This window comes from Acinonyx jubatus, chromosome B3, assembly GCF_027475565.1.
Source record: "Acinonyx jubatus isolate Ajub_Pintada_27869175 chromosome B3, VMU_Ajub_asm_v1.0, whole genome shotgun sequence".
NCBI classification, from domain to species: Eukaryota; Metazoa; Chordata; class Mammalia; order Carnivora; family Felidae; genus Acinonyx; species Acinonyx jubatus.
In genome coordinates, this window is record NC_069386.1 from 71,077,696 (window position 1) to 71,129,981 (window position 52,286).

The following is a 52,286-nucleotide window of genomic DNA, read 5'->3' on the forward strand; positions in this document are numbered from 1 at the left end:
ATGCCACCGGGAGAGGCTGGGGGGGCGGGGGGGGGGGGTGGCGCGGCAAGCGCAAGCCCTCAGAGGACCAGTCAGGACCCATCTGCTGAGGACTGGTGCTCATGACTCATTCTGGTTTCAGGAAATTCTACTATGGTTTGACCCTCAGGTACCCTGGCAGGTGTGAAGATCACCCAGATTGACTTCAAGAACACAGCAGAAAAATAGCAACTGACCAGGTCCTGAACTTAACACCCCCTTGCAGAAATGAGAAACAGGGTCTGACATCTTTCATCAAGGATCAGTGGTGGACAGAGTTAGAGTATCATGCTAAGCGAAATAAGTCAGTTAGAGAAAGACAAATACGATATGATTTCACTCAGATGTGGAATTTAAGGAACAAAACAGATGAACATGGGGGGAAAAAAGAGGCAAACCAGGAGACAGACTCTTAATGATAAAGAACAAACAGGGTTGCTGGAGGGGAGGTGGGTGGGGATGGGCTAGATGGGTGATGGACATTAAGGATTGTATTTGTTGTGATGAGCACAGGGTGTTATAGGTATGTGATGAATCACTAAATTCTACACCTGAAACTAATATACACTATGTTAACTAACTGGAATTTTAATAAAAACTTGAAAAAGAAAAAAAAAATCAATGACATGATCTCTGTCTCCTCCTTCCAGACAAAGTCCAACCCTGTGACTTTGGTCAAGGGTATCCCCCCAATTAGAGATGTATATGATTTTCTCTTTAGAGACACAGCGTGAGATAGATGGGGTTGCATCTGCATAACGTCCTCCTGACACAGAGAGGGTGATTTCCTAGGGAACAGAGGAAAATACCAAATACCAAAGCAACTGGCTCTTACAGAAAGAATGAAAGGGAGGAGGGAGAAACAGTTCCCACATGTACAAGAAGAATGGAAGGAAAATTATATTTATCATAGTTTCTTTTGGTGCAAACAAAATAGCAGTCATGGACTGCTGCTCTCCAAAGAAGTGGACACAAGCACATACTGGAAGAAATGGCTCATGTCCAAATCCTGTGCACACTCCCTGCCCTCTTTTTCTCCTCCCTACTATATCTTGATTAGCCAGCTTCTTAAAGCAACCCGAGACAGAGGGAGCAGTGTCTGTATCATCTGAAGAGAAAAAACGGTCAGGTTTACATTCTTCATCAGATCACAGTTCAGGAATGGTGGTTGGGGGAAATCACGTAGCTCCCTCGACTCTTTTCCTTATCCAGAAGAGGTTAACTCTTTTTGTTATCCTCAAGGAGACTAATGAAGAAGTGAAAGGTAACAGGGTGGGTAGAGGAAAAGAGTGGAGAAGAAAGAAAAGGGAACTTTGGATTGTATTGCATCTAGTCCTGGGGGCTCCTCACATATGGGGGTCGCTTCCCTCGTATATTGCAGTCACTGGGTGAATAGTTACTTATTCATTATCTTATTTTGATCCATAAAAATAATTTGATTTTCAGGGAGAAGGGGCCTTGTTAGAGAGAAGACTGACAGAGGCATTCAGTGTGTCTCAGTAACTCAGGAAGTGCAGTGGAAGGCAGCTGTGAAAGATACTGAAAATGTCAATTGCAGTGAAGGGTCCTTTCCCCTTTCACTTTCTCTTTTCCTCCATTCCCTTCCAGGAGTCTTTTCTAATGTTTCCTTTTCTCACTGGCCCTCTCTGTCAGTGTTATGAATGAGCTGAAGCAATAACCCTTCTCTCATTTCAATTCTAAAATTATTAGTTCTTCCTTCTTGGTTTACAAGTTTAAAATTCCTTTTTATAGAAAAAACAATCTATGTGCCTGGTAAACAAAAAACCTGAAAGACAGCAAGAAGATATACAATAAAAAAATAAGTAAGTTTCAGAGTTTTGGTTGAACACAGTTGATTGAATATTCACGTTTCTCTCTGCAGCCTCCTGAAAGTCTACTAAAATGTTAATAAAGAATTTCAAGGGGCGCCTGGGTGGCTCAGTTGGTTGAGTGCCCGACTCTTGATTTTGGTTCAGGTTATGATCCCAGAGTCGTGGGACTGAGCTCTGTGATGGTCTCATGATGGGCTCTGTGCTGAGCATGGAGCCTGATTAAGATTCTGTCTCTCTTCCCCGCTCTGCCCTTTTCCCCTGTTTGCATACTCTCTCTTTCTCTCTAAAATAAACAAATAAATAAAAAATAATAAAAAAAAGAATTTCACAAAATATATAAGCACACAAGCACAAAGCAACCAGGAAAGATGGTGACAGCACAGGAGACATCAAGATGATGTTTCAAGGATGGAAAGCAAGTGGAGAAGAGATAAGGGGTTTGGCAGAGAGAAAATATGTGGCTGCAGTAGGAAAGCCAACAGGAGGCAGTTCTATTTATGCTGCAGCATTCTGGGAATGCCCAACAAATTGAAGCACCAGTTACACTCTGGGAAAATGGTACCAGGTGTAGAGGGCAGGTGGAAAAGAAACAGAAGGATTGGAAAGACTAGACTACAAGCTACCCTCAAACATAGAAAACAATTGAAGATAGTCTCTCTGGTTGCTTTGAACCAGATAGCTTTTGGGTTAGGGAATTTCAGAGACATCTGAAGGTGGAGTGGGGTGACAAAGAGAAGGCAGGGGGGTTTTGGTGCAATTCTGTATTTCTTTTCTTTTTTTTTTTTAAGCTTATTTATTTTGAGAGAGAGAGAGAGAGAGCGCGCGCGCACTCGAGTAGGGGAAGGGCAGAAAGAGAGGGAGAGAGATCCTAAGCAGACTCCTCACTATCAGTACAGAGCCCAACAGGGGGCTCGAACTCATGAATCGTGAGATCATGACCTGAGCAAAGATAAAGCGTCCAGCGCTTAACTGACTGAGCCACTCAGGCACTTCTGATTTTTAAAAAGGGGTTGGCAACAATATTTTTAGTTTCCAGGAGCTCTTCCTGATCGTTGAAACTTTGCTGTTGAATTTTTTTCAAGACAAGTTAATTTAGATATTTTTGAACAGTCTTTTTCATTCTTGGAATTTTGTTTCCTTATGTGTCAGGTTTTCTGACTTTTTGTTTGGTTTTGCTTTGATATTTATCATTTGTACTGTGAAGGAAGGAAAAATTCTTTCTCTCCCCTTGAAAGTCTTCCAGCTGGACCAAGAATTAAATTTACATGAGACAGATTAGCAGGAGAAAAACCCCAGAGTTTTATTATATGCATATGGAGGTCCAACAGTTACATTGAGACTGAAAGAAATGACCAAGGGAGGCATTTATATCCTTTTTAGACAGACAATAAATCTGTGAGGCATTGACAACAAAGGAGAAACTCCTTACCTTAGGAGCTTCAATTAGTAAGGAATTCTAAGTGGAATTTGGCCCGGGCAGTAGATTAGTAAAAAGTAACAAGCGTTGTTTATACAGCATCCTTGTCCATTAATTTCCTATCTCTGGGGATAAGATGTCTCTTTACCTCCTGGTATAGGAAGGGCGCCTTTCACATGGGAGATTTATTTCCAGCTTTCAGGGGGACAGAGGAGGGTCTGAGTGTCCTTTGTTTTTTTCTGTTTTCTTTTTTTAAAAGATATTATTTTTAAATAATCTCTATACCCAATGTGGGGCTTGCACTCAACCCCAAGATCAAGAGTAGCACGTTCCTCCAACTGAGGCAGCCAGGTACCCCAAGAGTGTCCTTCTTGCACAGGCTCTCTTCAGTAATCTTTATTTAAAATAATCAACATGCTCAAATGGTACATTTTGAGGCAGCTTACCCTTGGTGGCCCCTACATCTACTTATGGCTGATCCTCTTTGCTGTCCCTTCATACCATATGAGTGAAGGATTGTGCACCTATTAGGTACCGTTTGTGTCATTGTTTAAGTTGGTCTGTTTTTTTTTTTAAGTTTATTTTTATTTATTTTGAGAGAGAGATAGAGAGCAAGAGGGCGAGGCTCAGAGAGAGGGAGACAGAATCCCAGCAGGTTTACAGCTGTCCACGCAGAGCCTGATGCAGAGCTTGAACTCACAAACTGTGAGATCATGACCTGAGCCCAAAGCAAGAGTTGGAAGCTTAACAGACTGAGCCGCTCAGGAGCCCCTAAATTGGTCTGTTTTTTAATCAATTGCTTTGCAGAGAGGGTTCGGTTAAGGACTCTGAGATAGGAATATCACTCTGGATTATTCAGGTAGATCCAGTCTAATCACATGGGTAGTTAAAATCGGAGAAACTTCCCTGTACTGGTTAGAGGGAAATGGGACTCTGGATGAATGATCAAAGATGAAGCACTGCTGGCTTTGAAGATGGAAAAAGGGACCATGAGTGAAGGAATGTGGGCAGCCTTTAGAACCTGGGAAATGTAAAAAACCAATTTTACCCCCAGAGGTTTCAGAAAAGAAGCAGTCCTGAGGATGTCTTGATTCTAGCATCCTACTATATCAGCTTCTCAGCCTGAGGCTTACTGCCAGTAAGGCTATCCAAAGCTCAGCCTGGGGACACTAATCTGATTATCTCTGCTTACAGAATGTCTCCAGGGCGCCTGGGTGACTCAGTCAGTTACTCAGACTCAGGTCATGATCTCACAGTTGGTGAGTTCCAGCCCAGCGTCAGGCTCTGTGCTGACAGCTCCAGCTCCGAGCCTGGAGCCTGCTTTGGATTCTGTGTCTCCTTCTCTCTCTGCAGCAACCCCCCCACCCCCCCCCCAACTCATGCTCTGTCTCTCTCTCTCTCAAAAATAAATAAACATTAAAAAATTAAAAAAAAATGACTCCACAGCTACTACTGGAAGCTCTGATGCATTCTGAAGTCTGATAGTCTTACTGTATAATCAGTTTCTCTGTAAATTACTCCTCTATTTTACAGGCCCTATTATTCATAGGGACAAGGATTAATATTACCAACTACAGAAGACAATATATTATATGTTAGGGAAGAAAGAAAATCTGTTCAGTGGAAGTTTTTGATGTGTCTCTAAATAGAAGGGAAGCACAGATTAGCTTCGCAGGCTGTCTGGAGCCTCTGTCCTGTGTCTGGCCTCCAGTGGGCGATGTTGCACAAACTAGAGGTGCTGAAGCTCTCAGCACCTACCCCTCCGCTCCTCCTCCCTGGAGCTAGGGGGCTGAAGCCCGCTTTTTGAGTTCTTTGAGGTTAAGACAAGTGAGATATTCAGAGGTCAGAAAATACTCAAGATCATCTAAGAAGTTCTTGTATTTTTACCTAAACAAGGGACTTATCTAGTTCAACCTTACTCACATCTCCTATTTCCAAGAGCTGGGTTCCACGGCCGCTTTCCTGCTTGCTCAGGGGAGATCTTCCAGAAAGAAGCCTGCCGTGTCTTCACTGCTCAGCCATGCTCCTGTTGCTCATCCCAGTACTGGGGATGCTTTTTTCCCTGAGTGAGTAATATCCTATTATGGTCCTTTGTTCTACCATAAGTAACTTTTCTTACTCAAATTTTAGTAGAAATACTTTTCATAGACCGAGTCTGCACCGCTTTCACTGATACAGCATTGATTTTGCAGGAGACACCAGTGCCCAGTCAGTGACCCAGCTTGATGGCCATGTCACTGTCTCTGAAAAAGCCCATCTGGAGCTGAGGTGCAACTACTCCTATGGGGCAACTCCTAATCTCTTCTGGTACGTGCAGTACCCCAACCAAGGACTCCAGCTTCTCCTCAAGTACTTTTCAGGGCCACCAAATGTCCTGGTTCAAGGCATCAAAGGTTTTCAGGCTGAATTTAGGAAGAATGAAACCTCCTTCCACCTGAGGAAACACTCGGCCCACTGGAGCGACTCAGCCAAGTACTTTTGTGCTGCAAGTGACACAGTACCTTGGACTGCAGGGGGAGCTGAACACAAACCTCTTGAGGCACTAAGGAGGCTAAGTGCATCTGAACGGTTTTGGATTCTGACATAGTAGGACACACAGTACAGAGGCGTTCAGGGACTGGCTGAGCAAGTGTGGGGCAGATCTGCTCCAACCGGTTGGATATGGGAGTTGGGACACAGCACGGGAGCATTTTACTTTTCATTCATAATTGTATCTTTCAATAAACTGAACAAGGCGAACTCCTTTCGTAGCTTATTTCCTTCTTACAAACTTACTGCCTTCCCAACTTGGTAATTTTAAGATCATTTTGTTGGACTCTTTCTTCCTGGATCCACTCTGCGCTGGTATTTCCCCTCATTTTTAGGTGCCCATCTAGGAGGGAGGAGTTGATTGGTGTGGTGAGTAGCTCAGAATACAGTGTACTTATGGAGATTTTTAGCAACTTACCAGGAATGTTGCAGAAAGAATGGTGAATAACGCATATTTTTTAGCATTTCTTCAAGGACTGTTAAGGGTGCAGGAGACAATCTAGATGCCAGATTCTACTTATTTTAAAGTTAAGATCGTTTATTTTTACCAATTATAACGACAGGTTTCCATTGTTTTGATACCTTAAATTCTACAAATCTGTATCAGAAATCTTCAAAATTGGTGGGATAGTAACTTTGGCCAATTTTCTGACAAATGATGTCATTGTTTTCTTTTTTTTTTTTTTTTACTGTTGTTCTATTTTCAAATGAGTTTACCATTAGAATGTTAAAAATTGTTTCTTACCGTTTGGCATTTGAAGGGGAGGAAGAAATTTTCCTGGTCCAAGCTTCTTCCAGCTGGACAGATAATTAAATTTACACGAGACATTAACAGGAGAAAAAAATCCAGAATTTTATTACTTGCCCATGGAGGCCTACTAATGAAATTGAAATTTAAAGAAATGACCAAGGCAGGCAACATTTAGAGTTTTTAGCAAATAGACAATAAATCTGTGAGGAATTGACAGGACAAGAAAAACTTAACTTCAGGAGCTTCAATTAGTGAAGAATTCTAAACTCACTGTGAGGTTTTTTAAATAAAGGCTTAAGACTTTCATGTAATAATAGAAGGCAATGTATTTATCATTAACTTAACTCCTGCTTTTCATGTGTGGTGGTTCTTTTCATGTTCAGCCCCCCTATTTTGAAAAAAGTGACAAAAATTCTAAATGACAATTATGAAATGTTATAGGGGTCATACTCCACATTCAGCTGCTATCTGGTCTAATTACTGCAGAGTTCTGATTACAAAACACAGTTCAGCTAGTGCCTCTAGGTTTACATAAGGACTGAGTTAACAGAAGTACTGCTCTGTATGCTGTCCATCAGATCTTTCTCATCCCTTTATTTTTATTTTATCTTTTTAAAGTTTATTTATTTTGAGAGAGTGAAAGAGAGAGAGAGAGCATGAGCAGGGAAGGGGCAGAGACAGAGAGAGAGAGAGAGAGAGGGAGAGAGAGAGAATCCCAAGCAGGCTCTGCACTGTCAGCACGAAGTCTGACGTGGGGCTCGATCCCATGAACCATGAGATCATGACCTGAGCTGAAATCAAGAGTTGGTCACTTAACTGACCAAGCCACCCAGGTGCCCCTTCCTTATCCCTTTATAATACACTTCCCCACTTTGCTGAGGAGAAACCCAAACTACATTTCCCACAATCCCTTTCTTTTATCATCTAGTTCAAGTTCTGTAATTGAGAAGCATTTCTGCAATACTATACTTCAGAGTTTCAGGTCATCAGTCTTGCCATCTTTGCTTCATCAGATCTTCCAATGTCTATATGTCTAATTCACTGTGTTAAATTTCTTTCTACTTAAAATATTTGGATTTGTTTCTGTTTTGCTGACTGACTTTTGACTAATACATTTGGGTAAATCTAGGTTACTTAAGCAGAGCTTGTGCTCTTGAAGTCAGGACGTCTGAATAAAATCTATTATTAGCTAGTAGTTAGCTTTCAGCAATTTTCATTATGATCACACAGTTCTGACACATTCCACTCAAATCTACTGCTACAATTCCTCTATGACATTCCTCTACTTACGAACTCATGGTATGGATGATAGATTTCCTCATTTTGCGACACAACAAAAGCAACGGGCAAGGTTGACTTGCATAAGTGAAGGAAATGATGGAAGCCGAGACTGTTCGTGGGTTATTTCTACTTTGACTCCAGCTGGAGTAGGGTAGAGGCATGAGACAAAGGGCTAGGGACAAAGGAGGGAGACACTGCTTGCTCACAGAGGTGTGACATGGAGTAGATGGGAAAAGGAAGAGAGAGAAGAAATTATGAACTGAAACAATATCCAGATCTAAATTTTCTACCCGAATCTGAAGCTTGTTACTACATATAGCTTGATACAGGACCATGTAGCTGCTTTCTCTGAATTCATGGAGGGGAAGTTTTCCAGGAAGTACACTGAAATAGGCTTCCATGTTCAAAGATAAATATTAACGGGACTTGACGGATAGAAGGCATCCTTTTCTCTAAGTTTGTCCTGGGAACATCTGGAGTTTTTGTTCTAAGTTGAATGGGCAATAATAGTGAGAGTAAGCAGTAATTGTTTTTGCAGCTGCGACATCAATACTACCATGAAAAGAGAACAGTTTTAAAATTCTGTGAAGAATGGAGGCGTTTTTTCCTGCTGACCCCAGAAATGCTTCACAGAGACCTCAAATGTCCTCTTAGTTCAGGGTTCCTAAAGGTTATGTTGTCAATTTGTTTGATATTGGCTCCATCACAAACCACTTGAGATTTTTAACTTCCTCAAGTCTAACTTCTAGAGATTGTAATTTTTTTAAGTGGAGAGCTCTCCAAATTTGTACTTTTGAGTTGACGACCAACTGTTTTTTTTAATTTTAATTTAATTTTTATTTTTTAAATGTTTATTTTTGAGAGAGAGAGAGAGAGAGAGAGAGAGAGAGAGAGAGAGAGAGAGAGAATCCTGAGCAGGCTCCATGCTGTCAGCATAGAGTCCAACTTGTGGCTTAAACTCAGGAACCATGAGTATGACCTGAGCTGAAATCAAGAGTCGGCCGCTTAACTGACTGAGCCCCTCAGATGCCCCCCAACTGACTTGTATTTACAGAGAAGTCTCACCCTTGCTATAAAATGTTTCTGTATATCATCAGACACGTCCCTACCAACACTAGAAGCTGAGATTGAGCTCATCCTTTTGTTTTCTGAGGCAAATCCATATTATCTGCATATCCTATCCTGTGGTAAAAGCAATTTTGTTGAACTTATATATATTATATTGGCCAATAATGTTGGTAGATGGACATATGCAGAGAGCATGCTTGAGGCAAAATTTCCACTTAAAGTTTAGTGTCAGAGCATTTCTCCTGATGTACACAGACCAATCAGATTATCTGAGAATCCTTAAAATCCCAAGGGAGAAGAAAATAATGCCAGATAGTTTTATGGATATTCAATAACTTTAATAATCATATTTCTCCAATTCAGAGTTATATATTTTTTTACTTTTTAATGTATATAAATATAAAATTTACCTTTTCCTTTTGAAAGCTTTTATTAAATTGTGTGTCTCATAATTGATGTCTTAGATGTGAAGCAATATTGTAATTCGGGTAGCAGGAATTCCTCAACCATTCATCTATTCATTTATTTGTGCACTTAAGAAATTTGTTGGCCACCTGCTAAGTGTCCAACATTGTTTTAGGTGTGGGAATAGAGTAGTGAAAAAAAGTTTAAGTTCTTCCATCCCCAATCTATTAACGACTGAATATGTGTTATTGACATTCCTCTGACTTTAACCTAAAACTTACATAATATTTCAGTGTATCACTAAGAGGCTCAAAATGGCTAAAAGAGAAAAAGTAAAATAGAATTTTTCTTGGAAATGTCTCAGTTTGGAGCTTCCATGTTAGGCAGTGTGCTGGGAAAAAACAGATTTATGAAAAATACCAACTATTCTTTAGATTTACAAAGGACCATCTTGACAGCTAACAGGTGTCATAAAAATAGAGCCAGAGGCAAAGATATAAGACTCTTGAAAGGAGAACAAGTTCATAGGTTAACATGGCTCTGAGTTTATTACCTTTCTCAGACACACACACACACACACACACACACACACACACACATTTCCTGCTTCTATTCTGAGCTCACACTCATCCTCCTCTGTGAACTTAACTTTTTCTCCCACTAAGCAGTCAAGACGCAAGGACACCACAGATCTTAAAAATGAGCTCTTCTCCAGGACCACTGCTTGTGCTGTTATTAATGTTTGGTAGGTAAGATGGCACATAAAGCCTAAAAGCTTTTTCGTTCCATTATATTGGTGTCATCTTTAACTACAATTTTCTGTAAGAGGTAGAACCCAGATCATGCCTGAGGTGACCAGAACTACTGTTTTGTTTTTGTTTCAGGAGGAAGCAAGGGAGATTCAGTGACCCAGATGGAAGGCCAAATGACCCTCTCAGAGCGGGCTTCTCTGACTGTTAACTGCTCTTATGAAACCACACAGTACCCTGCCCTTTTCTGGTGTGTCCAGGATCCCGGAGAAGGTCCACAGCTCCTCCTGAAAGCCTTGAAAGCCAACGAGAAGGGAAGCAGCAAAGGTTTTGAAGCCACCTACCACAAAGAACCAAATTCTTTCCACTTGAAGAAATCCTCAGTGCAAGTGTCAGATTCGGCTGTGTACTACTGTGCCCTGAGGGACACAGTGACAGGGACTGCAGAGGGAGCTAAGCGTAAACTCTGAGCAAAACAGGGGCCCAGATGCTGAGCGTCTGAGCTTATCCTAAACTCTGGTTTAGGAAACAGAAGAGAGTCTACTGTGTTGTCACCCACTGTTCACCCCAGGTGCTTTTGTTGGTGTGACAGTCATCCAAATTAACTCTGAGAACACGGCGGAAAAACAAGAAGTGAACAGGCCTTCAATGGTGAGAGCCAAAACCAAGTCTGTCACCATAGTTCTTCAATCATGGCTGAAATTTGTGCTTTTGAAAGTATAAAATTAGGATCAATGTAATGGTCTATGTGTTCATCCTTGCATGAAATTCTAGCCCTTCGACCTTGTTCCAGGTCATCCAGGTAAACATTATATTTAAAGACACACCCATAACAGATGAGGTTGCAAATGCCTTAAGTCTCCCCGACAAGCTGGGGCAAGAAAGAATGATTTCTAGGGAAGCTGCAGCCCAAGAAACAATAGATTCTTTTTCCCCCCTTTTATTTATTGCTTAATTTATATCCAAGTTAGTTAGCATATGGTGCAACAATGATTTCAGAAGTAGATTCCTTAATGCCCCTTACCCATTTACACCATCCTCCCTCCCACAACCCCTCCAGCAACCCACGGTTTGTTCTCTAGATTTAAGAGTCTTTTATGAGAAACAATAGATTCTTAAAGGAAGAAAGAAAAATAAGAAATAAAGGAGGAGCAGAGAGTCCTACATATGACCCCACATGTGGAAAGAGAAGTTGTAACATTTCTTACATTATCTTTTCAGGAAATTCACATGGCAGACTTAAACTGATGTTCTCCATGCAGATTAAAGTCAAATTGTTATATTTGTTGCAATTGGAATAGTGCCTGCACCATAGTAAAATCTCTTCAAATATTTGCTAAATTAACAAATGAGTAAGAAAACCCATTACTGCTACCACAAAAAAGCTACTGATTTTTTTCATTAATCAAATCTATTCAACAAAGAATAATACATAGAACAGACAAAATTTGCTGCCCTTTGTTAGGTTATATCCTGAGGGATCACTCCTTTTACCGTTATTTTAAGCCCTTTATGTACATCATACCATGTAATTCTCTCAGAAATTGTTATAACTATGCTCCTTGTATACATAAGGATCCTGAGGCACAAAGAATTTAAGTCACTTATCCATAATCTCAAAGGTTGTTAGTAGCAAAGCCAGGACTCAAATGCAGGTTCTCCAAGCATATGTTTTAAGTTTTAATATAAAATACTTATGTACTCTATATTATATATATATATATACATATATATATTATATTATATCTAAATACACATATATATGTATATATATAGTACTCTGTATTACATACATAGTACCCTATATATTATATATATGTACTCTATATTATATATACACTATATTATATATAGTAGTACATATATATGTACTACTATGTTATATATATATATATATATATATCATAGATCACTCTATATTATATAAAGATGTACATAGATCACATTGCCAGTTGTAAGGAGAAGATTGAACAAGAAGTTAATCAGAAGTTTTGAGCAACTGTAGATCTGACTGAAGAAGGTCTTGTTGGCTTTTCTCCTCACACATGCAACCTGACTCTGAGTAGATATAATATATGCAGCAGAGCCAAGTCTGGTCTCTGATGAGCAGGGCAGTAGTAGACTGGAGTCTCCCTATCATGTGGCAGAAAAGGATGGAGGGTAGAGAAGCTAGATTTGGAGGCAGGCTTGGGCAGTATACTTGGAGGAAAGATGGAGACACATCTGAGCACCTCCTGAGTGTTTTCTGGCTTCATTTTTGTTGCAAAATAGTGGAGAGTTTTAATGAGTTTAATACAAAACGGCCCAAGACACATTTTCCTTAGGATTTGGGACACTGGAGTAGGAAGAAGGAGGAAAACAGTTTTTTTTTTCCTTTAAAAAAATGTATTTAAATTCTAGTTAGTTAACCTACAGTGTGATATTGGTTTCAGGAGTAGAACAATGATTCATCATTTACATACAACGCCCAGTGATCATTACAAGTGCCCTCCTAGAGTTAATTTTTAGTTCATCGGGATTTGTGTTGGGAATTGTAGAAGGGACACAAATCGGTAAGCGTAAAGGCTGAATGACCAATCTCTTAGGTACGGGATTTGTCTTTTGCTAATCTAGAATTGAAGTACAATAAACTGTACATATATGAAGTATACAATTAGATCAGTTTCAATTTATGTATATGCCACAATCAAGGTAATGAACCTTTCCATCATCCCCAATGGGTGTCTCTCTCCCTCTACCTGTGACCTCAGAAAATCATCTTCTCTCTGTTGCTGTGCATTACTTTCATAGATTTAGGTACTGCATGCATACTATTTTATTACTGTTTTTCTGTTTTATTATTGTTTTTCATGACCTATCTTTATTTTTTGGTTCTCTCTTCTCTTTTTTTTTCCTGACTCTTTTGGATTACTTGAATACTTTCTAATATTCCATTTTATATATTGGCTGTTGGCTATATCTCTTTGCATGTTTTGAGTGTTGGTTCTAGAGATTACAATGTATATACCTATTATTCAGAGACTACTGAGAGTTAATAATATACTGTTTCATGTAAAATGTTGAAATCTTGCACTATATAGCTCTTTATCTACCAGTCCTGAAGTTTGTTATAGTTGTTCATATTTATCACATTTATACACATTGAAAACCTTACCACTGAATGTTATAATATTTGCTTGAAATAGCTGTATGCATTTTAGAACTTAAAGAAAAATAAATCTATATTTTTTGGTTGTTCTTCAACTGAAACCATCTTTATTTCACCTTTATTTCAGAAAGGTTTTTCCACCAGATCTGTAATTTTGTGTTGATAGGTGTTGTTGTTCTGTGCCTTCAAGATGCTGTTTCACTGTCTGCGTGTTTTGTGATGAGAAATCATCCATGGTCATTAAAATAATTGCTCTCCAATATAATGTACAATGTCTTGCTTCCTTTTCTAGCTGCAATATATATATACATATATATACATAAAGACTGGATGACCAACCTTAGGTATGGCATTTGCCTTTTGCTAATCTATAATTGAAGTTCAATAAAATGCACATACTTGAAGTGTATATATATATATATATATATATAATATATATATATATATATAATATATATGTATATATATTCTCTAGCCAATGTTATATGTATGTTATTTTGCATATATTATATATATTATTATATAATTTTTGCTTGTCAATAGTTCAGTTATGATGTGTTTAGGTGCAATTTTCTTTGGTTTTATCCTGTTCAGAGTTTGCCAAGATTCTTGAATTTTTGTATTTATGTTCTTCATCAAATTTGGCAAGTTTTTGGCGATTCCCTTTTCAAGCATGTTTTCTGCTCTAATCTCTTTATCCTCTCCTTCTGGGGCTCCACTGACGTATATTTTAGACTTTTTGATATTGTTGCACAGGTCTTCAGGGTTGTGTCCATTTTTATTTCAATTTTTTTTTCTTGTTCTGAAGTTTTGATCAGGGTTTCTTGACTTTGGCACTATTAACATTTTAGGTCAAATAACTTTTTATTGTGGGAGGAGGCTGTCCTCCCTAATTGTCAGACTTCCTAGAAATATGCCTAGCTTCCACCCACTAGGTGCCACTAGTACTCTACCCCCCAAATTGTGGCAACCAAAAGTGTGCCCAGATTTAAGGAATGTCTCCTTCGGGGAGGAAGAGTCATCCTTCATTGGTAATCATTGAGTTAGATAATTTCTACTGATCTGTTTTCAAGTTCACTTACTCTTTCACTGTCCTCTTCATTTTGCTATTGAGCCCTTACTGTGGGATTTTATTTCATGTATTGTATTTTCCAGTCCTAAAATTCCCATTTGCTTCTTTTTGTCATTTCTATTTCTTTGTTGAGAATGCCCATTTTATCATTCATTTCAAATGTGCTTCCTTTTTACTTCAGGGAATACAGCTGAAAAAGTTGCTTTCACTTCTTTGTCTACTGGTTCCAGCATCTTAGTCATCTTGACATTTGCAGTTGTAGATTATCTTTCACTTAGATATTGGTCAATGTTTCTGGTTCTTTGTATGCTGAATAATTTTGGAATGCATCTTTTTTCACCCTTTTTTTAAATTTAAATTTTAGTTAGTTAACATACAGTGCAATATTGCTTTCAGGAGTAGAATTCAGTGATTCATCACTTACATACAACACCCAGTGCTCATCACAAGTGCCTTCCTTAAATACCCGTCACCCATTTAGCCTACTCCCCACCTCCCTCCCTCCATCAACCCTTTGTGCTCTAACCTTAAGAGTCTCTTGTGGTTTGTTTCCCTCTCTTCTCTTCCCCTCCTCCCATATGTTCATCTGTTTGTTTCTTAAATTCCACATATGAGTGAAATCATATGGTATTTATCTTTCTCTGATGGACTTATTTCACTTAGCATAATGCATTCTAGCTCCATCCATGTCATTGCAAATGACAAGATTTCATTCTTTTTTTTATGGCTAATATTCCATTGTATGTGTGTGTGTGTGTGTGTGTGTGTATGTATATATATATATATATATATATATATATATATATATATATATATACCACGTCTTCTTTATCCACTCCTTAGAGGATAGACATTTGGGCTGTCTCCAGAATTTGGTTATTGTTGGTAGTGCTGCTATAAATATTTGGGTGCATATGAACCCTCCCCCCAGGAAATCAACATTTTTGTATCCTTTGGATAAATTCCTAGTAGTGCAATTGCTGGGTCATAGGGTAGTTCTATTTTTAATTTTTTGAGGAACCTCCATACTGTTCTTCAGAGTTGCTATACCAGTTTGTGTTCCCACCAACAGTGCAAAAGCGTTCCTCTTTCTCCATATCCTAGCCAACATCTGCTGTTTCCTGAGCTGTTCATTTTAGCCATCTGACAGATATGAAGTGATGTCTCACGGTGGTTTTGGTTTCTATTTCTCTGATGACGAGGGATGTTGAGCATCTTTTCATGTATCTGTTAGCCAATTGGATGTCTTCTTTGGAAACGTGTCTATTCATGTCTTTGACCCATTTAACTGGGTTATTGTTTATTGGGTGTTAAGTTTCATAAATTCTTTATAGATTTTGGATACTAACCCTTTATCAGATATGTTGTTTGCAAATATCTTCTTCCATTCTGTAGGCTTTTAGTTTTGTTGATTGTTTCCTTTGCTGTGCAGAAGGTTTTTATCTTGATGAGGTCCCAATAGTTCACGTTTGTTTTTGTTTCCCTTGCCTTTGGCAATGTGTCTAGTAATAAGTTGCTATGGCTGAGGTCAGAGAGATGCTGCCTGTGTTCTCCTCTAGGATTTTGATGGTTTCCTGTCTCACATTTAGGTCTTTCACCCATTTTGAATTTATTTTTGTGTGTAGTGTAAGAAAGTGGTCTATTTCATTCCTCTGCATGTCGCCATTCAGTTTTCCCAACATCATATGTTGAAGAGACTGTCTTTTTTTCCCGTTGGATATTATTTCCTGCTTTGTTGAAGATGAGTTGACCATATAGTTGTGAGTCCATTTCTGGGTTTTCTATTGTGTTCCATTGATCTGCATGTTGGTTTTTGTACCAATACCAATACCAAGCTGTCTTGGTGACTATAGCTTTGTAACATAGCTTGAAATCCCAAATCGTGATGCCTCCAGTTTTGTTCTTCTTTTTCCAGGGTTGCTTGGGCCATTTGGGGTCTTTTGTGGTTCCATACAAATTTCAGGATTTTTTGTTCCAGCTCTGTGAAAAATGCTGGTGGTATTTTGATAAGGGTTGAATGCATCTTAAACATTTTAAATGTTGGGTTGCAACTTGAATTCCGAGTCTGATATATTTTAAAAAAAACCTGATTTTTCAGTGAAATTACTTGTTAGTCTACTTTTATATGACACCTCATTTCTAACAGACTCCAGGAAGAATACACCATCATAGGTTTGGGAAGGAAGAAATATATTGTGCAGAACTTTTCATACCTCAGAAAACAGAAGGAACACATAAACTAGTTCTTGGAGGGGCCTCCAGGGGACGATGCTGCACAAACTAGAGATCTTGTTGTCAACATCATCTGCTCACGCCCTCCCCCCTGCAGCTGGCTGAGTTCTTTGCAGACAGAGACAGGGACAAGAATCATCTGTCAGAAAGCTCCAGGTTCATCTCAGCAGCTTTTGCATTTTTATCTCAGCAAGGAACCTGTCCAAATTTACTTTCTCCACCCTTCTTATGTCCGAGGGCTTGGTTTCCTCAGCCAGTTTCCTGTCTGCTCAGGGGAGATTTTCCTGAGAAGAGCCCACTGCCTTTCTACTGCTCGGCCATGTTCCTGTTGCTCATCTTAACACTGGGGATATTTGCTCCGCGTGAGTAAAATTTCATATTAGTCTATAGTTCTACAGATTCAGCTGGATATACTGACTTTTCATTGTGAAGTGTGCACTGCTTTCACTGATACAACATTGATTTTGCAGGAGACACCGGAGCGCAGTCAGTGACGCAGCCTGATGTCCATGTCACTGTCTCTGAAGGAGCCCCTCTGGAGCTGAGGTGCAACTATTCCTCAAGTGGAATTCCTTATCTCTTCTGGTACATGCAGCACCCCAACCAAGGACTCCAGTTTCTACTGAAGTACTTCTCAGGGGACACTCTGGTTAAAGGCATCAAAGGTTTTGAGGCTGAATTTAAGAACCATGAAACCACCTTCCACCTGAGGAAATCCCGAGCCCTTGGCAGCGATGCGGCCAAGTACTTCTGTGCTGTGTGTGACACAGTGTCTGGGACTGCAGGGGGAGCTGAACACAAACCACCATGGTAGGGGAGTTTTTGGAGACTGACAGTCTCTTCCTGTGGTATTATTAGAGATCTCTTGCTGTATGATGACAAATGAGGCAAATCTTAGCTATTTCTATATAATTCTACAACTCCATGTCTGATAAACTTAATTTAGCAGGTTTTTGGTCTTTGTAGAAACTACATGATAATAAATAGTATTACAGAATGATGGAGAAGATAGTGTTCTGATCATACAATACCAAGATGCTCAAAGACTGGCCTTGAGGTTGACTGCCTACAAGGTTAACTATATGAGTTTTCATTTATCATTTCTTCTGTCAGCCAACCCAGAAAACAAAACATGAACTCCTCATGTTCTTTTCCTGAAAAGTTTGCCTGCTTGTTTCTCTATTCATTCACAGATCATTTTCTTGGAATTCACCCCCCCAACCTCTTCCCCCCACCCCCCACCCCACAGATCTCACTGTGCTGGTCAGAATGTGTCAGAATATTTTGAGTGTCAGTTCCTCATTTAAAAGGGACTCTGGAAAATTATTGGTCAGTTTTTGGAGATTGATTAGAATTATGAAAGGTTTAGAAAACTGTCATGGTCATGTTAACTTTGGGAACTATTTAAAATAGTGCAGGAAGCTGAAGATTTTAGCCCATCAGTGTTTATCCAAAGATTTTGTCTCACTTGTAAAAGTAGCCTCCTATTCATTTGGTTATTTATTTATTTATTTACTTATTTATTTATTTAATTTTATTTATTTATTCATTCATTTATTTATTTTAATTTATTTTTTATTTTTTAATTTTTTAATGTTTATTTTTGAGACAAAGAGAGACAGAGCACAAGAGAGAGGGAGGGCAGAGAGAGAAGGAATCATGGAATCTGAAACAGGCTTCAGGCTCTGAGCTGTCAGCACAGAACCCGATGTGGGACTCAAACCAAGGAACCGTGAGATCATGACTGTTAGGGTCCTTGGAACCACAGTAGAGGGGACGGCCATCTTGCCAGTGCAACCCAATGAAAAGCCCCTAGTAGCTGCCAGAATTGGAGGTCAACCAATCACCGAACGACAGCACGACCTGATACGAAAAAGGCCCACCCGGATGTAAACCTGGAACCACTGCAGCTTAAAAACCCCACCCCACCACACCTGGGTGTGACTTCCCTGACTCCTCTCTCTCTCTCTCTCTCTCTCTCTCTCTCTGAGTCACGGAACCTCGCCCAAGACCTTAGTTCCCAAATAAAGCCTTTGACTGCTAAAATTTTTTAGCCTCTGACTCCTATCTTTACCCTGCCTTACGCCTGACGCTAACAATGACCTGAGCCGAACTCAGACACTCAACTGCCTGAGCCATCCAGGTGCCCCTATTTTTATTTTTGAAAGAGAGAGAGCACGAGCAGGGAAGGTGCTGAGAGAGGGGAGAGAATGAATCTTAAGTAGGCTCTGCACTGTCAGCGTGGAGCCAGACATGGGGCTACATCCTGTGAATGGTGAGATCATGACTTGAGTGGAAAACAAGAGTTGGATGCTCTACCAACTGAGCCACCCAGACACCTCAACTTTTGTAAGTTAAATTCTACAGATTTACAACCAGAATGGTGTGGATATAATCTCTTTTGCTGTGTCCAGCAATGGACCTTTTTTTTTTTTTTCTCAATGCTTTCAGCCTGTTCTTGTTTGATTTCATTGTTGGAATATGAGAAAGTGATTCTTTTTTAAAAATTTTAATTCCTTTTAAATTCTTTTTTAATGTTTATTTATTTTTGAGAGAGAGAGACAGAGTGAGAGCAGGGGAGGGGCAGAGAGAGAGGGAGACAGAGAATCCGAAGCAGACTCCAGGCTGTGAGCTGTCAGCACAGAGCCCAATGCAGAGCTTGAACTCATGAACTGTGAGATCATGAACTGAGCTAAAGTCGAACACTTAACTGACTGAAGCCACCCAGGCACCCCTACAGATTGATTCTTACATGTTAACATCATTCTAATTAATTATGTAGTAAATTTAGCAATGCCAACTCTGCTAGAAATATTGATAAGAATTGCAGAGAAGATAGGGGTCGCTGGACCCAGGATAAACTTATAACTCAGTATAAGCCTGTTTTGTGTAGGATGGAAAGAGTTGTGTAAGAAGGTTTTATGGTCCTTGTGTTCTTGAAGTCTTGGAGATAACAAATACTCTGCAGAGAGGGGAGAAGGAGAAAGAGCGAGCTTTCAGACTGCTTCTTGGCTTACTCTGTCATGTAGAGAAAGATAAGTGCCCAGGACCCCTCAAAATATAGACAGACTAAGTAGATGGTCACCAAGGATACATCAGGAGATCAACAGTAATTTTTAGGACTTGGTGATATGGTTATATGTAATAAATGTGTTTGAGTGATTGCTTGAAGGCATAAGGAATGTAAATGGAGGTGTTAGAGACAAAATCTGGAATAAAAAAAGTGTATTCATTTAATGTCCTTCTTCTCTCTGTCCCTTTTTATTTTTGGACCGTAATCTCTCCTACCTCTATTTTCAGGTGACTCGCTGTTACCAGCTCAACTACATTGCCCAAAGGGACTGTGGTGGGCACTTTATGCAGATTAGTAGGAGAAGAATTACCAATTTCTTTTGATTCTGAATTCAAGCTGAGTTTGAAAAGAAAAATAGGTTTCACACCAAGGACCCTGAGCAGTTGGGAGATCATACCCCCACCTCCCCAACCCTAATTCTGCCTGAAAAATCAAAGCCTGCCTCCCTCCCTCCCTCCTTCCCTTTTTCCCTTTTATTAATAGTTTGTTATTTATTTATATGAGTGTATATGATACTTATGAGGAACTTTCTACAATAAAGAATTATATTAAGAATAAAGTGGGAATGCTGAGGTATTTTAGCAATCAAGCTAATAATTCTGACTTTTCATGTAATTAGCTAGTCTTACCACATACCTCACCACTCAGAAGTGGCTGGCCTAATTGAAAGACAGAATATCTTACTGAACTGAGTTACAATGCCAGTTGGGAGATACACCCTGACTAATGAGACTTTGTTAGTAGAAATTAACATGTGCTTCAAATCAGAGAAGTTTGTGTTACTTTATGTGTTACTGTCTTTCACATAGCCAGAATCCATGGGTCCTGGAATCAAAAGGTAGATGTGGGAGTGGCTTTTGTCACTATTGCAGCTAACAACCCACTATCAGATTTTGATATTCCCATCTTGGCAAGTTTATGCTATGTATATTTGGAGAACTTAGTCTTAAGAGATGAATTCTTCTGCCAGGAGACAAAAAAATTGCTCTACTCAATGGATGATAAAAGTAACTTCTGGACATTTTGAGCTCAGTCATTGAACCAACATGAAGAAAAGTATCTCTTGGCTGAAGTGGTTTATCCTGATTAAGAAGATATTGGGTTGCTTCTACACAACAGAAGCAAGAAAAACTATGTTTGAAGCCTCTTCGTAATTTCATGCCCGATGGTAAAACTTAATGGAAAACTACAGCCACCCAAACCAAATTGGCTGAGGTGGGGGAAATATAGAGTAGAGATTCATGAAGGAAGCCACAGATATCAATTATAGCCTTGTAACTAATTACAGAAGCAAAGTTCTAGTACTTTGAAAAATGGAACTATAATTAACATGTTAGATTAGTTTCATATGTACAACATATGGATTCAACAATTCTATACGTCATTCAAAGCTCACCATGTGAAGTGTAGTCAAAGTCATAGTATTTTCCATATTTTGTATTTGCTTGTTGTCTATGTAGGCTTATTTGTATGTGCGAAATTTTTCCTTCTACTCTCCTTCTCACTTTCATTTTATATACAAGTTATTGGAAATTAACTTTACATTTTAGCGTATCGGTAACAGAATATTTTAGAGGGGCTCTAAATCTGAAGAGTTATTAATATCTTCAGTGGTGTCACAATTGTAACCAGGCATCTCATTTTGAGGAAGGGGTGAGAAATTTATCACTTGCTAAGAAGGATAGCAGTATCTTGAAGGAGGTAAAAATATTGAGTTGTTTTCTTGTTATATGTGTTTCAAATATGTGTAGAAGGTTACATATAGAAGCTGAGTAGTCAAAGGGGTGAGATCGATTTATTGCCTCTCAGCTTCAATTCATCTTTTGCTTGCTCTTAAAAATAGATTTGGGCCCTTCAAATATTTTCTTTGCCAGTTGGCACAACGTTAGATTTTTTCAGTAGAGAGTGCAGGGAGAGAGATTTGCCTCCTGGTCTGTGTTCCCTCTGGCAAGCTCCTGCAGCATGGGGGCGTCTCCAGGGACCAGCCCATGCCAGCACTCGCACCAGCTTCCTGCAGGGAAGTCAGTGTTCATCAGCACCCAGGGGATAGCAGCTTCCCTTAGCACCCCCATTTTTAGGTGGGTTTGTAGAAGAGGGCCTCCCATAAGACATGTTCTTGTGAACGTCTTTTCCCAGCATTCCAAAGGATGGTTTTCTGGGATGTCCTAAAGGGTAGATATCCAGCAAGTTCCACTGTTACAGCACCATAATGACTTCTCTGCCATCCAGTGAGCCACAAGTGTGTCTTCTCCAAAGTTTGAGTCTCAGCCCTGGAGTGGATGGGAACCTCTTTCTGCATATTGTATCCCAGTCGTGGGAGCAGTGGCTACACTTTACATCCCCTATTCCTGCAGGATTCCTCTTTCCTTCCTACTAGCCATTCCCTTTTTACTCCAATATTCCGTTGTAGTTAATAATTCTTTTAAGTTTCCCCTAGTCAATTTATTGTGCAGTTTCTCTCTCCTGAATGGACCACTTTTGTTCATTCACCAGGACACTCAAGCAGCTGGAGAGCATCCCCCATTTTCTCTTCCCCAACTCTGCCTGAGACGTCAAAGCAGATTCGACTTCTTTATTGTTTTATATGATTATTATGTAAATATGAGAAACTTTCTATGATAAAGGATTATATAAAGAGGAGTTTGGAAATACCATATGAGTTATGTGAGTTATCAGTGAACGTAATTTCAGTTTTTCACATTTTGTCCATATTTGACACAAAATTTCATTATACCACAGAAGTGAATTCTAATCAACTTTTGACAACGTTTTACTTTAGCTTAAAACACAAATGGGCATTCATTCACTAATGAGAATGTGTCTGCAGATTGTAAGTGCAAATCACCTTCTTCTGTGTAATTTCCTTATTACATCCTTATTTCTGATTTTTTTCTGTCTTTAAAATAGGATGGGAAGGCAAAGATAGTTTTAAAACAGTCTGAAGACAGAATACTCCATTTACCTGAGCAGGATTTCATGTGTCCCTTTCCAGTCACCCCCCCTCCTGAATACAATGATTACTATTGGTATCACCATAGATTAATTTACCTGTTTAGAACTTTAAATCAGGGAAATCATATGGTAGGGACTCTTTTATACCTGGTTTCTTTCATTAAACATGATTCACCCATGTTCTTGTGTGTATCAGTTATAGTCATTCTATACTTTCTACTCTGAGTATCCTATTATATGAATATATCACAATTTCTTTATCCATTCATCTGTATCCACCACTGGCTGGACACAAGATCTATTAAGGGTGAAATCTTTAATTCCATTCATAAAGTTTCAAGGAACAGACTACCCTCACATTTTATATTCTGTTGGTGAAAGAGTAGGATGTGTCTCTAAAATATTTTAGCCAATGGAGAACCTGGGTGGCTCAGTCGGTTAAGCATCAGCTTTGGCTCAGGTCATGATCTTGTGGTCTGTGGGTTCGGGTTGGGCTCTGTGCTGACAGCTCAGAGCCTGGAGCCTGCTTTGGATTCTGTGTCCCTGTCCCCCTCTCTGTCAGCCCCCATTCGTGCTCTGACTCACTCTCTCAAAAATAAATAAATGTTAAAAAATTAAAAAAAAATTCTAGCCAAAACATATATCTTACATACCTTTATTTAAAGACCCATGTCTGGGCACCTGGCAGGTTCAGTTGGTGGAGTATGCAACTCTTGATCGTGGGGCTGTAAGTTCAAGGCCTGTGTTAGGTGTACAGATTACTTAAAAAAAAAGACCCATGTCTAACATTCATTTTGGTATTTAATATGCCACTACTTTTGCCAATAAAAACCCAATATTCATCATGCTCTGTTATTTAGCAATGTTTCAGGTATTGCTCAAGATGTGGATAGCTGAATCGTAGTTTCCTGTGCCATGGCTTTCTATCACAATGCAAGCTGATACCCCCTCTGCAAATTGTTTTCTTGATGAGGGCCATTGCCTCTCCGTAGAGTTGAAGCTTAATTTAAGTGGCACACATATATGATAGCTTATTGTCTGCGTTGAAAAAGTTTTAAGGTAAATGGTACCTCCTAACACTTTGATATACATTTGACCCTTAAGCAACATGGGGAAGAAGGGAGTGTGTGGCCGCCATCCCCGTGCACAGCATCCCTGCCCTTCCCTCTGCCTGGAGTCATTTTCATTTACTAGCCTCATGGCTTATTCCTTCACTTTTCCTAGTTTCAGCACCTTGAGAAACATGTGAATAAAGAAGAATGCTCAGAAGGGCTTATTGTTGTATTATATTTCATAATAAAAAAGTCAACATCTTAACACTTCATCAATAGAAGAAGGGATGTATAAATGGTGGTATATTCATAACATGGAAAACAACGCGACAGAAGGATGTATGTGTGTTAACATAATAAGACATCCAAGATTTATTATTGAGTTTAGTTTCCTTCTTTCTTTTTGAAAAAAATGTTTATTTTTGAGAGAGTGCAAGTGGGAGAAGGGCAGAGGATCTGAAGTGGGCTCTGCACTGACAGCAGTGAGCTCAAGGTGGGGCTTGAACTCATGAATTGAAGATCGTGACTTGAGCCGAAGCTGGATGCTCTACCAACTGAGACACCCAGGTACCCAAGGTTCTTTCTGTTTATTTTTTATTTATTTTTTACTTTTTAAAAAATTTTTTAAATGTTTTATGTATTTTTGAGACAGAGAGAGACAGAGCATGAACAGGGGAGGGGCAGAGAGAGAGGGAGACACAGAATCCGAAGCAGGCTCCAGGCTCCAAGCTGTCAGCACAGAGCCTGACGCGGGACTGGAACTCACAGACTGCGAGATCCTGACCTGAGCCGAAGTTGGATGCTTAACAGACTGAGCCACCCAGGCGCCCCGGTTCTTTCTGTTTTTAAGAGAGAGCAAGAAAGTGGGGGAGAAGGGCAGAGTGTGTGTGTGAGAGAGAAAGCCTTAGGCAGACTCCATGCTCAGCATGGAGCTTGAAATGGGGATGTGTCCTAAGATCATGACCTGAGCTGAAATAAAGAGTTGGACGCTCAATCGACTGAGCCATCCAGACACCCCTATTATTGAGGTTATAAAGTTACAGAAAGACATGCACAATATATGTCATTTTGTATTAAAAGCCTGTAAATAAAACTACACTTATAGTTTCTGTGGATTCATGTATTGGTACATGTGTGTAAATCTACAGTAAAACACCTGGAAGCATCAAGTCAAATTGGTGAATAATAAAAAGGTAAGAATTGAGAGTTGTAGTCAAAGGGGATTTTAGTCCTTATGTAATGTTGCATTCCTGTAGTAATTCACATATTCATGAAATCTCTTTTTTGAGAGAGGGAGAGGGTGCAAGTGAGCTGGGGGCAGAAAGAGAGAGAGAGAGAGACAGAGACAGAGACAGAAGGAGAGAGAGAGGAGGGAGACAGGGAGAGAGAAGCAGAGCCTGCTCAAAGTGGGGCAAATGCTACCTGATGCGGGGCTGGAACTCAGAAACTGTGAGATCATGACCTGAGCCAGAGTCAGATGCTTAATGACTGAGCCACCCAGGTGCCCATGAATTCTTGTTCTTAATATTAATAACAATAAGGTAACAACTAATAACCTATAAAGGTTTATATTTTCCTCCGTTCCTCTCATCAAAAAGGAGGAAAATAGAGAATAATCTCCTTCTTCATAAACTTTGTCCAACCACCCCACACGTAAGTATTTCTTTTTAGTTCATACTCCTCTTAGGGTCCTATTCTTTGACTCTACTCTAGTTATGTGTATTTTGTCTTCCCCAGTAGATTGGAATCTACTGTCTCATCCCTTTTACATATTCTTAACACCTGGTGAATTCCCTCATTTATGGTAAAACTTCAGCAAACGTTTATGCAAGTCTTTTGAGCCATGTAAAACAAATCAAATAACAGAAGATGAGAATTGCCAAATTATTTTATGACACTGACCTCCTTTAAATTCCATTTTAAAAGTAGGATTTGGTTCACTTTTAATAGCCAGTCAGTCTAAGCAGTTACTTTGTTTTCTGATCATCTGCTTCATCAGGAAGCATAGAATGAATGGGGCTGGAGGTGGGTGCCTGCTGAATTGTGTGGTCTGAAGTGGTCTTTGTGGACTGTGTTGGGCCACTAGGGGGCACTCTAGGCTTTACAAAAAAAAAAAACCAAGATTTTTTTTTTTTTTTTTCTGATGGTAGAAGAGACAAGAACAGAAAACATGTAAGTCAATCAAATTATAGATAGCAAAGGTGGGGAGGGGGAAGGCGCAAACGTGCTTGTGTAAAGTTGACCTCAGGTGTTCAGTTCTGCTATTCCATATAAACTTCAAGAGGTTGTAGGCTATATCTCTATACACCACTGTGGGGGTGATTCTCTGAGCACAGTATGGAAATAATATTTCTGGGCACGCATGAGGTAGCTCAACAGAAAATGTCCCATGATGTGTTTACAATTTTCAAATTGTTATGAGTAAAATCCTCCCAAACCACTGACTTAGAAATTATTTCAGTATTATACCTTTTCATATATCTTGGCTGGGAATGGAAGGAAGAAGAATGGAGAGAAGAAAACAGAATAAAAATAAGGAGAAAAATCAAAGGAAAGGGAGATGACAGAATTTACTCTGACCAGTACTGTTTGGCCTGCCCAGAATCAGCTTTGTGGGTGAGCAAGGTGCCCATGAGTTGCACAGGAGAGGTAGAGAGGTGGAAATTAAATCAGGGTAGACATTATGCAGACATCCTATTTTTTACCAACCAAATTCTGGTTGGAATCATTGTCTTTTTTTAAAAAAGGTTATTTACTTATTTTGAGAGAGAGAGAGAGAGAGAACAGGACAGGGGCAGAGGAAGAGGGAGAGAAAGAATCCCAACCAAGCAGGCTCCACGCTCAGTGAGAAGCCCCACACTGGTCTTGAACTCACAAATCATGAGATCATGACCTGACTCAAAATCAAGAGTCAGATGCTTAACCGACTGAGCCACCCAGTGCCCCTTGGAATCATTTTCCGTGGAGGTGGTGACTATATGTCTTGGATTCTAGATCTCTCCGATTTCAAGAAATTGTTATTTGCTTCTGCAATACAAAATGCATGCTATCAGCTAGTTTTCCTTTGTCAGATTTTTCTTATAACTGAATTCTCACATTGTCCAACTATGCAATTTGGGAAATGGGGTCACTCTTCTCTATGATTTCCAAGGTTCTGTGTAACTCACTGAGACACTGACTCTTCTAGAAATATCATTCACCTTTCCTCAGTCACTAATCTACAAATTTCTCACATAACATGTTTTAAGAAAAAAAAAGCCCTTATGAGTGCATATATTAGAAATACCGTCCCTACCTCCCTGCACCGTTGGCAAGCACAGTTTTGGACAGATTACTCTGCAGTCTCCCTGGGCCGCTGTGGGTGGAGTCTCAGTCCCGGGACCGACAGGGTTCAGGTGGGATTGGTGCTCAGTGATTCTGGAGGGACGTGGTGACTGTTGACAACACAACTTCTCTGGACCCAAGACTCTACACTCTTCAGAGTAGGGGTGAAGGCACATCAGCGACCAGACAAGGAGTCGTGAAGAGACAGCGGGGAGCCCTGCTGGGGCTTCTGTGGGTGCAGGTTTGCTGTGAGTGGGGGCGTCCCAGACGGGGGCTGGGGAGGTTCACAGCCCGCAGTGGAGGGGGAGCTGCACAGAGCTCCTGCAGGATCTCACCCTCAGCGGGTGTTCCCGGGAATACTCTGTGGGTTTGAAAACTGCCTCAGTGGCTCTGCAGTGACTTCTTTTGTGTTTGGTTTTGTCTTTCCAAGCAGGGGTGAGAGGGATGGACGTGGAGCAGACACCTGCAGCCCTGAGCCTCCAGGAGGGAGCCAGCTCTACCCTGAGGTGCAATTTTTCCAGCTCGGTGACCAATGCGCAGTGGTTCCGACAGAACCCCGGGGGCGGCGGCCTCACCCGGCTTTTTTACATTGCTTCAGGGATGAAGCAGGATGGGAGGTTGAACTGCACGGTGAACACTAAGGACCGGCACAGCAGCCTGCACATCAGGGCCTCCCAGCAGGAAGACTCAGCCACCTATCTGTGTGCTGTGGAGGCATAGTGCTCCCTGCTGCTCTGCAGCCTGTCCCCAAACTGCAGCTGGGCTCCCAGCCCAGGCTCCTCCACCAGGAAGTCTTCCTGGTGCAGCTGCATTTGCACAGCGTGCTTGGGACCATCTGGGGCTTTGCAGGCTCAAAGCTGGTGGAGGTAAACCTTGCCAATAAATTGTTTCAAAATGAAAGTGTGTATGTGCACATTGCATAAAGCATATCGGAGGGACGTTAGTTCTTAAAATGTTTAGAATCTCTGGTTTTGGAACTTGCTGCCACATGGGAAAGCAAAGATCCGTAGGCTTTGAAATAGAAATTTAAGATAAAGATAAGAGCTTCAATGGAGAAGAATAACATTTTCATATGAAGTTTGAACTTATCCAATGAACCCATTATTAACACAGAAGATAATTTGAAATTAATTTTCTTGTAACTTAAGATGTAGTAAGATGCATAGACCAGCATTCTGAATTATATACAAATCATGAAGTCACTTTTTAGTTTCATACACACCTTTCAAAAGTTACAGAAAACGTTAGAGAAAACAATAAAATGCTGCTGTGTAAATTTACATTTAAAATTAAATTCAGATTTACATGAAACTGAATGGTATTCAGAGTTAAATCATATATAGAGAAATTGTTCCCCTAGAAGCATCAGCTCTAGATTTATGTTATTTATATTTCAACTAATTTATCATATATCTATGCTTTTTTGTCATAGCATGTAAAATACTTTTTAAGGTCTGTAATATCAGTTGCAACGACAGAAATATTCTTCTCAAAATTAAAAATTATCAGAAATTCTGTCTGTAGCATTATAGTTACCAACAATGATACTGCTTTCAATTATATTGATTAAAGTGAAGTTACTAAGAGTATAAATTTTGAGAACCTAGTAAATTAATTTGGAGTAAAGCAAGGCAGAAAAATATTATTATTGTCAAGATATTACACTACCAAAGTATTATTCTATTTTTAGTGTTTGATATATTTAATAGTTTTGATATATTTATTATATTAACCTATTTTAATAGATTAATATACATTGGATTCTTTTTTTAATGTTTATATTGAGAGAGAGAGAGTGAATGGGAGATGGATAAAAGGATAGAGAGAGAGAGAGAAAGAATGAGAGAGAATCCCAGGCAGGCTCCACGCTCAATTTTGAGCCTAACTTGGGGCTCAATCTCACCACTGTGAGATCATGACTTGAGCCAAAATCAAGAGACAGAGGCTTAACCAACTGAGCCACCCAGGCTCCCCATGCATTGGAGTCTTAAGAAATAGAAATATTTTTGGTTTTTTGGGTATCTTACAATACACTTTCATAAATTTTATATTATAAGAGACAAAATAACTTTATAGCAATACGTAGCTACCATTTACTGTGTTTTTAAATATCAATTAAGAGTAGTTTCATTGGGGAAGACAAAGTATTGGGATACCATCCCACTACACAGATCCACTTCCAAGATGTGAAGATAATGCTGCAATTTACTTTATATAACTGAAAATATTAATCTTGTGACAAATGTGATTGATATTATTTAAATTAAAAAAATATACTACAACAATATTATTGTATATTGTATTTGTATTATGGAAACTTTTTTTTTCTTTTTTTGTTTTTAATTTTTTTTTAACGTTTATTTATTTTTGAGACAGAGAGAGACAGAGCATGAACAGGGGAGGGGTAGAGAGAGAGGGAGACACAGAATCCGAAACAGGCTCCAGGCTCTGAGCCATCAGCCCAGAGCCCGACTCAGGGCTCGAACTCATGGACCGCGAGATCGTGACCTGAGCTGAAGTCAGACACTTAACCCACTGAGCCACCCAGGCGCCCCTGGAAACTTTTTTTATTTAGCAAATTTTCTAACAATGTTTTTGCATATTGTAAATTTATGTTTTTGTTTATGTATTATTATAAGTTCTATTGTGTTTTATAAGTAGAAAGATTTTTAAAAATATTTACTTATTTTGGAAGAGAGTGAAAGAGAGAGCATAAGTGGGGGGAGGAGCAGAGGGAGAGGGAGAGAGAGAGAGAAGGAGAGAATCCCAAACAGGCTCCATGACCAGCACGGAGCCCAATCAGGGTGCAATTTGGGGCTGCATCCTTCAACCGTGAGGTCATGACCTGAGCCCAAATCAAGATGCTTAACTGACTCAGCTACCCAGGCACCCTTGAGCCACCAAGGCATCCTGATAAGTAAGAAGATTTTTTTAAAGAGAGCTTTCTTTATATTTTATTACATAATGTAATACTTTTTCCTGTTTTTGAAACATGGGGCCACAAATTTTCTGTTTCATTGTGTGCCACCAATTACATAGCCAGCTCTGCCTGGGAAGTTTGAACACCCAAGTTAAACTGGAATAAGGGAACTAGAAGCCAGAAAGCAATCAGGCTGTATGAGAAAGTATTTGTTGCTTTACATACGTGTGAATAAGCTCATCCACTATGGAGCCAACCCCATCTCACTGCCTGTGGTAAATTAAAAAAATATATTTTTTTAATGTTTATTATTTTTTAGAGAGAGAGAGAGAGGCAGAGAGCAAGCAGGGAAGGGGCAGAGAGAGAGGAAGACACAGAATCGGAAGCAGGCTCCAAGCTCTGAGCTGTCAGCACAGAGCCTGATGTGGGGCTCAAACTCACAGACTGCGAGATCATGACCTGAGCTGTAGTCGGCCGCCCAACCGACTGATCCACCCAGGCGCCCCTGCCTGTGGTAAATTTTATACAGAGTGAGTAAAGTTCCATTTTATTCCATTTTTTCCTACAGATTGAGATCCTCCCTGAACTGTCTTTGGTCTCCCAGAAGAAAAGAAAACCCAGAGAGGATCTTATCCTGAAGACTCTGTCTCTGTTTCCAATGAGGCCCTAGGATTGGTTAGGAGCAACCTCAGACCCACAAGATCACATGTGGTTGTGGAAATGGGCTTGGGGTTCCAAAACGTAGGCCATTTCTCCCCATTCTCACACCAGTCCACATGGCTCACAGCCAGTCCTCAAAATATTTGCTTTGTTACATAGTATAAAAGAAATTTAGAGCTGGCAGAGTCCTTAGAAAGGCTTTAGTCCACTTCATTTTATAAAACAGAGGCTGTATCCAAGATGACACTATGGAACAATTAGGTGGTCAATGAGCTGGGAAAGAAACTGGGTTTCCTCACTTCCTCTTTGGCATTCTCGCCCCTGCCTCCTTGCTGCAGGGCCATCCTGCTGGGTAAAGAGATTGTGTCTAATGCAAGCCCAGCCACTTAGATCTCTGCAGTTTGGGTCTGGGAGAGCCAATCAGTTTAATCGCCTGAATGGAGCGTTGCAATTTGTATAAATGTCTGACACCTTGGGCAGGAAAGAGGACTCAGGCTGAACCACTGTTATTCTACCAGCAAACTCATCTCCCACTCACTGGTTTCCGGAAGAGGAAGCCAAAGGTGTTGGTGTCATGCTAACATCTACATGTAATTCTAAGGACTTTCCTAAAAATAGCAGATATATGTATATCCCAGGTGGACATCTCTTGAAGGCAAGATGTGAATATAGAGCATTATTAATACGTTGTTATGAAATGTAATCACTGCTATCGGGAGACTACGGGGGAACATTGTCCTCATGCAGCTGGCCATCCATGAAGGTATTAGAAAAAGCCTTTCCAGGTCAACACTTTTTGATGATGAGTCAGGCAATATTCAATGAAATAATCATGGGGCTATGGATTTTGCCCAGGGGATGATTATACGTGTGCTACAGCTCATATATAGGACATTGTGCTAAATAGAGCATACTCATACTATAACGTTCAGTTCTGGATAACATAACTCAAAAGGGAAAATATTGACTTAAAGTATATGTCTCCAAGAAGAGAGAAATTCACCCAAAGAAGGATTTGGGAATTCTTTCTATGGAGGATGGATGAGTAAATAGAGGAGGATTCTGAAAATAGAGAAAATTTACTATGAAAACACACACAAATATATTTACAAAGAAACTAACATGTTGATTTTGATTCTTCATGGGAGTTGTCCCTAAAGTTTTAAGGGTGTCAAATGTGGATGAGGATTATATTTATCCTGAAAAACTCCAGAGGACTAGTGAGTACAATTTCAGGAAAAGGGCTTCCACTTAATGTAGGTGAGGCAGTCTTGATTTCTCAGGGATCAGTTCTCAGGATCAGTAGGCTAATTGTACTCTGCCTCTGGGCAGCCATGACAATATTTAGGCTTCTGTAGATTGTCTTTCTTACAGAAAATCTACAGGACTAAAAACCTACCAATATCTTGGGGGAAATTCTCCATGGCAGTGGAGTTTGAGAGAAAAATGACAGAGTATGGAATCTGAACCAGCAGTGGTTCAGCTTGGCCAAGGCAGCAGAAATCTATGCCAGCAGAGTTGGCTTACACTTTAGAGGAAACTCCACTAAGGATTTGAGTCACTTACTGCATTTAGGACCTGGAAACCCTTTTGATATCAGAAAATAAAAACATCTATAGAATAAATTTACATATAGCTACATGTTTTGAAACTGAAGCCCCATGTATTGTGAGAATTTCTATTCTTTCCCCCAATACTTTGCAGTATATAATCCACGTAGCAATAGGAGTAGATTTCTTATGGCATGTCAGATTTCCCATGACAAATCAACCAAGTCTATGGGTCAAATTCCTTCCTAACTCATGGACTTGTCCCCCTGCTCTTTTATCATTGACATTTTTATGACAGTCATATTAACTGATGAAGATTCCGCATTTTGACTGCTGGTAATGTCACTTCTCTGGAGATTGCCAGGTCACAAGCAAGACCAGCTCAGAGCAGCAGAGTCTGAGATAAGAGGCATTTGAAATATTTATTCTTTGGCTTACATGTTCCTTTTAGGAAACTTTTTCTCCATAACAGACAAATGAGGCTGGTAGATTTGGCAGAAAGGGAAGGTTTTCTATGTTCTTTGTTTAAGACAGTGAATCATGATTCCTTCCTCGTTTCAAACATGTACACGAGGCCCATCATTGAATAAACGGCAACAGGATCTACTCTTTTGAACTTAACAGTGACTCAGTAGTGTGCAGAGGTATAAATCTTAATGTTTACATTCTTCCTGTGCATCTAGTCTCTGGTCTAGGATGTAATTTGTTTGACGTATTGCTGCCATTATGCGTCTGAGTCCCTCAGAGGCTCGGGGTAGGGGAAGGTTTTCCCCAGTGAGTTCAGTACAGACGTGACCACAGGAGGGTGCACCTGAGCTGCCGCAGACCAGGCGGAGGGTCCATGGTAGAGCATCTGCATGAGTAGGTCTGGCAGAAGCACAGTCGTCTCCTTATTGGCTGGTGGACACGTGGGAAACCACTCTGACTAATGCAGGAAAGAAGGGCAGGCCGGTACTAGAAGTAGCTGTGCTGGCTGGAGGTGGCAATTCTGAAAGTGATCGTAATTGTAATTGGGAGGAACCATGAGGACATCCGAGGGGGCTTTCATCATGCTCTTGTGGCTGCCACTGCACTGTGAGTTGAGTGTTTATGAGAAACAGAGTAATGAGTGGATAGTCTTGAGAAGTCAAGACTGGCTTTCCTCAGGTTTCCTCCAGGTAGTGGAGAAAAGGGGAATTCTGAAGCATAATAACGCGGGAACTGCTCTCCTTTCTCTGACCTTTTCTTTCTGCACAGGGCTCAGCCGAGGAGAGAATGTGGAGCAGAGTCCTTCCACCCTGAGTGTCCAGGAGGGAAACAGCTCTGTTATCACCTGTAGTTACTCAGACAGTGCCTCATACTACTTCCCTTGGTATAAGCAAGAACTTGGAAAAGGTCCCCAGCTCATTATAGACATTCGTTCAAGTGTGGCCAAAAAAGAAGACCAAAGACTCACTGTTTTACTGAATAAGACGGCCAAGCATCTGTCCCTGCACATCGCAGCCGCCCAGCCTGCAGACTCAGCTGTCTACTTCTGTGCAGCAAGTGCACATTGCGTCCCAGACACCTGCTGCCTGCACCCAAACCTGTGACTGGGCAGCCCCTGTCCTTTGACACAGAACTTCAAGTAGATCGTTTGTGCTATTGTTTGCCTGCAGGTGGAAGCTAATGTGTTAGACATTAAAGCATAACTGAAGACAACTGGGATCGAGATGACCCAGACAGGGTTAGAACATTTCGTTGAATCATTGCTGCTTATTGGATTTTTGAAGGGAGTTAGTAAGGTTTTATTTTGCAATTCAGGTTTAAAGCTGATTTACATTTGCTGTTCAGACTCCTGTCATACAAACAACTTCTTGGTAAATTGTCACATTCCTGTCGTGCATTAGCTTTCAACCCTTATCTTTCCAGTACTGCAGATGTTGCTTTTGTTCTGTTATAAAACATTGTGTGCTAAATATAGAAAATATGTAAAAAGCAAAGTGTGAAATTGATAATTGTGTACCCAGCTAATTTATTATCAATGTTTCATTTACTCTCTTCTTAAATCCTAATGCAATTTGGATTCTGATTTTTTCCACTCAATGTTATATCCTGAATTGAGCATTCTCCTCTAACACCTGAGTTTTAATAGCTCCATGAGAGATTTTCAAGGGTCACAGTTATAATTTTAACTTCCTTACTCTTCTCTCCTTCTGGCATATTTGACAGTCCTTTCTGTGTGTTCTGATTATTTTCTTGTTGAGATAATGTGTCTTGGGATTTTCTTGAGAGCCCAGTGATGGTATGTATTTCATGTGTGTTTGAGGGAAATTAAAAGCAGAAGTGTTTTAGTGAAGAATTTGAGTGGAGAATTAGACTCTTCAAAATTTTGTTAGTATGTGTTTATATCTATACTCAAATAATTTAGAAGGGAAAGTTGTATCCTTTAATCATTTTTATATAGCACAAACTGTTTTACATAGTTGATCATCAGTAGATGTTTATTAATGAAAGAAGGAAAAGGTGAATTCTGCTATTTATTTAGAATTTTTATTTAAGCTTTGTGATTACATTAAATTTATAACTTGTGAAGAATAAACTCCAAAAAGTCTTTGGTTATTGAAGAATATAGTATTTACCTGTTTATCTATGTGTTTTTCAATAAAGCTCCATTGTTTTAAGGAAAAGAAACTTATTCCTAGACACTTAATTTTTATTGTTCCTCATGACTGAAATCTTTCTTTGTGGGATATGTGGGAATTTTTGTCATATACATTCATCATGCACCTTACTGAAGTGTTACTAGTGGACTGCAGAAGGCATTTAGATTAACATTTATTGTGTAGATAACTTGCTTCATGTTTTGATGAAATTAAACATTATTTGTTTTTAAGGTAATTCTTTTAGTGTTGAGGATAGGATCAATGTAAGGAAAGAATTTGCATAAATAGTTAATTCCCTAATTCTCCCAACCCTGCTCAAGGGCAGGGTATTTTCAAGATATCTCATATTTTTCCTAAGGATGGATATAATTGGTGATTTGGTATGGTGAGAATGATCCCTCTTGGCTGAGTTATGGTGGTCAGTTATAAGCTAACTGGTTTGTTGTTGTGGGGAAAGTCATTAGGTTAAATTAGGTTTAAAATATCTGAATAAGAAAGGTCAGTATTGTAGCCCAACACCTCAGTCAGCTTGGATTATTTGATTATATGGTTATACACTAGCTCCTGTGCAATAGAAGGAAGGCGACTCTTGATTGGTCTATTTCCTCCAAGCCTGATAAGGAGTCAGAGGGAAGGGCAGTTTACATTTTACTGTTTTCTTTCTTCTTAAACTGAGTTAGAAGAGAGAAAGGGTGCAGTTATTCTTAGCTCAACTGCTTTCTCATGCTTAGACGAGAATGTATTCAACAGAAGAAAAGAAAAAGCTAGTCAGAGTGCAGAGTCAGTTCATAACTTAGATTCAAACATATTCAGGCTTTAAACCTTCATCGTGGTTGGCGGATTTGTTTCGTACTGCTTCTGGACAATTATCACAGGTCAGTGGCCTAAAACAACAGAAATTCTTTCTGCCATTGTTCTGAAGACCAGAAGTTGAATTAGTTTCTCCAGGATGATATCATGATGCCAATAAGCTGTACCCTCTCCAGACGCTCTAGGGGAGACATTTTTCCTTGCCTCTTACAGCTTTGGTTGCTGCCTGCATTTTTGGCCTGTGACCACTTCACTCTAACCTCTGCTTCCATGGTTTTGTTGATTTCTCTTTTTCCTGTCTTCAAGCCTCCCTCTGCTTCCTCTTAAAAGTACACGTGTGACTACATTTAAGCCATATAAACCAGGATTATCTCTTCGTCTGTGGACTCTTAATCATATCTTCAAGGTTTTGATATAGTTTTTGTTTTTGTCCCCTCCTTTTTCACCTGACATTGTTAAATTTATTGTTCCTTATTTTGCCTATCACAGTTGGCAAAGCTAGTGCTTTCTTTGCCAACTGAGAAAATAATTCACAAGTTAGGCAGACTCCAATCATGAAAATAGAAACCACTGCAGTTATTTTATTTTTTTAGTATTTAAAAATTTTATTATAGAAATTATATAAAAAACTTACTCTTTGGGGTACAGTTATATCTGTGAATATTGAATTAAATGTTTTTTAAAGTTTGTTTACTGACTTTGAGAGATAGTGAGTACAAGTAGGGGAAGAGCAGTGAGAAGGAGAGACAGAATCCCAAGCAGGCTCTGCACCATCAGTGCTCAGCCCAATGCAGGGCCCAGACTCACACCGTGTGAGATCATGACCTGAGCCGAGATCAAGAGTCAGACATGTAACCGACTGTGCCACCCATGTGCCTCCTAATTTTAAAGTATACTTTAGATTCATCTAAGCATCATACAATCATGATACAGAATGACTTCATTGCTCCAGCCAAGTCCCTTGTTCTGTAACTTTCTAATCACACTCTCTCCCATCCATAACTTTTTGCACACCTAGTTTGTTCTTTCATATTTTTATCTTGTGAGAGTATCATATGAATGGAACCAGGCAATACATAGTCTTTTGATAATTCTGCGTCTTAATGGGAGGAAGTTCCTGCCACAGGCACCTGTATGATCTCTGCCTCTGAAGCCCCTCTGTTTCCTATCCCTGTTTTTTTGAACTTGTAAGTTATTGTAAGAAATAACTCATCATTTCAAGTGTTTGGACTCTTTTAGAAATTAAATTTCTAGTTCCAGAAAGGAAACAGTATAGCCATTAATAATAGAGAAGTTCAATGGAGTGTTGGACCAACTCATGTATTCAGGTTAATACATTGTTCTTTATAGAAGTCTAGTTATATGAACTCTACAATTTTCTGACATTTTAAGACAAATTTTATTGATTAAAAATCATTTTAGTCATACTATTTTGGGCATGGGTTTTTTTTTTTTTTTTTGGCTTTTCCAGGAGTTGACGTGAAGTAACACATCCAACAAATTTATTTACCTTTGTTGCACTGATTATGGCTTTGCAGAGCTGCACTATAGCATTAGGATGGGTATTGTCTTGAATAAAGGCCATATTCAAGTTATTTTATTAGTAAGAGAACAAAGTCAGGTAATTCTGAAATATAAAGTTTATCATTAAAGTGGGAATATATTTCTAAAAGGACAGAGACAAAAGAATGGAAAGAAGAGCATGAGAATCAGTGATGTCAAGCACCAAAGAGAATTCTCTTCTAAATGGCCTTGGCTGGTGTTGTCTTCTTTGTGCAATAATGTTTGAAGTTTCTTGGGTCGGCACTCAGTTCTGTGAATGGTCTGCTTCTGCTGATTCTCTCAAGAACCTCAGTTTAAGATTCCTAATATGAGCAACATTTTCCATTTCGTCTATGAAGGATCCATGAGGTCATAAGAGTTGGTAAATGTGTAACCAAGGATCCGTTTTTAGTAATTTATCTGCTGAACTGGTAATAAAAAGTGCCTAATAAGGTCATTTTATACATTTCATTGGGAGTCTTTCCTGAGATTTTTGTTCAGAACTGATTAAATTAAAGTCCAGAGAGCATCTGCCTGGGATGAAAGGAAGAGTGTGAAGGGTTTATTGATCGAGTTCTGTTTGTGAAGGTTGGACTATGTGTGGGTTGGGACATCTGAGCTACATGGGCTGCAGTGAGCAGTTTATGTAAAGACAGCACAGGACTTCGTGAGGGAAGGATGCAGGGCCTGAGGGCTAAGGCTAACATGTACCAGGCCACACTAGTTCCAGGGTGTCTGCTATAGTAACCCATCTCAGTTTTTTTTTTACGTTTATGTATTTATTTTGAGAGAGAGAGATAGAGGGTAAGCAAGCCGGCAGAGAGAGGGAGAGACAGAATCGCAAGCAGGCTCAGAGCTGTCACACAGAGCCCAAGGTGGGGGGGCGGTGGAAGGGGCTCGAACTCACAGACTGTGAGATCATGACCTGAGCGGAGATCAAGAGTTAGATGCTTAACTGACTGAACCACCCAGGCACTCTCCACCCCCCATTTCACTTTTAACATTCCATTTGTTGTTCCACTATAAGAGAAGATTGGGGGTGGGGGTGACAGTAGAGGTGAATTTTCTGTGTGAGGGCAAACCTTACCTAACTGTCCCAGAGAAACTTGCTCTGCTATAGAGAAATTAACGGAAACGGCACAGGTAGTACACAAAGTCCACTTGATATTTAGCTCTTTTTTTGTGATTGCTGTGATTTTCTGATGGGAGAGTGCTCAATCCATGTCATAAATGAAATGCTGTAACTAGTACACACTCATGGCTCCCGGAGGGAATGCAATTGTGTAAGTTCCTTATGGAGATACTCAAATGCTTCCTTGGGACAGAATTCCAGACCATATTTCAGCTTTCCAGATTTTATGGGATTTTGCTGGTTCCAAGACAGGCATGAACAGCCCCATGTTGATCGTCCCAGAGAGTTTCCACAGCAGTGTTTGTTTCATGTTGCAACCAATTGTCCCTTCTGTGATGCGTGGTCTCTGCAGAGTTTTACAAGTGTTCAGTGGAGATCATTTGGCTCCACCAGGCAGCTGTCCTGGCTTTGCTATATCTTGTTCTCATGGATCCAGCAAGTCAAACATTTTTAGAGTCTTTACAAAATTGGTGCCAAGTTTTCTACATCTAAGATGGAATTGTTGAACTTTTCCATGGATTTGTCTTTTTGTGTTGTAAGAGGTGCTTGCATAAGAACCTTGGTTAGAAAAGTGTGTTCAGTACAATGACTGCCTCACTTTTCCTAGCTCCTACAATGTCTTTTGATTAAAGACTTTGTCTTTATGACAAAATTATTTTAATGTTTATTTATTTTTGAGAGGAGAGAGAGACCGTGAGATAATGACCTGTGCCAAAGTTCAACGCTCAACCGACCAAGCCACCCAGGTGCCACTATGACAGTTTTTGAATAGCATGAAGGCATCCAATACTTCATGTATTTGCTGTCCCTTTCTGAAGGTTACATGAGAGGGTTAAGAAATGTTAAAAAGTTAAGAAACCTCATTGTCGTCATAGTACTTGGAAGCTGTGAAGGACATTAAAAGCATATTCACTGACACTGACTACATAAGTTTTTGTAAATTGACATGCCCTAGAAATATCTACTAGTTCAGCCACTAGAATTAATATCGCTTCTGCTAAATGATGGGATTTTATAAAGGAGTCTGGAGTGGTCATTGCATGACAAGTATGGTATTGTCTCTTTCAATGTTTAAGGTAAGATGATTAAAAATCTATTGATTCAGAATCTGGTCTAAGAGTCTGCAAAAGATTAAACCTGGACATGGACACTTCTTGGGTGACAGAAGCACAATCATGAGACTCCCTTCATTGGGAAATGTGTTAGAGTTGAATAATAGGAGGAGAAATTAACAATATTTCACATTTACTCAGCCAGCTGGTAGAAAAATGTTAGGTGTTTTCAGAGAGTTATAGTCTATCTCTTAGCAGGACAGTTGTACTGTATGTGGTTCCATCATATTTCATGGAGACTATAGTACAAACTCTGAAGATGCTTCAACCAACTTAGCTGAGGCAACAATGATTTTGAGATGAGGATGTTAAGCCTTGGCTACTCTTTCAGGAGACAGACAATGATGGGCAATAGATCTTTGCAGTTTGCCATGATGTTGAGGAATATCCCTAGGGCACACCCTTCCTTTTTTTTTTTTTTTTTTTTTATTGCCGGAAGCCAAGCTATCCAACTAGCCTGATGGGAGGGCCAGGGCAGTGGACGGATCAGGACTGCATGGCTGCCCACCGAAAGTGAAGCTTCTTGTACTCCTGCTTTTATGTAATTTGGCCTTAGCATTGGTCAGGGCAGCCCCCCTACCAGTGAAAGTACCTGGGGATTTGTTGGTTGGGGAATTGCCCACGATAGGCCCCCTGGGTAAAGAACCATTGAGGAAAGAAATAAGATTCTTCAGAGAAATTATAAGGCCCTACATCTAGCCGCCAACCCCTACAAAGACTCCTCTACCTAACGGAAAGATAGCCTCATATATTTCCCAGCCAAGGAGGGGATAAATGCGTTCAAAATCCTCACTCCAGCAACAAAGGAATGTATCCATGGATACAAGTTACTCCAACCCCTAGGCCCACTTGGCCCCCCAGGAAGCATTCCAGATGATGATTGGACCTGGTGGGTTAAGGTACAGAATGGTTCATTAGTTCCTAGGTATACATTGTCTCTCTGGGAGCACATAAGGCGTGGGTTCCCAGGACCCTCTTGGCTCCCTCCCGGCACCCCAGACCAAAGTGAATACTTTTGTTCCTTGTACCGCAAATGCTTCAAAGAAACATTTAAGAAGTCATGTCCTGGAGGGAGGAGCCAAGATGGCAGAAGAGCATGGAAGCTTTTTGTATGTCTCGTGTCCGTGAAATACAGCCAGACCAACACTAAACCATCCTACACACCTAGAAAACCGATTAGAAGATTAACACAACAATCTGCACAACCTGAACCACAGAATTCAGCAGGTACGTGACACAAAGAGCTGAACTTGGGGAGCAAGAAGCCCCAAAAGGTAGGGAACCACTTTTGCAGATGGAGAGAGGACAGAGACTGGGGAGGGGGGGAGAATACGGGAAAAGCACCCCTCCCCAAAAGCAGGTGGAGAGAAAGTGGACAATTGGAAACGGCCACAGGGACTAAACTAAAAAGGGAGAAAGGAGAAAGGAGAAGGTTTAAATGCCATTAAGACTGGAAACAAAGGGAGCTCAAAGGCTGCAACTCTGCAACTCCCTACCTGGTGATGCTCTGGTGGGAAGGGCGAATCCTCAGGAACAGAGTGGGGTCCGGGAGGTTCTCGCGGGCCACACCGGGAAAAGCGGTTCCACTGCTGGAAGGACGTTTGGTAGAGACGGTTGAAGCCACCTGGTCCCAGCAGACCCCAGAAAACAGCCACATTCGCTGGTGCTGGAACAAGGTTGTTAAGGTGAAGCCTGGTGCCAGATGTGTGTTGCGATTTTCCATGGTCCCTGAAACGCTGAGGCTACACTGTCTCGCGAGTTTTGGGGGTGGCGGGCTGGCACCTGGCCGCAGTCTTGGGGCACCGGCAACAGCAGGGTCCAGTGGGTGTTCCTGGGTACAGCTGACATTTGGCCATCACTCATTCGGCCATCTCTCGGTGAGACCCTCCTGCAGAAGGGCAGAGTGGGTCAAAGCCAGAGTCCTTCAGAAGTAAGGGGCCACGGAAAACAGCCGCATCTGAGACAAAACTCGGGAGAGAGGTACTACCTGGGGCCTGGTCACGGAGAGTGGAAAAGCGGGGAGTGGACGAGAGCTGAGGACAGAGGACCGGTGCGTGACTGCTGATCAGGGAGAACAGACTGGGTGGCTGGGTGGCGCCATTTTTCACCACTTCCGCGCGTGCACATGCGCACTGAACAGCACCGCAACAATCCACCCGCGTAGGCTAGCAGCTCCATCTAGGGGAGAACAGAGCTGTTATATCGAGCCCTGCCCAACTGGACCAACTTCACTCTTCAAGAACACAAACCTCACCGCTGGTGTAATTTATGGACTATAAAGAGCTACATGGACTGACCTCTAGGGGAAAACGAAGCAATTTCAGTCCTACTTCAATCTGTTAGCAGGTCATCTATTCAAACTTTTTTTCTCTCTTTCTCCTTTTTGTCTTTTACAATTCTTTTCCTTTTCTTGAATACAGAAAGAGAAAAAACTCATTTTTATTTTCAATTTTTATTTAAAATATGTGTCTTTAATTTTTATTACTATATTTTTTACTTTTGTGTAAATTTTTTCAAATTCTACTTTATTTCCATCATCTAATTTTAGTCTACTTCAGTGTACTCACCTTTTCAAATTTTCAAACAATTTCCTTTTTCTTTTTGTTTTTTCTTTTTAATTTCTTTTCTTTTACTTGAATGCAGAAAGAGAAAAATTTCATTTTTACTTTCAATTTCTTTTAAAAATATTTTTAATTTTTTTTACTATATTTTTGGCTTTTATGTAAATTTTTTCGAATTCTATCTTAATCCCATCATTTTATTCAGTCTACTACAGTGTACTCATTTTTCAAATTTTCAAATGATTTTTCTTTTTGTCTTTTTTCTTTTTTAATCTTTTTTCTCTTTTTCATTTCTTTTTTCTTAAATACAGAAAAGTAAAAATTTCATATTTCTTTTTAATTTTTATTAAAAATATTTTTGTATATTTTTCTACTACATTCTCTACTTTTGTGTATTTGAGTCTACTTTAGTGTATTCATTTTTTTCAAATTCTCAAACGATTTTTTTCTCTCCCCCCCTTTTTTTTGTTTCTTTTTATTTGTTTGTTTGTTTCTCTAATCTGTCAAACCACTTTCTACACCAAGATCAAAACAAACCTAGGATCTAGCATCATCTATTCAATTTTTGTGTGGGTGTGTTTTCAATTTTTAATTTTAATATTTTTTTAATTTTAATTTTCTTTTTAATTTCAATTTTTCTACCTCATTAATTCCTTTTCTCCATTCAAAATGATGAAACGAAGGAATTCACCCCAAAAGAAAGAGCACAAAGAAACGACAGCCAGGGATTTAACCAACGCAGATACAATAAGATGTCTGAACAAGAATTTAGAATCACGATAATAAGAATACTAGCTGCAGTCGAAAATAGATTAGAATCCCTTTCTGCAGAGATAAAAGAAGTAAAAAATAGCCAGAATGAAATTAAAAATGTTATAACTGAACCGCAATCATGGATGGATGCAGCGGTGCAAGGATGGATGAGGCAGAACAGAAAATCAGTGATAGAGAGGACAAACTTATAGAGAATAATGAAGCAGAGAAAAAGAGGGAAACCAAGGCAAAAGAGCCTGATTTGAGAATCAGAGAAATCAGTGACTCATTAAAAAGGAACATCAGAATCATAGGAGTCCCACAAGATGAAGAGAGAGAAAAAGGGGTAGAAGGGTTATGTGAGCAAATCATAGTGGAAAACTTTCCTAACCTGGGGAAGGACACAGATATCAAAATCCAGGGAGCACAGAGGACTCCCATTAGATTCAACAAAAACCTACCATCAACAAGGCATATCATAGTCAAATTCACAAAATAATCAGGCAAGGAGAGAATCATGAAAGCAGCAAAGGAAAGAAAGTCCTTAACCTACAAGGGAAGACAGATCAGGTTTGCAGCAGACCTATCCACAGAAACTTGGCAGGCCAGAAAGGAGTAGCAGGATATATTCAATGTGCTGAATCAGAAAAATATGCAGCCAAGAATTCTTTACCAGCAAGGCTGTCATTCAAAATAGAAGGAGAGATAAAAAGTTTCCGAGACAAACATAAATTAAAGGAGTTTGTGACCCCTAAACCAGCCCTGCAAGAAATATTAAAGGGGACTCTCTGAGGGGACAAAATATGAAAAAAAAAAATATATATATATATAATTAAATAAATACCAAAAGCAACGAAAGATTAGAAAGGACCAGAGAATACCACCAGAAACTCCAACTCTACAAGCATCATAATGGCAATAAATTCATATTTTTCAGTACTCACTCTAAACGTCAATGAACTCAATGCTCCAATCAAAAGACCTAGGGTAACAGAATGGATAAGCAAACAAGACCCATCGATATGCTGTTTACAAGAGACCCACTTGAGACCTAAAGACACCTACAGATTGAAAATAAGGGGATGGAGAACCATCTATCATGCTAATGGTCCACAAAAGAAAGCCGGAGTAGCCACACTTATATCAGACAATCTAGACTTTAAAATAAAGACTGTATCAAGAGATGTAGAAGGGCATTATATCATAATCAAGGGGTCTATAGACCAAGAAGACATAACAATTGTAAACATTTATGCATCAAATGTGAAAGCACCAAAATATATAAATTGATTAATCACAAATATCAAGAAACTCATCGACAGTAATACCATAATAGTAGGAGACTTCAACACCCCACTCACAGCAATGGGCAGATCATCTAATCAAAAAATCAACAAGGAAACAATGGCTTTGAATGACACATTGGACCAGATGGACTTAACAGATATATTCAGAACATTTCATCCTGAAGCAGCAGAATATACATTCTTCTCCAGTGCACATGGAGTGTTCTCCAGAATAGACCATACACTGGGACACAAATCAGCCCTAAGTAAGTACAAAAAGATCAAGATCATACATACATATTTTCAGACCACAATGCTATGAAACTCAAAATCAACCACAAGAAAAAATTTGGAAAGGAAACAAATACTTGGACACTGAAGAACATCCTACTAAAGAATGAATGGGCTAAACAAGCAGTTAAAGAAGAAATTAAAAAGCATATGGAAGTCAATGAAAATGATAACACCACAACCCAAAACCTCTGGGATGCAGCAAAGGTGGTCAGAAGAGGAAAGTATATAGCAATCCAGGCTAAGATCCAGAAGAAAGATCTCAGATACACAACCTAACCTTACACCTTAAGGAGCTGGAAAAAGAACAGCAAATAAAACCCAAAACCAGCAGAAGACAGGAAATAATAAAGATTAGAGCAGAAATTAATGCTATTGAAACAAAAACAAACAAACAAACAAACAAACAAAAAAACCAGTAGAACAGATCAATGAAACCAGAAGCTGGTTCTTGGAAAGAATTAACAAAATTGATAAACCACTAGCCAGTTTGGTCAAGAAGAAAAAGGAAAGGACTCCCCCCCAAAAAATAAAATCAAGAATGAAAGAGGAGAGATCACAACCAACACAACAGAAATAAAAACAATAATAAGAGAATATTATGAGCAATTATATGCCAATAAAACGGGCAATCTGGAAGACATGGACAAATTCCTAGAAACATATACACTACCAAAACTGAAAGAGGAAGAAATAGAAAATTTGAACAGACCCATAACCAGTAAGGAAATCAAATTAGTCATCAAAAGTCTGCCAAAAAACAAGAGCCCAGGGCCAGATGGCTTTCCAGGGGAATTCTACCAAACATTTAAGGAGGAGTTAACACCTATTCTCTTGAAACTGTTCCAAAAAATAGAAATGGAAGGAAAACTTCCAAACTCTTTCTATGAAGCCAGCGTTACCCTGATTCCCAAAGCAGACAGAGACCCCACTAAAAGGGAGAACTATAGACCAATTTCCCTGATGAACATGGATGCAAAAATCCTCAACAAGATATTAGCCAACCGGCTCCAAGAACACATTAAAAAAATTATTCACCACGACCAAGCAGGATTTATACTTGGGATGCAGGCAGGGGTGGTTCAATATCCAGAAAATAACTAACGTGATTCATCACATCAATAAAAGAAAGGACAGGAACCATATGATCCTCTCAATAGATGCAGAGAAAGCATTTGACAAAATACAGCATCCTTTCTTGTTAAAAACCCTCAAGACAGTAGGGATACAAGGATCATACCTCGAGATCATAAAAGCCATATATGAACGACCCAATGCTAATATCATCCTCAATGGGGAAAAACTGAGAGCTTCCCCCCAAGGTCAGGAACAAGACAGGGATGTCCACTCTTGCCACTGTTATTCAACATAGTATTGGAAGTCTTAGCCTCTGCAATCAGACAACACAAAGAAATAAAAGGCATCCAAATCGGCCAGAAGGAGGTCAAACTGTCACTCTTTGCAGATAACATGACATACTACATGGAAAACCCTAAAGTTTCCAGCAGAAAACTGCTAGAACTGATTCATGAATTCAGCAAAGTTGCAGGGTATAAAAGCAATGCAAAGAAATTGGTTGCTTTTCTACCCACCAACAAGCAACAGAAAGAGAATTCAAGGCATCGATCCCATTTACAGTTGCACAAAAAACCATAAAATAGCTAGGAATAAATCTAACCAAAGAGGTGAAATATCTATACACTGAAAACTATGGAACGCTGATGAAAGAAATTGAAGAAGACACCAAAAAAGGAAAAAGATCCCATGCTCCTGGATAGGAAGAAAAAATATTTTTAAAATGTGGATACTACCCAAAGCAATCTGCATATTCAGTGCAATCCCTATCAAAATAACACCAGCATTCTTCACAGAGCTAGAACAAATAATCCTAAAATTTGTATGGAACCAGAAAAGACCCTGAATAGCCAAAGCAATCTTGAAAAAGAAAACCAAAGCAGGAGGCATCAGAATCCCAGACTTCAAGCTATACTACAAAGTTGTAATCGTCAAGACAGTAAGGTACTGGCAGAAAAACAGACACTTAGATCAATGGAATAGAATAGAGAACCCAGAAATGGACCCACAAACGTATGGGCAACTAATCTTTGACAAAGCAGGAAAGGATATCCAATGGAATAAATACAGTCTCTTCAGCAAGTGGTGCTGGGAAAACAGGACAGCAACATGCAGAAGAATGAACCTGGACCATTTTCTTACACCAGACACAAAAATAAACTCAAAGTGGATGAAAGACCTCAATGTAAGACAGGAAGCCATCAAAATCCTCGAGGAGAAAGCAGGCAAAAACCTCTCTGATCTTGCCCGCAGCAACTTCTTACTCAACACGTTTCCAGAGGCAAGGGAAACAAAAGCAAAAATGAACTACTGGGACCTCATCAAAATAAGAAGTTTCTGAACAGCGAAGGAAACGATCAGCAAAACTAAAAGGCAACCGACAGAATGGGAGAAGATATTTGCAAACGACATATCAGATAAAGGGTTAGTATCCAAAATCTATAAAGAACTGATCAAACTCAACACCCAAAAACCAAATAATCCCGTGAAGAAATGGGCAAAAGACACGAATAGACACTTCTCGAAAGAAGACATCCATATGGCCAACCGACACATGAGAAAATGCTCCACGTCACTCATCATCAGGGAAATACAAATTAAAACCACAAGGAGATACCACCTTACACCTGTCAGAATGGCTAACATCAACAACTCAGGCAACAACAGATGTTGGTGAGGATACGGAGAAAAATTATCTCTTTTGCATTGTTGGTGGGAATGCAAGCTAGTGCAGCCACTCTGGAAAACAGTATGGAGGTTCCTCAAAAAACTAAAAATAGAACTACCCTATGACCCAGCAATTGCACTACTAGGCATTTATCCACGGGATATAGGTGTGCTGTTTTGAAGGGACACATGCACCCCCATGTTTATAGCAGCACTATCGACAATAGCCAAAGTGTGGAAAGAGCCCAAATGTCCATCGATGGATGAATGGCTAAAGATGTGGTATATATATACAACAGAGTATTACTCGGCAATCAAAAAGAATGAAATCTTGCCATTTGCAACTACGTGGATGGAACTGGAGGGTATTATGCTAAGTGAAATTAGAGAAAGACAAAAAAAAATATGACTTCACTCATATGAGGACTTTAAGAGACAAAACAGAGGAATGTAAGGGAAGGGAAACAAAAATAATATAAAGACAGGGAGGGGGACAAAACAAAATAGATTCATAAATATGGAGAACAAACTGAGGGTTTTGGAGGGGTTTTGGGAGTGGGGGTAGGCTAAATGGCTAAGGGTCATTAAGGAATCTACTGAAATCATTGCTTCACTATATACTAACTAATTTGGATGTAAATTTAAAAAAATAAAGTTTATAAAATATAGATGATATTAACCATGAAAACAGAAAAAAAAAGAAGTCATATCCCTATAAACATTCCACTTGATGTTTTGAGAGCTAGGTGACTTTTCATGAAAATAGCAAAGCAAACGCTTTATGAACTATAAATAAACGCAGATACATAATGAAAGTAGTATGAAGTAATTAATCAATAAGCAAAAGGCAGGAGGGGACGTTACAAAGAAATAACCATGAGTTTCCTCAATGGATGATTACACAAAGGAACGTTTTTAGAATTAGGTAAAGCCGAGAAACATAGATGATACATGCTACCTACCATGAAATTGCTAACAAATATAATGCGACGCTTGCCACAATAAAGCAGTCAGTCTAACACACTGCTGTTGTCTGTGTCCATTTGTTATTTTCACTGACGCCCTTCATCCTTCGGGAACCCCTGGACCTGCTGGGGCCGGACCCTGGCATTTTTTTTTTTTTTTTTTTTTTAGGGAAAGAGAGAGAGAACACATGCATGAGTGAGAGAGGGGCAGAGAGACAGAGAGAGAGAAAGAGAGAGAGGGAGAGTTTCTCAAGCAGGCTGCACTCTCAGTGCAGAGTTCAATGTGGGGCTAAATCCCATGACCATGGGATCATGACCTGAGCTGCAATCAAGAGTGGGATGCTTAACTGACTGAGCCACCCAGGAGCCCCACAACCTTATTTTTACTGTACACACACAGAGAATTTTTATTACAATCAAATATTGTATGACTAGCAGTCCTGTGGAGGTGTATGGGGTCACCTAGGTTTATTCTCTTCAGAATTGAGCATAGAAAGTATCAAGCTTACTGTGGTTCAACTGAGGTAATCAAAAAACATAAATTCAAACGTGGATAACCTAATGACCAAACTCTGATGTCTATTCTGAACTTTCTGAACAGAGCTGAGCTGTCAAAACTAAACAGTGAAGAAAAGGAGACCTCAGTGACAAGGATCTATTGTCTGAGGGCTTCAGTCTAAAAGCTTCAGCAACGAGTGACTAGATTTTTCTCTTTGGGCCTCAACATAGGGATGTGAACAGGTATGAACATATCATAGTTAGATCATCAATCCTCATTTCAGTGTTAAATTTTACAAATTCATTTTCAGATGGAATTATTTCCAAGTTAAGAGTCGCTTAATGCGAAAGGATGTTTGGGCAGTGAGACTCTCAGCTGGTACAGGGAGAAGTGTGACGTGACCCACACAACGTGCTACCCCAGGAAACCCCTGTTTCCTGTTCTGGGGAGGCAGCAGCACATACCCAGCCATCCTTCCCTCACCTGGCAGGCTCCCCTCACAGTGCCCAGCCCTGAAATTGAAGTAGACAGTTCCCATCCAGTGGAAGATCTCAAACATGTTGCTGTCCAGGCTTCTGAAGGTGGTCATGGCTTTAATGTGGTAAGTAGGAATGGCTCCTGTGGAAACGTCCCTCTCCAGTGACCTAAAAACAGGGGAGATTGCAGTGTCTTGTGCATACCTTGGTGGGGGGTGGGATAGTATCATATAAAATAGGACTTCTTTGTGCCACATCTTAAACCTCTGATTCCATGTTTTTTCCTTTAGGATCCAGTATTTCCCAGAAGGCAACTCAAGCCCAACCAGCAATGTTATTGCAGGAGAAGGTGGCTGTCATCCTGGAATGCACATATGACCCCAGTGATCTAAGTTATAGTCTATTGTGGTACAAGTAGCCCAGCAGCGGGGAGATGATTTTCCTTGTTCTTCAGGATTCTTAGAAGCAACAAAGTGCCACAGAAGGTTGCTTGTCATTGAATTTCCAGAAAACAAGAAAATCCATTCATCATGTCATCTCAGTTTCACAGCTGGAAGACTCTCCAGTGTATTTCTTTGCACTGATGGAGTCTACAGTAAGAGGCGTGTTGGGGGGAGGTACCCAAACCCCAGGGCTCTTGTTGATACATCCACCTGCTGTAGGGTTCAAGGCATGGAATTTCTGACCCACACAGGAAGTGGCTAGGGTTGTGGCAGCTCAGGTGTAGGCTAGAGGGAAAACCTGACTCTGAAAAAGTACTTCTAGGTAAGAATTATCATGATTAAAAATCATCCTTATTCCTGAATCATTGCCTGTATTATGAACATACAAAAATATATATATTCCTTTTTATGAGAGAGAGAGAGAGCATGGGTGAGTGGGGTAGGAAGAGAGAAAGTCTTTTAGACAGACTACAGGCCAGCATAGAGCCTGATTTCATCAACTGTGAAATCATGACCTGAGCCAGAGTCAAGAGTCAGACGCTTAACAGACTAAGCCACCTAGGAACCCTGCACATAAAAAATTTTGGACAAAGATTGGAGAGAAAGAACAGCCACATCACATCTTTGCCATTGGATTATTAGATTGTGTTAGTGAATTGGCTACAAAAGTTCAAAAACATTTGACTGAGAAATCAGTAAAAATTTGTTTGAACTGCCCGGTTTTCAGGTCAATTTGTTCAGTAGATATTTATTGAGTGTATATTCTGTATGGTCAGAAAAATTATCCTCTACCCTCTTTGGGTTCCTGACTGTGTGTAAGAATTAAAGTGACAGTAGACAGATTAACAAGAGGAAAGCGTACAAATTTTATTGAATTTTTTCACATTCATGGGAGCCTTCAGAAGAAAATGAAGACCTGAAGTGACTAGAACAGGAAGCTTTATATCTTTAAAATAAGAAACAAAAAATTTGTGAAGAATTGGCAAGACAATAGAGTTTGGACTGGTGGTAGTTCAACCAGGGCCTGGTAGACATTATCTTCCTTAACTAGGAACATGAGGATTAATTTAACACAGTTTGCTGATTTTCTGGTACCATCTTTGGGCTGGTTAAGACTCTGTCTGCAGCAAAAGAGAATTTATTTCCTACCTTAAGGCAGAGAAAGAGGAGAGGGGCTTTTCTGAGTTTATTGGTGCTTAATTGCCTTCAGTTCAAAGTAATTTTTATGTGATGGAGGCGTATTTTGGGGTAACGTATCTGCTTTCCTGTAATCATGCCCCAGGCATTGTGTTCAATAAGGAAGGTTATGAAATCTCTCCATGTGTTTCCTCTTTTTATATATCATGCTGTTTAATACTATTTAATGACCTAGTCTAGGTTTGTTTGCTGTGAGTCAGTGGTACTCACGTTCACTTTCTGAAGTGTCTACCCTGCGGCAAACTTTGTGCCAGCACTCATTCCACCTTATTAACACCTCTGCACAAATGAGCTCAAATCCCATAGTGAACGTTTGAGTGAGCTCAAATCCCATAGTACCATAGAAGACTGCCTCCCACCAGTCTTCTCCACAAATGATCAGTGATTAGTGGGTCTTTGAGGGTCATGTCTCAAACAGAGACACAAGCCTCTTTATTTGTACGTAAATGAGGCATCCTGTTTTCCTACTATGAATCACCATCATGTATCTTATGAAATTCCTCTTTTCATTGTTTCCACATGCTTTATTTAGTCCCATTGATCTATTGTCTCTTTCTATACCAACCTGAGAAGAGAGTTTTACAGAAACCTTTATTACCGGTGAGGGTCAATCACTCATAACTATTTCTGTTTTTTTGCAAGAATTTGGGGGTGGGGGCGGGTAAGTTTTACAATATCAGTGAAATCTTGCCCTTTGCAACCATGTGGATGGAACTAGAATGTAGTATGCTAAGTGAAGTAAGTCAGTCAGAGAAAGACAGATATCATGTGATTTTACTCACATGGAATTTGAGAAACAAAACAGATAACCATAGGGGAAGGGAAGGAAAAATAAAAACAGAGGGAGGCAAATCATAACAGATTCTTAAATAAAGACAACAAACTGAGGGTTGCTGGAGGGGTGGTGGGTGGGGGGATGGGTTAAATGGGCAATGGATGTTAAGAAGGGCACTTTTGGGAATGAGCATTGGGTGTCATATGTAAGAGATTAATCACTAGGTTCTACCCCCGAAGGCATGACAACACTGTATGTTAACTAATTTGAATTTAAAGTAAAAAAATGTCAAAAATTCTGTCCCGTTTTCCTTCTGCTCAATATCCCTCCATTAAAAGAAACAAAGCAACAAAAGTGAAAACATGAAAACCAGAAAGCTGGGATTTCACATAAATGACTATGTTAACATTTAAAGTATCCGTTTCCTATTTTTTAAAGTCAGGAAAATGCTATTTTTCTCAGTAGATAAAGGACTTTTAATGTTTTTCATTCTATTTTGAAGTTTCTTACCTTTATCTTCAAATGAATTTCTCCCTCTAGATTCCTACATATTCATCTGTATATGTGTATTTATTTGAATTTTCTATTTTGTATTCATTTTTAGTGGTGTTCCAAGTACAAAAAAGGTTATTTGAAAATTGCCATGGTCATACAGCTAAGAATTTCTAACTTTCAAAGTACTGATGATTTGCAATGTATTCTCATTATCTAGACCATGAACTTGATTTTACAGAGGTAGCCTACACTTAATCCAACATCTATGAAAGATAGCACAGTAAAAGCCATTCACTCTTGAATAGAGATGCAAATATTTAAATTAACAAATTACAACTGCAGGCAGTGTGTTAACAGAACAATGTAGGTTGATTTTTAATAAAAGTTATTTATTCATTTAGATACATCCATTTATTCAGAAAAAGTCATTGAGTGCCTACTGTGTGACACATTTTCTGCTAAGAGCATATTCCATTTAATAGCCTTATTAACATCTCTAGCATGGAAAAGCTCATTTCTTATAAAGTAGGCTTATCTACCCCCTACCAGC

At 39.7% G+C, this 52,286-nt stretch overlaps 4 gene segments (V, D, J or C); all 4 read left to right on the plus strand.

The window, feature by feature from the left end:
• Positions 1-4,969: 4,969 nt before the first annotated feature.
• On the plus strand, positions 4,970-6,199 carry LOC106971365 (T cell receptor alpha variable 8-3-like). The segment is given in 2 exon segments: positions 4,970-5,333; positions 5,460-6,199. Coding segments are annotated over 2 exon segments (441 nt in total).
• A 3,801-nt stretch (positions 6,200-10,000) lies between these two features.
• Positions 10,001-10,697, plus strand: LOC128315996 (T cell receptor alpha variable 9-1-like). The segment is given in 2 exon segments: positions 10,001-10,046; positions 10,186-10,697. Coding segments are annotated over 2 exon segments (381 nt in total).
• A 5,704-nt stretch (positions 10,698-16,401) lies between these two features.
• LOC106971367 (T cell receptor alpha variable 8-3-like) lies at positions 16,402-17,322 on the plus strand. The segment is given in 2 exon segments: positions 16,402-16,864; positions 16,973-17,322. Coding segments are annotated over 2 exon segments (387 nt in total).
• A 15,583-nt stretch (positions 17,323-32,905) lies between these two features.
• On the plus strand, positions 32,906-34,681 carry LOC106971390 (T cell receptor alpha variable 13-1-like). The segment is given in 2 exon segments: positions 32,906-33,107; positions 33,270-34,681. Coding segments are annotated over 2 exon segments (387 nt in total).
• The last annotated feature ends 17,605 nt before the right edge of the window (positions 34,682-52,286 follow it).